The sequence below is a fragment of the Hordeum vulgare genome, chromosome 7H (assembly GCF_904849725.1).
Source record: "Hordeum vulgare subsp. vulgare chromosome 7H, MorexV3_pseudomolecules_assembly, whole genome shotgun sequence".
Lineage (NCBI taxonomy): Eukaryota > Viridiplantae > Streptophyta > Magnoliopsida > Poales > Poaceae > Hordeum > Hordeum vulgare.
Window position 1 is genome coordinate 264,465,938 of NC_058524.1, and position 72,089 is coordinate 264,538,026.

Below are 72,089 nucleotides of genomic sequence, written 5' to 3' on the forward strand. Positions count from 1 at the left end.
GATTTCACTTCGGTAGTCACGGACGTCTTGAGTGAAGCCATGGCCGCATTCAAGTCGTCCCATGTGACCGAAACCACCTCCAGGGCGTCGGACCCTTCGGGCCGAACCTCACCATCGTCAACCATACTCTTCGGGTGGTGAAACCCTTATTAAAGAGACGTAGCTCTGATACCAATTGAAAGGATCGATATGGTCGACTAGAGGGGGTGAATAGGCAACTACCAATTTTTAGCTTGTCTTAACAAATTAACGTTAGCAACAAAAGGTTCTCTATATGAAGGACTAGGTGAGCAACCTATATGATGCTAACTACACATAATAAGTGCAAGCAAAGAATACACCACAACAACAACAAGTACAAAGTAAACGTAAGATATAACCGTAAGTGGAACCGGTGGAGACGAGGGTGTGTTACCGAAGTTCCTTCCCTTTGAGAGGAAGTACGTCTCCGTTGGAGCGGTGTGGAGGCACAATGCTCCCCAAGAAGCCACTAGGGCCACCGTATTCTCCGCACGCCCTCACACAATGCGAGGTGTCATGATTCCACTATTGGTGCCATTGAAGGCGGCAACCGGACCTTTACAAACAAGGTCGGGGCTATCTCCACACAAAGGTTGGAGGCTCCCAACTAGACCACGAAGCTTGACCACAATGGCATGTGGCTCCGAGATGACCTCAACCGTCTTGGGTGCTCAAAACACCCAGGAGTAACAAGATCCGCAAGGGATTAGTGGAGGAAATCAAATATCTCTTGATGGAAGTGTAGAGCAAGGCCCTCTCAAGCAATCCCTAGAAAATCAACAAGTTTGATTGGCCTAAACATCAAAGATGGGTATGGAGCTCCATTGTAGCTAGAGGAAAGGTGGTGCACTAAATGTGTACGTGATGATTCCACCCAAACCTTTCCGACGCGGACCCCCCTTAATAGTACGGCTTTCCTATGACTCAAATCCACCAAATAGAAACGTAAAAGCCAACCATCCTTTGAGATATTCCGAGGGGCATCGAATCGTCTTGCGCCTAGTTATGAATTATCTGAAATGCTTCATGCACACGGTTAGTCTGCACAGGCATTGTCATCAATCACTAAAACCACTTCGGGAGGAATATGCCCTAACAAGACCCATATATGAAACTCGGTTGCACCGAAAAGGTGACTAACGATCAGATGGCCAAACTCGGTGGCACCGATACTCAAACTTGAAAATTCCGATTTTGTGTATCTTGCTAATAGAATGTTAGTCACACTGAACTCGGTAGCACAGACTTGGTTTCGGCTGCACCGATTTGGTGGGAATGGCTAGGGTCTGTGTCTGAGGTCAAACTCGGTGGGTCCAATATGGAAATGTTGGTGACACCGAATTTGTGAATGTGGATCTTGACAGAGTGGATATGTGGGAAAAATGACTGAGTGTTTTGGTGGCTAACTTTGAGCATTTGAGCAATCAGATCATTTTACTACCTCATCCCCTTTTAATAGTATTGGATTTCCTATGGACTCAAAAAATGATTTCTCACAAATATAAAATGAAGAGTCTTCTAGCTTGAAGCTTGAGCCAACATTATTCCTTTCTTGCATCCAGGGGCATTTCCAAATAAATCTTAAGCCATAGCAGCTTTTGAACTTTTTCTAAAATATGCTTGAAAAACATATTAGTTTAATGATGCATATGTTGTGATCAATTATCAAAACCATCATAGGAAGCAATTGTGCTTTCAAATTACTACCCTCATCTCTAAGTTCACTAGCCACTGTAAGCTGCACTTCCATGATGTCACCGACAGTAGAATTATCATGACATGCACTCATTAAAACACTGGGCTCATGTCTATTATATTTCTCAGAAGCATTCCACCATAATTGTCGAAGGCGTCCGTTATAGTTTTATGATAGATGATGCACTCGTCCATCTAGGAAGATTCTCTAATAATCAGTACCTTATTATTTCAATGGAAAACTTGCCACTTCACCTCTAGAAGAGCATCATAGTAGAGCAAATACTTAGTCCATATTGCTCCATTGATTATTATATAACAACGGACTCACGGCTGGTGGAATTTCCTTCTGCTTTTACTTGTTATGCATGGGCTGATCAATCGATCGATGTGCCTCCAATCATACAAGTGAATGTGTCCAATCAACACACATACACTCCTGACCAGCAAATGGCATTTTTAGTGCATAAAATGTAAACTTATTCATCAACGAGCGTAGATTTGAGCCGTACACGTCCACGGTGCCATACTGTCCAACCGTGCCCATAACCAGTTCTACAAGCAGACCAAACCAATGTTTTATTTCCCATAGATTCATCGATTCCACATAAGTCCAGAGTTTGTCCAGCATGGTCGTTTTTTCTCCACATGTCACGTCTTATTTTTCATATTTTGAGAATCTTGAGACTCATCTGAATGATTTAAGACACATCAATATCAAAGACAAAAAAAACTCACAGCCTTCGATTTCTTGCTATCTGTCCCTGTTCCTATGATGGGTCGTTCCATGTACCACATTGTTCGCGACATATTCAGGGTTGAGATCGAGAGTGGCCGTGTTGAAGTCCAGCCATGGACACCTGCATTTGGATCCATTGGGTTGACAATTGATCGCACAGTGGAACTCGAGATCCATGATATGCCATGCAATTTTTACACGGCCCCGATAATTGAGTACCTTCTCAGTCCATATTGTATGGTTAAACAACACAAGACTGTCATTGGTAATCCGATAGACTCGCACGGGCAGAGCATCTCATCCTCCAGTTGCATCGCTTGGTGTGAAGAGGCAAAGTTCATCCCACGCTACATCAAGATGAGACAAGTACCAATTGAGCTACTTGATACAACTTTCCCTTACTTAGAGCCGTGCATACAATTCAGAAAGGTGGTAGCGTCCATCAAGGCTTGGATCAACTGAACAAGTAGTTATCATGAGAAAGCGCAAATCGAGCCTCCGTATAAAAAGCGATGTATATTACCCTTTTTTCTACTTTAGTAGAAGTATCTAGATGCAGGGCCGTCTCCAGGAATTTGGCGGCCCGGGACGAAACACAAAATATGGTTCAATTTTTTTATAAATTCATATATGATTAAAAAAGTTTTGAAAGGATACCACATATTGCGGGGGTCAAATAATACCCCATAGCTATCCATGGAAAACCTCATGCCAAAGCATACATAAATTTGCTCGACTGCACAATATATGTAGAACTAAAAGTCAATGTTTAATGATCAAATAAAATAGATTAAAAATAAAAAAAAGACAAATAATAATAAAGGATACAAAAGAAACCAAATCGAATAGTTTGCTTCATCCACTCCTCCCATTTGTGTAGACATTATACACTCATGCTGTCCAGATCGCCAATGAAAAAATTATTTCTTCATCTTATTTTTCTGCAATAAGAAGTAAAATTGATATAAAAGTTAACTAATTCGGATTTAATCCATACATACACACAGTTATTTTTTAGTTTAAAACCAGTTAACTGTTCAAATGCATCAATTTAGAAATCAACACATACAACATGTGAGTTCAGAGTTAGAATACAACTCCTATTGTTGTTTGCATGTCTTGGTCTAGGTAATAAATAAATTACCTATATTGGCCGAGGAGACCAGAAGCACCGGTGTTTCTTGGCTTTGGGTGTTAATCATCGGTTTAGTGCCCAGTGGCCGGACGGAGGACACGAATCACTTTCGGAAAAAATACGAGTGCTAGCAAGGAGCAACTACGAGGGGGGCTAGATTGGGGAGAGCAGCCGCTGGCGATGATCTACAGAATACTAGCACTCACGGATTCACTGGAAGCATGCCAGATCGCGAGAGGCGGTGCCCGCCTACGAAGGCGAAGGACTGGGGAAAGCGGTCACGACGCTAGGGCTTACGCTGCAGATGGACAACACACACACGATGTACCTTCACGATTTTTCTTTAACCGGGGGCCCCATGATTTTGGGGGCCCTGTGCGGTCGCCCACTTTGACCTCCCTCGTCGACGGGCCTGTCTAGATGTATGATGTACATTATCCTTTTTTCCTCCTTTGGAGGTAGTGCATGGATGTGTTGTAAAAACCGGTCACCTATATTGTAGTGAATCGTTTCCCACCCGCGCGCCGGTCGAACCGACACGCCGGTCGTCCCTAGCGCGCGCGGGCCCTTGCAACATTTTTCCTACCCGCGCGTTTCATTGATCAATGGATGCAACATTTTTCGTCTAAATTTGTTGCAACCAGCGTTATTTTTTGCTGCAAATATTTTTTTATTATTTTTTTATCCCAGTAAAAAAAACTGCATATACGTTTGGTTGCAACTTCAGTTCGTCGGATTTTTCGTTACAATCGATGTTTTTTACTTTTGCTACAACCGTGTAATTTTTTGCTACAACCGGCATCATGTTTTGCTGCAATGGTTCACTAAAAAAGTTGAGTACACGTAACGTAAATATTTGCTACAACCGGCATTTGACTTTTGCTACCACGTACCATCAGCTTCGTTTTTTTGCTACGATCACGTAGATATTTTTTTTGCTACAAATTTTGATTTTTGTTACAATCGTAGAAAAAATCGCTGCATCGCATCGAAATTTTGCTGCATAGGAGGAAAAATGTTACATGCGTATCCAATGGTGCGGACGCGCGGAAGTTGGTGGATCCTACGGCCCGCACGCGGCCGGTCGAAAGTTTGGGTCGGCGCGCCGGCGCAATCACTCTCCTATATTGTATATTAATTCTTGTTTTCTCCTAGCAGTATAATCCAAAACTCTTTTATGAGTTGATAGTTGTCTCACTTGACAGCTAAACTCCTGCAAAAGGTGCTTGAATTGAACATTTAAAATGCACACAATAAATAATAGAGTATGTAAGTTACAAACATAATACTTTTGCATTATCATACAAGATAAAACAACACGAGGACGTACATTACACAGGTGACGATTTATTGGAAAAAATACAACTTTTTAATAGCCTTACTAGAGCACCATATATGCTGTGCCATTACTACCAGGACCAGGACCATCGACTTTTCCACGCCAGGTCTGGAATACATGGATTCGAGTCAGATCAGCACCTTCATCAGGAAGAAATGGAGATGACATCTCTAACATCAGCGGCCTGCGGTCTAAAACTTCCTTTACATGGATAATCACAGGAAAAATCATCGTTTTCCTATGGGTAGGCGATGATGTTGGGACAAACCCACCGGCGACCCAAACGCCGGACGAAGGTAGATGAAGGAGACACCATGATTTTTCCGGTGACGAACGTCGCGGCGCACCAACGCCTGTATCTTGGCTTTATTTCTCACAACGACTCGAACACATACATGAGGTACACACGCACGCACGCGGCACAACCCGAAAGAACTCTCACGTCGACCGGGCACACACCACGGTCCCGACGGAGACTACATCTTCTAGACCCCTCACACTTGGCTCGACACACCCCGTTGCTCGGCAACACACCGGAGCACGGCTACACACACCGGCGCCCTACATCAATACATGGAGAGGGGTTTTTATACCCAGGCTAGCACACACAAGTTAGCCTCCACGCCCACCACTTGCCGAGGTACGTACTAACTGGCCACCACATTAGGCCACTAACTAACCCATGCACACACATGCACTAACTAACTTTGACTCCACCTTTTCTGGACTAACCAGATCATCACGGAACGAGCAAACCAGCCAGCTTTGTAGCCATCGGCACCGCAGCGCCTGCACCCACCTCGCGCACGTACGCCAGCGACTCGGTCTTGAGCGAAAGTGAGCCGTTGCTCACCCGCGACCTGGAACTGCACGCCTCATCATGATCTTGCATGCTCGGTCGCCACCGTGCGCAGACATGGTTTATTATCAACATTCACCCCCTAAGCCATGACCTCGCTGCATGACGGGCTCGTCGTCGACGGAGTTGCCGCTGCTTTCGCCATGGTCGTCGTCACGGCCGTAGCGCTCCGCAGCCGCAATCCTCTTCCTCGGCGACACAAGCCGAGCTACTTCTTCGCCGGCGACATACGCCTGGCGTTCCGGCGACTTACGCCGTTGATGTCGTCGCGCCCGAACGCGAGCCTTCTTGGACGCTGCTTCATGGCGTCGTACCGCACCGTTGCTGCCTCCGCCGCCATACAACATCTCCATGCCACCACCTCGCATGCAGCACCTTCACGGCCACCGTGCTCACCACGGACTCATCATGTGCCACCCCGTGTCCGCCATGGCAGCCGCAGCGCCACACACCTCCATAAGCCGATACACGGCCCGGAGCTCCGCGCAGCCGTTGACGAATGCCGTCATCGCCCGTACGCCTCCAGCATGACGAACCGCGCCCAAGTCAACCAAGCTCATGATACCAAATGTTGGGACAAACCCACCGGCGACCCAAACGCCGGACGAAGGTAGATGAAGGAGACACCATGATTTTTCCGGCGATGAACGTCGCGGCGCACCAACGCCTGTATCTTGGCTTTATTAATCACAACCACTCGAACACATACATGAGGTACACACGCACGCACGCGGCACAACCCGGAAGAACTCTCACGTCGACCGGGCACACACCACGGTCCCGACGGAGACTACATCTTCTAGACCCCTCACACTTGGCTCGACACACCCCGTTGCTCGGCAACACACCGGAGCACGGCTACACACCGGCGCCCTACATCAATACATGGAGAGGGGTTTTTATACCCAGGCTAGCACACACAAGCTAGCTTCCACGCCCACCACTTGCCCACGTACGTACTAACTGGCCACCACATTAGGCCACTAACTAACCCATGCACACACATGCACTAACTAACTTTGACTCCACCTTTTCTGGACTAACCAGATCATCACGGAACGAGCAAACCAGTCAGCTTTGTAGCCATCGGCACCGCAGCGCCTGCACCCACCTCGCGCACGTACGCCAGCGACTCGGTCTTGAGCGAACGTGAGCCGTTGCTCACCCGCGACCTGAAACTGCACGCCTCATCATGATCTTGCATGCTCGGTCGCCACCGTGTGCGGGCATGGTTTATTGTCAACAGATGATGGATGCGACGGTGATTCTCCCTCGCCTTCATCGTCAAAATCCGGCCTCCAAAGAGCCGGAGGCGGCGTGGGTATCTCCACTACTGCTGTTTTAGGTACCTTGTTAGGATTGGCCTTCCATGCAACTACTTCAATGATCCACTAATCTTCCGAAGGCAGTATTTCAATGAGCTCACCTTTTAGGTCTGCAATAATCAGTTTCATCGTCTCTGGTTCCCAAGCATTTTCTGGCAAACCTTCAAAACCAAGGTTTGTTCGATACTCAAGTTGACTATATGAGCATCTGGCACTATAATTCCAACGGAAGAAAAAAGACGAAAGCAGATCCATATAGCAGTTCTCGTGATAAAAGCAAAAGCTCCGTGCAGAAATCATCACAGGAAAGTTTCAGAAAAAAATTATAAGGTGGACAAGCTCGCTCAATCTTCACCGTACCTTGTACTCTTCCACATCGAGTTTTGATAATGTTTAGTAAGCCTTGAGATGTAACAGACGACTAATTACCATGAATAGTAGCAAAAAGTACACGACCACGGAATTGCCTCTCTAATTCATCCATTCTAATAGTCCGAGGAACAAAAATACGGCCACTGTCCGGCCGCAAATCTGGCTCACCACCATGCGAGGGTTCTTCTTGAAACCAATTGTCAAGTCGTCTCTTACGAACAATATCATCAATGGAAGCTCCTCTTCCACTCATGGTACTTGTCTAAAGAAGACGAAGCTTGCTAACCACAAGCTAACCTGCACCCAATAAATAGGAAAGAAATCATGTACTCTTAGTATTTCCCTTCCCACGTTGACTGCGCATAGTGCTCGCTAATTAGCCAGGCTGCCCCTTATCAGTGGCGGAGCCAGTGGGGGGCGAGCGGGGGCCACCCCCACCCCACCCACCCAAACAATCGGCCACCCCGATTAAGTTACAACGGGGGCTGTGCTAATTAAATATAAAGCCTTGTTTGATTTTAATAAGTCAGGTGACTTAAAACCAATGACTTATAAGTCACGTCTTTTTGGTTGTCATCTGACTTATAAGTCACATTTTCATGCAAAAGTGGGTGACTTATAAGTTTTAAGTTGGGGTGGAGCAACTTATGACTTATAAGTTGGGGTGACTTATAAGTTAGGCCTGTTTGACAAAATAAGTCATTTTTTGCACTTTTCAACTTATAAGTTGGTGACTTATTTGCAACCAAACAAGGCCTAAGTCTTTTAAAAGGTTTTATTAATAGACTACATACGAAACAAAATGAGTGAATATACAGTTTAAAGTATGTCTATATACATCCGTATGTAGTTTCCTAGTGGAACCTCTAAAAAGACTTATATTTAGGAACGGAGGGAGTACATGATTCTGTACTAGATTGCACAGGCTATCAGCTAAAAAAAGATTAGACAGGCTATGTAAATTTAGTTACGGTCATTAGGCACATCCCCGTCTGTACTAAAAACTGATGACGGCAAATAAGAAGCACACCACGCGGATTCCTCTCGTGGATCGATGACATGGCATCATCCGAACCACACACACATTCCCACAGCACCACCATATGGATCCCCACCCCACCGGCCCACCTACGCACATCCCCACCCCACCTCACATCTCCATCAAGCACCCCACCCCACCTCACGTCTTCCCTCACCCACGATTTGGATCTGGATCGATCTCTTTCCCCCCACCCCACCACGCTCCCTTCACCTCACGTCTCTGGCGACCTTGGACTCCCGCCTCTTCTTGCGAGCTCGGAATCCCGCCTCGGTCGCCGCACGCAGCCACCTCCCGGTCGGTGCGTCCGCGTTCACCGTCGGTCTTCTACCATCACCTCCTTCCACCACCTACCGGTCGGGGCGACCGCGCTCGCCGCCGCCACCTTCCGGTTGCTAGCCGCACCCACCTCCCGATCGAGGCAACCGTCTGGGCCCTCCGCCCATCGGCCGAGTTTCCCCCGCATGCCACGGCCTCCCGCCGTCACGTCCTCGTCGGGGAGGCCTTCCGCACCCACCGCCTGCTGGCCTTCCGCACCCGTCGCCTGCTGGCCCTGCACCCGCCGTCGGCTGGCCCAGTTCAACGACGTGCTGCGTCCATGCAGTGGAGAAGAAGCCAAGGGACCTGATTGCTTTTTTATCTTTAGTTCTAGGGTGCTTTATGTAATATGCGAGGACTGTTATGTTGGCTGATGTTGTTTATATTTTTTTTTAAAAATAAAATTTCTTTGCCGTCTGGTATTGATAACAATTGATGGCAAATCCGTAATCTTTGCCGTCTTGCATTTCGGTTCGGCTAACGACAAAGAGTTAACGTCGTCCGGGTGGTTCTGTTAGGTTTTTGCCGTGTGCCTCATAATAGCTAACGGCAAAGCATTTTCATTGACGACAATTTTTTTGCCGTCTGCGAGAAAAAATGGTGACGGCAAAATTATCCTTTGCGATTTTTACCGTCTGTAATTCTCTCTTTGTCGTCTGTAGCGTCCCCACGGCAAAATGACCTATTCTTGTAGTGTTAGACTAATGACCTTAATGTCACATGGCCCACGTCCAACAAGCGTAATAATATAAGGTCTAATTGTCTAGATTATCCTGATGGAATACATCCTCGAGCAGGCGAATCCTAGATGACTCGATACCAATATTGCCATCGCTAGGTCGTCGGCTGCTTATACAATAGCGCCAACACTTGGAAGCTGCTGCCCGCCTTCCCTTGGTGCTCGTTGTGTCTCCTATGCATCTAAATTTGTACATTCGGCGGCACCGCTTATCATCGTTGCCAGGTTTGTCAGTGCAAATTATGGACTATATAAAGGTCCGTCGATGGCTGCTGATCTTGAACGAACCTCATCACTGGATCATTTCTCAAGGTATACACATACTATTAATCTGCTCTCATTCGGTGCATTAGTTAGTTGCGTACTAGTATGTGCTTAGTTAGATAACAGATGGAGATCTAATTGCCTTTCTTTTACTTTTTTTATATATTTTTGTTACAGATAGAAAATAAAGAGAACTACTATAACATGATATTGCTTTTTCCAAATCCACTTGCTTCATATTTAAAATTTTTGACAAAAATCCAGGTTCACTGGATAATTATATGATCTTGTAGATAATTATAGAGCTCAATTAAACCGATAGTTGCAGAACATGCAATGTGTTTCAACATGTAGTAAACAAATTATTATAATGTTATTTTATGCAAACCCAGATTATAACAAGTACAGTAATTATCGGATATATATGTTAGGATACCATTTTATATGATACTTGTTTTATATGATTCCATATAGATGTTTTTTATGATTGTTATCTTTTTTGCCCCTTATGTTCAAATCCTGATCCCGCCCCTGTATGATTCCATATAGATCTTCGTTTATCAAACAACTCCACCGCTTTGACCGGTCTGAATGCTTCCACCTCTACCGCTTTAACTAGGATATACTCCCTCTGTTTCTAAATATAAGTTTTTGTAGAGATTTCACTAATGGAATACATACGGATGTATATAGACATACTTTAGAATATAGATTCAATCATTTTACTCCGTATGTAGATCCTTAGTGAAATCGTTTAAAAGACATATATTTAGGAACAGAGGGAGTACTTGTGAATTCCCTGCAACCTTGGATACCGTGGGCACAGCGGCCAGCTCATGCATGCAGGCGGGCAGCCGGGCCAACCGCCAAGCTTTGCATGCTACTCCCTCTGTTCCTAAATACTCCCTCTGTCTCAAAATAAAGTGTCTCAACTTTTTACTAGCTCTAATACAAATTTATACTAAGCTTGAAACAGTTATTTTGGGACGGAGGGAGTATAAGACATTTTAGTCATTTCATTAAAATACCACATATAAAACAAAATAAATGAATCTACACTCTAAAATATATCTATATACATCTGTATATAGTTTATAGTGTAATCTCTAAAAGGTTTTATATTTAGAAACGGAGGGAGGGAGTAGTTGTGCCTGCTCATGCATGCATGTAGGCAGGCCCCAAGCCATGCATTTCTGCTCTCTCGCGCCATGTATGACGCACTTTCTGCTCTCTCGCGCCACGTATGATGCACGCGTCAGTGCGCTCACGTAGTGGTATGGTGAAATAAACCATCAAATCAAAATTTTCGATCGACCGTATTCTGAATTATGTAATTCTTGTCTAAATTAAACCTTGAAGTTGTTTGATAAACGAGGATCGTCTACGTATGACTGGAATTAATGCCATTTCGCACTGTTATTTGTTGGGCCAACCCATTTTTGATTTTTTTTCCTTCTTTAACATGCGTAGATTTTTTTCCCTTTTTTAAAACTGTAAAAATAAGCACACATGATGACCCGAATAAAAGACTTCCCTTTTCACGTTGTGTTCGCTTGCTCCTTTTTTCTTCCTCTTCTTTTTTTATTTTAGTTTTCTATTTCCTTTTTATTATTATATTTATATATTTTCTTAAATTTGTGGCCATCTTAGTAGGAAATAGAAAACAACAAAACACTTTGACCCAGATTTTTAAAAGGATAAAATGGTCACGAATTTTCTAATATGTTTGCATACTTCAGAATATGTTTGTGTTTTTTTTGGAATTTTGGAAACCATTTCTGTTTTTAAAAATGTCCACAGATTTCAATATTTGTTCAAGTTTTCAAAAATTGTGTTTACTAAAACAAACACGAATTCTGAAAATAATTGAAACCGCAAACATATTTTTTATTTTTGAGAACATATTCGGAAAATGAAACATTTCCTGATATTCGGCAGCAGGAATATTTTTTTTAACATATGTACGAATTATGATTGCGGACATTTTCTCAATTTCTGAACAATTTTTGCCAGCAGGAATATTTTTTTAACATATGTACGAATTATGAAATTCTGAATAAATTTTGAAACCAAGAACATTTGTCGAATTTTTGAAAACACATTTTAAAAATGGAATGTTTCCTGATATTCCAAACAAAAATTTATAACTGCGGACGTTTTCTGAATTTTTGAACAATTTTCAGCAACAAGAACATTTTTTTAATATATGAAATTCTGAACAAATTTTGAAACGAGCCGGCCCCTCACACGAATCCCAGTTGACACAATGTTATGATTCAATTTAGACCGAGATTATATAGTTTAGAATGCAATTGACCGAAATTTTAACTCAGGTTCATTTCACATAACCAATAAAAGTTTAAGGTTTAAATTAAACTTTTTTCACCACTTTCGAATGCGCGTCCGCGCGCCACTATCCACCCCGCCACGTCCTGCCATGCATCTGTGAGCTACTCCCACCGTTTCTAAATATAAGTCTTTAAAGATGTTTTATTAGTGAACTACATATGGATGTATATAGACATACTTTAGAATATAGATTCATTCATTTTGCTTCGTATGTAGACCCCAATAAAATATTTTAAAAGACTTATATTTAGAAACGGAGAGAGTATGACGCAGTCAAAGCATCCATCCCATCAATTAAATGTAATCAGTCTTCTGTGACCACTTGCCACATCCAGGCCATGTATCTGTGAGCTATAAAGCAACCAAAGCATCCATCCCAATAATCAATTGTAAGCAGTGCCTACCCATGAATGTCTTTCCACACAAGTCGAATCTCTTTGGTTTATGCATGGTAGTTCACGTGTATGCACATCTCTTTTTCGGCTAGTTCCTGTATGTGTATGTGCATTGATATGCATGCATGTCCAAACTTACTAATTAATAACCAAGCTATCGCTTTGCATTTTTTTATCATTCACTAGCAGAAAACATGATTTTTGTCTCAGTTGATAAGGGCCTTTAGTCCCGGGTCGTCAACCGGGACTAATAACTGTTGGGGAACATCGCATGGGAAACAAAAATTTTCCTACGCGCACGAAGACCTATCATGGTGATGTCCATCTACGAGAGGGGATGAGCGATCTACGTACCCTTGTAGATCGTACAACAGAAGCGTTAGTGAACGCGGTTGATGTAGTGGAACGTCCTCACGTCCCTCGATCCGCCCCGCGAACAATCCCGCGATCAGTCCCACGATCTAGTACCGAACGGACGGCACCTCCGCGTTCAGCACACGTACAGCTCGACGATGATCTCGGCCTTCCTGATCCAGCAAGAGAGACAGAGAGGTAGAAGAGTTCTCCGGCAGCGTGACGGCGCTCCGGAGGTTGGTGATGACCTTGTCTCAGCAGGGCTCCGCCCGAGCTCCGCAGAAACGCGATCTAGAGGAAAAACTATGGAGGTATGTGGTCGGGCAGCCGTGAGAAAGTCGTCTCAAATCAGCCCTAAAACCTCCGTATATATAGGTGGGAGGGAGGGGAGGAGGCAGCCTCAAAACCTAAAGGTTTGGCCGAAATTGGAGGTGGAGGAGTCCTACTCCAATCCTACTTGGAGTAGGATTCCACCTTCCCACTTGGAAACTCTTTCCACCTTGTGTTTTTTTCCTTCTCAAACCTTATGGGCCTTAGTGGGAACTTATTCCAGCCCACTAGGGGCTGGTTTATCTCTTCCCATAGCCCATGAGACCCCTTGGGGCGTGACACCCCTCCCGATGGTCCCCGGCACCCCTCCCGGCACTCCCGGTACACTACCGATGAGCCCGAAACTTTTCCGGTAATGCACGAAAACCTTCCGGTAACCAAATGAGGTCATCCTATATATCAATCTTCGTTTCCGGACCATTCCGGAAACCCTCGTGACGTCCGTGATCTCATCCGGGACTCCGAACAACATTCGGTAACCAACCATATAACTCAAATACGCATAAAACAACGTCGAACCTTAAGTGTGCAGACCCTGCGGGTTCGAGAACTATGTAGACATGACCCGAGAGACTCCTCGGTCAATATCCAATAGCGGGACCTGGATGCCCATATTGGATCCTACATATTCTACGAAGATCTTATCGTTTGAACCTCAGTGCCAAGGATTCATATAATCCCGTATGTCATTCCCTTTGTCCTTCGGTATGTTACTTGCCCGAGATTCGATCGTCAGTATCCGTATACCTATTTCAATCTCGTTTACTGGCAAGTCTCTTTACTCGTTCCGTAATACAAGATCCCGCAACTTACACTAAGTTACATTGCTTGCAAGGCTTGTGTGTGATGTTGTATTACCGAGTGGGCCCCGAGATACCTCTCCGTTCACACGGAGTGACAAATCCCAGTCTTGATCCATACTAACTCAACTAACACCTTCGGAGATACCTGTAGAGCATCTTTATAGTCACCCAGTTACGTTGCGACGTTTGATACACACAAAGCATTCCTCCGGTGTCAGTGAGTTATATGATCTCATGGTCATAGGAATAAATACTTGACACGCAGAAAACAGTAGCAACAAAATGACACGATCAACATGCTACGTCTATTAGTTTGGGTCTAGTCCATCACATGATTCTCCTAATGATGTGATCCCGTTATCAAGTGACAACACTTGCCTATGGCCAGGAAACCTTGACCATCTTTGATTAACGAGCTAGTCAACTAGAGGCTTACTAGGGACAGTGTTTTGTCTATGTATCCACACAAGTATTGTGTTTCCAATCAATACAATTATAGCATGGATAATAAACGATTATCATGAACTAAGAAATATAATAATAACTAATTTATTATTGCCTCTAGGGCATATTTCCAACAGTCTCCCACTTGCACTAGAGTCAATAATCTAGTTCACATCACCATGTGATTCCAACGAATCCAACACCCATATAGTTATGGGGTCTGATCATGTCTTGCTTGTGAGAGAGGTTTTAGTCAACGGTTCTGAAACTTTCAGATCCGTGCGTTCTTTACAAATCTTTATGTCATCTTATAGATGCTGCTACTACGTGCTATTCGGAAATGCTCCAAATATCCACTCTACTATATGAATCCGTTTCACTACTCATAGTTATTCAGATTAGTGTCAAAGCTTGCATCGACGTTACCCTTTACGACGAACTCTTTAACCACCTCCATAATCGAGAAAAATTCCTTAGTCCATTTGTTACTAAGGATAAATTTTGACCGCTGCTAGTGATTCAAACATGGATCACTCTCTGTACCTCTCAACATACTTTGAGTCAAGGCACACTTCAGGTGCGGTACACAGCATGACATACTTTAGATTCTACGGCTAAGGCATAGAAGACGACCTTCATCTATTCTCTTTATTCTGCCGTGGTCGGGTTTTGAGTCTTACTCAAATTCACACCTCACAACGCAACCAAGAACTCCTTCTTTGCTGGTCTATTTTGAACTCTTTCAAAAACTTGTCAAGGCATGCATCTTGTTGAAACTTCTATTAAGCGCTTTCGATCTATCTCCATAGATCTTTGATGCTCAACCTTCAAGTAGCATAATCCAGGTACTCCTTTGAAAACTTCTTTCAAACAACCTTGTATGCTTTACAGAAATTCTACATTACTTCTGATCCACAATATGTCAACCACATATACCTATCAGAAATTCTATAGTGCTCCCACTCACTTTTTTGGAAATATAAGTTTCTCATAAACCTTGTACACACCCAAAATCTTTGATCATCTCATCAAAGTGCTTATTCCAACTCCGAGATGCTTGCACCAGTCCATTGAAGGATCACTGGAGCTTGCATACTTGCTAGTATCTTTAGGATCGACAAAACCTTCTGGTTGTATCACTTACAATGTTTGCTCAAGGAAACCGTCGAGGAAACAATGTTTTGACATCCTACGTGCAATATTTCATAAATAATGCAGCAACTACTAACATAATTCTAACAGACCTTTAGCATCGCTACGAGTGAGAAAGACTCATCATAGTCAACTGTTTGATCTTGTCGAAAACATCTTTGCGACAAGTCGAGCTTTTCTTAATAGTGACTTATCACCATCATCGTCTGTCTTCTTTTAAAGATCCATTTTACCCAATAGTCCCATGACCATCAAGTAGTTCTACCAAAGTCTACACTTTGTTTTCACACATGGATCCTCTCTCGGATTTTATGGCTTCCAGCCATTTGTCGGAATCTGGGCCCACCATCGCTTTCTCCATAACTCGTAGGTTCACTGTTGCTCAACAACATGACCTCCAAGACAGGGTTACCGTACTACTCTGCAGCAGTACACGACCTTGTCGACCTACGAGGTTTGTAGTAACTTGATTCGAAGCTTAATGATCACCATCATCAGCTTCCACTTCAATTGGTGTAGGCGCCACAGGAACAACTTCCTACGCCCTGCTACACACTGGTTGAAGTGATGGTTCAATAACCTCATCAAGTTCTACTACCCTCCCACTCAATTCTTTCGAGAGAAACCTTTTCTCGAGAAAGGATCCGTTTCTAGAAACAAACACTTTGCTTTCGGATCTGAGATAGGAGATGTACCCAACTGTTTTGGATATCCTGTGAAGATGCATTTATCCGCTTTGGGTTCGAGCTTATCAGACTGAAACTTTTTCACATAAGTTTCGAAGCCCCAAACTTTCAAGAAACGACAGTTTGGATTTCTCTAAACCTCAGTCTATACTGTGTCATCTCAACGGAAATACGCGGTGCCCCATTTAAAGTGAATGTGGTTGTCTCTAATGCATAACCCATAAACGATAGTGGTAATTCGATAAGAGACATCCCAGCATGCACCATACTAAATAGTGCGTGGGTATGACATTCAGACACATCATCACACCATGATGTTCCAGGTGGCATGAACTGTGAAACAATTTCCACATTGTCTTAACTGTGTACCAAAAATTCGTAACTCAGATATTCATTTCTATGATCATATCGTAGACAGTTCATCCTCTTGTTACGACGAACTTCACTCTGAAACAGAATTGAACTTTTCAATATTTCAGACTTGTGATTCATTAAGTAAATACTCCTGTATCTACTCAAGTCGTCAGTGAAGTAAGAACATAATGATATCCACTGCGTGCCTCAACACTCACTGGACTGCATACATCAAAATGTATCACTTCCAACAAGTTACTATCTTGTTTCATCTCAATGAAAACAAGGCCTTGCTCATGTGGTATGATTTGCATGTCACTAGTGATTCGAAATCAGGTGAGCAAAGATCCATCAGCATGGAGCCTCTTCATGCAATTTATACTAACATGACTCAAGCGGCAGTGCCACAAGTAAGTGGTACTATCATCATTTAACTCGTATCTTTTGGCACCAATGTGTAACACTACAATCGAGATTCAATAAACCATTGAAGGTGATTATTCAAGCAAATAGAGTAACCATTATTCCTTTTGAATGAATAATCGTATTGTAATAAACACGATCCAATCATGTTCATGCTTAACGCAAGCACCAAATAACAATTATTTAGGTTCAACACCAATCCCGATGGTAAAGGGGGCGTGTGACGTTTGATCATATCAACCTTGGAAACACTTCCAACACGTATCGTCACCTCGCCTTTAGCTAGTCTCCGTTTATGCCGTAGCTTTCATTTCGCGTTACTAATCACTTAGCAACCGAACCAGTATCCAATACCCTCGTGCTACTAGGAGTACTAGTAAAGTACACATCAACATTATGTATATCAAATATACTTCTCTCGACTTTTGCCAGCCTTCTTATCTACCAAGTATCTAGAGTTGCTCCGCCTCAGTGACTGTTCCCCTTATTACAGAAGCACTTAGTCTCGGGTTTGGGTTTAATATTGGGTCTCTTCATTAGTGCAGCAACTGTTTTGCCGTTCCACGAAGTATCCCTTCTAGCCCTCGCCTTTCTTGAAACTTAGTGGTTTTTCAAACCATCAACTATTGATGCTCCTTCTTGATTTCTACTTTCGCAGTGTCAAACGTCGCGAATCTCTCAAAGATCATTGTATCTATCCTTGATATGTTATAGTTCATCACGAAGCTCTCAAAGCTTGGTGGCAGTGACTTTTGGAGAACCATCACTATCTCATCTGGAAGATTAGCTCCCACTTGATTCAAGTGATTGTCGTACTCAGACAATATGAGCACACGCTCAACGATTGAGCTTTTCTCCTTTACTTTGTGGTCAAAGAATTTTGTTGGAGGTCTCGTACCTCTTAACAAGGGCACAAGCATGAAATCACAATTTCATCTCTTCGGAACATCACTTATGTTCCATGACGTTTTACAACGTTTTCGGCGCCTTGCTTCTAAGCCATCAAGTATCTTGCACTGAACTATCGTGTAGTCATCAGTAACGTGTATGTCGGATGTTCATAGCATCCACAGACGACGCTCGAGGTGCAGCACACCGAGTGGTGCATTAAGGACATAAGCCTTCTGCGTAGCAACGAGGACAATCCTCGGTTTTACAGACTCAGTCTGCAAAGGTTGCTACTATCAATTTTCAACTAAATTTTCTCTAGGAACATATAAAAACAGTAGAGCTATAGCGCAAGCTACATCGTAATTCGCAAAGACCATTAGACTATGTTCATGACAATTAGTTCAATTAATCATATTACTTAAGAACTCCCACTCAAAAAGTACATCTCTCTAGTCATTTGAGTGGTACATGATCCAAATCCGCTATCTCAAGTCCGATCATCACGTGAGTCGAGAATAGTTTCAGTGGTAAGCATCCCTATGCTAATCATATCAACTATACGATTCATGCTCGACCTTTCGGTCTCATGTGTTCCGAGGCCATGTCTGCACATGCTAGGCTCGTCAAGCTTAACCCGAGTGTTCCGCGTGTGCAACTGTTTTGCACCCGTTGTATGTGAACGTTGAGTCTATCACACCCGATCATCACGTGGTGTCTCGAAACGAAGAACTGTCGCAACGGTGCACAGTCGGGGAGAACACAATTTCGTCTTGAAATTTTAGTGAGAGATCACCTCATAATGCTACTGTCGTTCTAAGCAAAATAAGGTGCATAAAAGGATTAACATCACATGCAATTCATAAGTGACATGATATGGCCATCGTCACGTGCTTCTTGATCTCCATCACCAAAGCACCGGCACGATCTTCTTGTCACCGGCGCCACAACATGATCTCCATCATCATGATCTCCATCAACGTGTCGCCATCGGGGTTGTCGTGCTACTTATGCTATCACTACTAAAGCTACATCCTAGCAAAATAGTAAACGCATCTGCAAGCACATATGTTAGTATAAAGACAACCCTATGGCTCCTGCCGGTTGCTGTACCATCGACGTGCAAGTCGATATTTCTATTACAACATGATCATCTCATACATCCAATATATCACATCACATCATTGGCCATATCACATCACAATCATACCCTGCAAAAACAAGTTAGACGTCCTCTAATTTTGTTCTTGCATGTTTTACGTGGTGACCAAGGGTATCTAGTAGGATCGCATCTTACTTACGCAAACACCACAACGGAGATATATGAGTTGCTATTTAACCTCATCCAAGGACCTCCTCGGTCAAATCCGATTCAACTAAAGTTGGAGAAACCGTCACTTGCCAGTCATCTTTGAGCAAAGGGGGTTACTCGTAACGATGAAACCAGTCTCTCGTAAGCGTACGAGTAATGTCGGTCCAAGCCGCTTCAATCCAACAATACCGCGGAATCAAGAAAAGACTAAGGAGGGCAGCAAAACGCACATCACCGCCCACAAAACCTTTTGTGTTCTACTCGAGAAGACATCTACGCATGAACCTAGCTCATGATGCCACTGTTGGGGAACGTCGCATGGGAAACAAAAATTTTCCTACGCGCACGAAGACCTATCATGGTGATGTCCATCTACGAGAGGGGATGAGCGATCTACGTACCCTTGTAGATCGTACAGCAGAAGCGTTAGTGAACGCGGTTGATGTAGTGGAACGTCCTCACGTCCCTCGATCCGCCCCGCGAACAATCCCGCGATCAGTCCCACGATCTAGTACCGAACGGACGGCACCTCCGCGTTCAGCACACGTACAGCTCGACGATGATCTCGGCCTTCTTGATCCAGCAAGAGAGACAGAGAGGTAGAAGAGTTCTCCGGCAGCGTGACGGCGCTCCGGAGGTTGGTGATGACCTTGTCTCAGCAGGGCTCCGCCCGAGCTCCGCAGAAACGCGATCTAGAGGAAAAACTATGGAGGTATGTGGTCGGGCAGCCGTGAGAAAGTCGTCTCAAATCAGCCCTAAAACCTCCGTATATATAGGTGGGAGGGAGGGGAGGAGGCAGCCTCAAAACCTAAAGGTTTGGCCGAAATTGGAGGTGGAGGAGTCCTACTCCAATCCTACTTGGAGTAGGATTCCACCTTCCCACTTGGAAACTCTTTCCACCTTGTGTTTTTTCCTTCTCAAACCTTATGGGCCTTAGTGGGAACTTATTCCAGCCCACTAGGGGCTGGTTTATCTCTTCCCATAGCCCATGAGACCCCTTGGGGCGTGACACCCCTCCCGATGGTCCCCGGCACCCCTCCCGGCACTCCCGGTACACTACCGATGAGCCCGAAACTTTTCCGGTAATGCACGAAAACCTCCCGGTAACCAAATGAGGTCATCCTATATATCAATCTTCGTTTCCGGACCATTCCGGAAACCCTCGTGACGTCCGTGATCTCATCCGGGACTCCGAACAACATTCGGTAACCAACCATATAACTCAAATACGCATAAAACAACGTCGAACCTTAAGTGTGCAGACCCTGCGGGTTCGAGAACTATGTAGACATGACCCGAGAGACTCCTCGGTCAATATCCAATAGCGGGACCTGGATGCCCATATTGGATCCTACATATTCTACGAAGATCTTATCGTTTGAACCTCAGTGCCAAGGATTCATATAATCCCGTATGTCATTCCCTTTGTCCTTCGGTATGTTACTTGCCCGAGATTCGATCGTCAGTATCCGTATACCTATTTCAATCTCGTTTACTGGCAAGTCTCTTTACTCGTTCCGTAATACAAGATCCCGCAACTTACACTAAGTTACATTGCTTGCAAGGCTTGTGTGTGATGTTGTATTACCGAGTGGGCCCCGAGATACCTCTCCGTTCACACGGAGTGACAAATCCCAGTCTTGATCCATACTAACTCAACTAACACCTTCGGAGATACCTGTAGAGCATCTTTATAGTCACCCAGTTACGTTGCGACGTTTGATACACACAAAGCATTCCTCCGGTGTCAGTGAGTTATATGATCTCATGGTCATAGGAATAAATACTTGACACGCAGAAAACAGTAGCAACAAAATGACACGATCAACATGCTACGTCTATTAGTTTGGGTCTAGTCCATCACATGATTCTCCTAATGATGTGATCCCGTTATCAAGTGACAACACTTGCCTATGGCCAGGAAACCTTGACCATCTTTGATTAACGAGCTAGTCAACTAGAGGCTTACTAGGGACAGTGTTTTGTCTATGTATCCACACAAGTATTGTGTTTCCAATCAATACAATTATAGCATGGATAATAAACGATTATCATGAACTAAGAAATATAATAATAACTAATTTATTATTGCCTCTAGGGCATATTTCCAACAGTCTCCCACTTGCACTAGAGTCAATAATCTAGTTCACATCACCATGTGATTCCAACGAATCCAACACCCATATAGTTATGGGGTCTGATCATGTCTTGCTTGTGAGAGAGGTTTTAGTCAACGGTTCTGAAACTTTCAGATCCGTGCGTTCTTTACAAATCTTTATGTCATCTTATAGATGCTGCTACTACGTGCTATTCGGAAATGCTCCAAATATCCACTCTACTATATGAATCCGTTTCACTACTCATAGTTATTCAGATTAGTGTCAAAGCTTGCATCGACGTTACCCTTTACGACGAACTCTTTAACCACCTCCATAATCGAGAAAAATTCCTTAGTCCATTTGTTACTAAGGATAAATTTTGACCGCTGCTAGTGATTCAAACATGGATCACTCTCTGTACCTCTCAACATACTTTGAGTCAAGGCACACTTCAGGTGCGGTACACAGCATGACATACTTTAGATTCTACGGCTAAGGCATAGAAGACGACCTTCATCTATTCTCTTTATTCTGCCGTGGTCGGGTTTTGAGTCTTACTCAAATTCACACCTCACAACGCAACCAAGAACTCCTTCTTTGCTGGTCTATTTTGAACTCTTTCAAAAACTTGTCAAGGCATGCATCTTGTTGAAACTTCTATTAAGCGCTTTCGATCTATCTCCATAGATCTTTGATGCTCAACCTTCAAGTAGCATAATCCAGGTACTCCTTTGAAAACTTCTTTCAAACAACCTTGTATGCTTTACAGAAATTCTACATTACTTCTGATCCACAATATGTCAACCACATATACCTATCAGAAATTCTATAGTGCTCCCACTCACTTTTTTGGAAATATAAGTTTCTCATAAACCTTGTACACACCCAAAATCTTTGATCATCTCATCAAAGTGCTTATTCCAACTCCGAGATGCTTGCACCAGTCCATTGAAGGATCACTGGAGCTTGCATACTTGCTAGTATCTTTAGGATCGACAAAACCTTCTGGTTGTATCACTTACAATGTTTGCTCAAGGAAACCGTCGAGGAAACAATGTTTTGACATCCTACGTGCAATATTTCATAAATAATGCAGCAACTACTAACATAATTCTAACAGACCTTTAGCATCGCTACGAGTGAGAAAGACTCATCATAGTCAACTGTTTGATCTTGTCGAAAACATCTTTGCGACAAGTCGAGCTTTTCTTAATAGTGACTTATCACCATCATCGTCTGTCTTCTTTTAAAGATCCATTTTACCCAATAGTCCCATGACCATCAAGTAGTTCTACCAAAGTCTACACTTTGTTTTCACACATGGATCCTCTCTCGGATTTTATGGCTTCCAGCCATTTGTCGGAATCTGGGCCCACCATCGCTTTCTCCATAACTCGTAGGTTCACTGTTGCTCAACAACATGACCTCCAAGACAGGGTTACCGTACTACTCTGCAGCAGTACACGACCTTGTCGACCTACGAGGTTTGTAGTAACTTGATTCGAAGCTTAATGATCACCATCATCAGCTTCCACTTCAATTGGTGTAGGCGCCACAGGAACAACTTCCTACGCCCTGCTACACACTGGTTGAAGTGATGGTTCAATAACCTCATCAAGTTCTACTACCCTCCCACTCAATTCTTTCGAGAGAAACCTTTTCTCGAGAAAGGATCCGTTTCTAGAAACAAACACTTTGCTTTCGGATCTGAGATAGGAGATGTACCCAACTGTTTTGGATATCCTGTGAAGATGCATTTATCCGCTTTGGGTTCGAGCTTATCAGACTGAAACTTTTTCACATAAGTTTCGAAGCCCCAAACTTTCAAGAAACGACAGTTTGGATTTCTCTAAACCTCAGTCTATACTGTGTCATCTCAACGGAAATACGCGGTGCCCCATTTAAAGTGAATGTGGTTGTCTCTAATGCATAACCCATAAACGATAGTGGTAATTCGATAAGAGACATCCCAGCATGCACCATACTAAATAGTGCGTGGGTATGACATTCAGACACATCATCACACCATGATGTTCCAGGTGGCATGAACTGTGAAACAATTTCCACATTGTCTTAACTGTGTACCAAAAATTCGTAACTCAGATATTCATTTCTATGATCATATCGTAGACAGTTCATCCTCTTGTTACGACGAACTTCACTCTGAAACAGAATTGAACTTTTCAATATTTCAGACTTGTGATTCATTAAGTAAATACTCCTGTATCTACTCAAGTCGTCAGTGAAGTAAGAACATAATGATATCCACTGCGTGCCTCAACACTCACTGGACTGCATACATCAAAATGTATCACTTCCAACAAGTTACTATCTTGTTTCATCTCAATGAAAACAAGGCCTTGCTCATGTGGTATGATTTGCATGTCACTAGTGATTCGAAATCAGGTGAGCAAAGATCCATCAGCATGGAGCCTCTTCATGCAATTTATACTAACATGACTCAAGCGGCAGTGCCACAAGTAAGTGGTACTATCATCATTTAACTCGTATCTTTTGGCACCAATGTGTAACACTACAATCGAGATTCAATAAACCATTGAAGGTGATTATTCAAGCAAATAGAGTAACCATTATTCCTTTTGAATGAATAATCGTATTGTAATAAACACGATCCAATCATGTTCATGCTTAACGCAAGCACCAAATAACAATTATTTAGGTTCAACACCAATCCCGATGGTAAAGGGGGCGTGTGACGTTTGATCATATCAACCTTGGAAACACTTCCAACACGTATCGTCACCTCGCCTTTAGCTAGTCTCCGTTTATGCCGTAGCTTTCATTTCGCGTTACTAATCACTTAGCAACCGAACCAGTATCCAATACCCTCGTGCTACTAGGAGTACTAGTAAAGTACACATCAACATTATGTATATCAAATATACTTCTCTCGACTTTTGCCAGCCTTCTTATCTACCAAGTATCTAGAGTTGCTCCGCCTCAGTGACTGTTCCCCTTATTACAGAAGCACTTAGTCTCGGGTTTGGGTTTAATATTGGGTCTCTTCATTAGTGCAGCAACTGTTTTGCCGTTCCACGAAGTATCCCTTCTAGCCCTCGCCTTTCTTGAAACTTAGTGGTTTTTCAAACCATCAACTATTGATGCTCCTTCTTGATTTCTACTTTCGCAGTGTCAAACGTCGCGAATCTCTCAAAGATCATTGTATCTATCCTTGATATGTTATAGTTCATCACGAAGCTCTCAAAGCTTGGTGGCAGTGACTTTTGGAGAACCATCACTATCTCATCTGGAAGATTAGCTCCCACTTGATTCAAGTGATTGTCGTACTCAGACAATATGAGCACACGCTCAACGATTGAGCTTTTCTCCTTTACTTTGTGGTCAAAGAATTTTGTTGGAGGTCTCGTACCTCTTAACAAGGGCACAAGCATGAAATCACAATTTCATCTCTTCGGAACATCACTTATGTTCCATGACGTTTTACAACGTTTTCGGCGCCTTGCTTCTAAGCCATCAAGTATCTTGCACTGAACTATCGTGTAGTCATCAGTAACGTGTATGTCGGATGTTCATAGCATCCACAGACGACGCTCGAGGTGCAGCACACCGAGTGGTGCATTAAGGACATAAGCCTTCTGCGTAGCAACGAGGACAATCCTCGGTTTTACAGACTCAGTCTGCAAAGGTTGCTACTATCAATTTTCAACTAAATTTTCTCTAGGAACATATAAAAACAGTAGAGCTATAGCGCAAGCTACATCGTAATTCGCAAAGACCATTAGACTATGTTCATGACAATTAGTTCAATTAATCATATTACTTAAGAACTCCCACTCAAAAAGTACATCTCTCTAGTCATTTGAGTGGTACATGATCCAAATCCGCTATCTCAAGTCCGATCATCACGTGAGTCGAGAATAGTTTCAGTGGTAAGCATCCCTATGCTAATCATATCAACTATACGATTCATGCTCGACCTTTCGGTCTCATGTGTTCCGAGGCCATGTCTGCACATGCTAGGCTCGTCAAGCTTAACCCGAGTGTTCCGCGTGTGCAACTGTTTTGCACCCGTTGTATGTGAACGTTGAGTCTATCACACCCGATCATCACGTGGTGTCTCGAAACGAAGAACTGTCGCAACGGTGCACAGTCGGGGAGAACACAATTTCGTCTTGAAATTTTAGTGAGAGATCACCTCATAATGCTACTGTCGTTCTAAGCAAAATAAGGTGCATAAAAGGATTAACATCACATGCAATTCATAAGTGACATGATATGGCCATCGTCACGTGCTTCTTGATCTCCATCACCAAAGCACCGGCACGATCTTCTTGTCACCGGCGCCACAACATGATCTCCATCATCATGATCTCCATCAACGTGTCGCCATCGGGGTTGTCGTGCTACTTATGCTATCACTACTAAAGCTACATCCTAGCAAAATAGTAAACGCATCTGCAAGCACATATGTTAGTATAAAGACAACCCTATGGCTCCTGCCGGTTGCCGTACCATCGACGTGCAAGTCGATATTTCTATTACAACATGATCATCTCATACATCCAATATATCACATCACATCATTGGACATATCACATCACAATCATACCCTGCAAAAACAAGTTAGACGTCCTCTAATTTTGTTCTTGCATGTTTTACGTGGTGACCAAGGGTATCTAGTAGGATCGCATCTTACTTACGCAAACACCACAACGGAGATATATGAGTTGCTATTTAACCTCATCCAAGGACCTCCTCGGTCAAATCCGATTCAACTAAAGTTGGAGAAACCGTCACTTGCCAGTCATCTTTGAGCAAAGGGGGTTACTCGTAACGATGAAACCAGTCTCTCGTAAGCGTACGAGTAATGTCGGTCCAAGCCGCTTCAATCCAACAATACCGCGGAATCAAGAAAAGACTAAGGAGGGCAGCAAAACGCACATCACCGCCCACAAAACCTTTTGTGTTCTACTCGAGAAGACATCTACGCATGAACCTAGCTCATGATGCCACTGTTGGGGAACGTCGCATGGGAAACAAAAATTTTCCTACGCGCACGAAGACCTATCATGGTGATGTCCATCTACGAGAGGGGATGAGCGATCTACGTACCCTTGTAGATCGTACAGCAGAAGCGTTAGTGAACGCGGTTGATGTAGTGGAACGTCCTCACGTCCCTCGATCCGCCCCGCGAACAATCCCGCGATCAGTCCCACGATCTAGTACCGAACGGACGGCACCTCCGCGTTCAGCACACGTACAGCTCGACGATGATCTCGGCCTTCTTGATCCAGCAAGAGAGACAGAGAGGTAGAAGAGTTCTCCGGCAGCGTGACGGCGCTCCGGAGGTTGGTGATGACCTTGTCTCAGCAGGGCTCCGCCCGAGCTCCGCAGAAACGCGATCTAGAGGAAAAACTATGGAGGTATGTGGTCGGGCAGCCGTGAGAAAGTCGTCTCAAATCAGCCCTAAAACCTCCGTATATATAGGTGGGAGGGAGGGGAGGAGGCAGCCTCAAAACCTAAAGGTTTGGCCGAAATTGGAGGTGGAGGAGTCCTACTCCAATCCTACTTGGAGTAGGATTCCACCTTCCCACTTGGAAACTCTTTCCACCTTGTGTTTTTTCCTTCTCAAACCTTATGGGCCTTAGTGGGAACTTATTCCAGCCCACTAGGGGCTGGTTTATCTCTTCCCATAGCCCATGAGACCCCTTGGGGCGTGACACCCCTCCCGATGGTCCCCGGCACCCCTCCCGGCACTCCCGGTACACTACCGATGAGCCCGAAACTTTTCCGGTAATGCACGAAAACCTTCCGGTAACCAAATGAGGTCATCCTATATATCAATCTTCGTTTCCGGACCATTCCGGAAACCCTCGTGACGTCCGTGATCTCATCCGGGACTCCGAACAACATTCGGTAACCAACCATATAACTCAAATACGCATAAAACAACGTCGAACCTTAAGTGTGCAGACCCTGCGGGTTCGAGAACTATGTAGACATGACCCGAGAGACTCCTCGGTCAATATCCAATAGCGGGACCTGGATGCCCATATTGGATCCTACATATTCTACGAAGATCTTATCGTTTGAACCTCAGTGCCAAGGATTCATATAATCCCGTATGTCATTCCCTTTGTCCTTCGGTATGTTACTTGCCCGAGATTTGATCGTCAGTATCCGTATACCTATTTCAATCTCGTTTACTGGCAAGTCTCTTTACTCGTTCCGTAATACAAGATCCCGCAACTTACACTAAGTTACATTGCTTGCAAGGCTTGTGTGTGATGTTGTATTACCGAGTGGGCCCCGAGATACCTCTCCGTTCACACGGAGTGACAAATCCCAGTCTTGATCCATACTAACTCAACTAACACCTTCGGAGATACCTGTAGAGCATCTTTATAGTCACCCAGTTACGTTGCGACGTTTGATACACACAAAGCATTCCTCCGGTGTCAGTGAGTTATATGATCTCATGGTCATAGGAATAAATACTTGACACGCAGAAAACAGTAGCAACAAAATGACACGATCAACATGCTACGTCTATTAGTTTGGGTCTAGTCCATCACATGATTCTCCTAATGATGTGATCCCGTTATCAAGTGACAACACTTGCCTATGGCCAGGAAACCTTGACCATCTTTGATTAACGAGCTAGTCAACTAGAGGCTTACTAGGGACAGTGTTTTGTCTATGTATCCACACAAGTATTGTGTTTCCAATCAATACAATTATAGCATGGATAATAAACGATTATCATGAACTAAGAAATATAATAATAACTAATTTATTATTGCCTCTAGGGCATATTTCCAACAATAACTTGGGACTAAAGGTCCGCCATCTTTAGTCCTGGTTGGCCACGACCCGAGAGTAATGCCCTTCACGTGGCCGGCTGGACGTGCCAGGGGCGGGGACCTTTAATCCCGGTTGGTAAAACCAACCGGAACTAAAAGACAACCTTACGTTGGGTTTGATTTTTTGAAAGAAGGGGTTTAGGGGTTTCATATATCGATCACGGGCATCCATCAACTTTAATAAAATATTATGTCATATAACTCATGATCATCTTACGTACTCATCTAACAACTCATCATCATCTTAATCATATACCAAGTTAAAATCTCGAAAACAGAAAAACATCATAATAGTCATCATATGCATGCATCCTAATCGATCATGCCAAGTTAATATAAACCAAAAAAACTTATCTCTTATAAGACTTAATCCTCGCTCCTAGATATAATGTCATAAAACAGAATAACACCTATGTCTCTGTGATGAAGCATAGAGATCCAACGGCCTTCAACTTGTGGCTTGTGGTCCTTTTTTATTTCTCTCAATGCTTCAATTTGAAGCTTTTTTTATTTGCGTTCAGTCGAATATGGAGCATCGAACTCAGCCCTCAGCGGGCTTTTAATTTTCATATGACCTTTATCGTGCATCAACAAAGGCGCTACATCATTTGACAGTTGCTGTTGAAGAACATAATAATAACCTAGTTAGTATTGTAATCAACACCATTTATGCAGTAGTATAGCGTACTTAATTAGCAAACTCTTACCAAGATATTTCGGCGAAGGTCATCCGCCCTCAACCTATGCACCAGTGGCATGTAAAATGTATAATTTGCGTCAATTCCTAAATTATACGGAAAGTTCTCCCTACCAACCAGGACACCAACAAGAAAGTAGAGAAGAAATCCTTCTCCTCCCAAGTTAGATGTGATCCATACATGTAGTGTGTCGTGTCAATTAGTTTCCGTAATTCACTCAAAAAAATGAAATAAGTTGTAAATTATAATTTAACAAATTTAGTATATGAATGAACACCAACTATTTTAAATATAGAATGCAAATTACTTGACAAATATGGTTGACAAACTTAAATGGAGGTAAAACACGAAGCATATCGACATCCACCCAAATGTCGATGTTACGTGGCATATTATCTTCACGACGAGGATTGAAGGTTATTTTCATACCCTCCTAAAATCCATATGCCTTGCAAAGGTCTTCACATTTTTGGCGCCCTATTTTTGTGTTATAAAGTGCATTTATTACTTTGATCACAAATGTGTGACCATGTATAGTCCTCAGGTTAGCTCTTCTCGTCTCCATACTCTCGTGGTCTTCGAAACCGAGACTCTTCAACACATACCTTCTTGCATTACAAGGGAGGAACTTGTCGAATTGTATAAAACAGAAATTACACGTTGAAGCAAAGAAATAGAAGTCATGCATGCTTAATTGCGAAAAAACACTTGTCATCGTTGTGTACCATAGAAACTTCGAAGGTCTTGTCAAGCTTGATGCTAAAGAACCTATCATCTCGTAAGTGAGGCCCGTCGCACAAATCCTGATAGTCGTCGCAATATTCATACTCCCAATAATCACCGTCAGACATTTCTTGTTTTAGTGTGGTAACTTAACTTATAATCCGTGGAACATGTTTGTAAATGCATAAACAACAACCGTGACACTATATCTAAAGAATTGAACATTTATATATAAATAAATTTTTGAAACATCTTTAAAGAGAGTAGAAAATATATAACCATATGTATAAACATCTATATATATTCTCATTCCATAGAAAATATATAACAATATGTACTATATTCCATATAGAATCTAGCATCCACTCTAACCCCTTGGAAAAAATCATTTGTTTTTCATGCCATGTAATCAAACAAACTCAAAATTCTATGTTTTTCTATTCCTGATTTAGTTAAGAAACAAGGTTCATATGGCAACAATTTTGAAACTTATCTGTGAACAATATTTCAAAACATCTACATGAACATCTATGAACAATTTCAAAACATATATATGAATATCTATGAACAATTTCAAAACATCTATATGAACATCTATGAACAATTTGAGAACATCTATATATATGAACATCTATGAACAATTTCAAAACATCCATATGAACATCGGGCAGGCCGGCGACCATGGCGCCACCGCGCTCGGGCAGGCTGGTGGCCATGGCGCTCAGTTCGAGGAGGGAAGGAGGCGACCGACGGAGCTCACCATGGGAGAGGAGGGTCGGGGCGTATCAGCGGCTCGTCAGCGGGCAGAGGGCTCATGGAGGAGGCGCGGGCGACCAGCGTCGGTGGTGGCGAGGACGAGGACGGTGGCGACTCTAGCAGCCTAGCGGTGTCGTGGCAGGGAGCATCGGCATCGAGGTGTCGAATGGGAGAGATCGGGGCCACGGGCGCACAATTATATGTAGGCACCTTTAGTTCCGGTTGGAGCCACGAACCGGGACTAAAGGGTCTTTAGTCCCGGCTGGTGGCTCCAATCGGGACTAAAGGTGGGGCGCGTGGCCCACTCACATGCACCTTTAGTCCCGGTTGTAGCCACCAGCCGGGACTAAAGTTCTATTTTTCGGCGGTCCAAATTCCTCGCGGGAAGGTACCTTTGGTCCCGGTTGGTAGCTCCACCCGGGACTAAAGGTCTATTTTCTTTTTTTATTGTTTTCATTTTTCTAAACAAGACAATTTTAATTTTTTAAATTAGAATATTCGTTAGACTATTTATAGTTTTTGAATGAATATTTTTGGTTTAGGTCAAAAACCTACAAAATTTCTATTAGTTCTAGTAGTTTTCAAATTTACGTAGTTTAAATTTGAATTTTATTGAAATTCGTGTGAATCACAATTTTGTGAATAACTTTATATTAAAATAGATTTTTTAGTCATAATTTTTTCTGATGTTTAATATTAGTGTGTTTTATCATTATATTAAATTTTGTAATTTTTAGGTTATTAAAAAGATTAAATGCCTTTGTAAGAGATGAGTATTCATCCGAAACCGTGATACTACAAAACAGATTGTCCATTTTGTACACGAAGTGCATCAAGTTTTTGTCGTAACCCTCCCAACTTTTTAGCACATGCTATGTGGATAAATGATGATACAATGCCAAGTTTCAGCCTTTTCAAAGTTCATCTGTAGCGCTTTTCAATTTCAGGGTCATTTAGCTCAAAAAAAAAATCAAACAATGCATGAAAAATAGCAAATGAGGTGAGAAAGGGTTGAAAATTGATGATGGGGCATTGAATGATGCATATTGAGCGCAGAAAAAGTCTGGAGTTGAAATAAGTTTAAAAAATGAAATGCCTTTGTAAGAGATAAGTATTCGTCCGAAACCCTGATACTTCAAAAGAGATTGTCCATTTTGTACACGAAGTGCATCTAGTTTTTTTCGTAACCCTATCAACTTTTTAGCACATGCTATGTGGGTGAAATAATGATACCATGCCAAGTTTCGGCCTTTTCAGAATTCATTTTTCGCGCTTTTCAATTTCAGGGTCATTTAGCTAAAAATCATTAAATGCATGAAAAATAGCAAATGAGGTGAGAAAGGGTTGAAAATTGATGATGTGGCTTTGAATGATGCATATTGAATGCAAAAAAAGTGTGTAGTTGAAATAAGTTTACAAAAATTAAATGCATTTGTAAGAGATGAGTATTCATTTGTAACCATGATACTTCGAAAAAGATTGTCTATTTTGTACACGGTGTGCATCCAGTTTTTGCCGTAACCCTTCCAACTTTTTACACATGTTACGTGGGTGAAATGATGATACCATGCCAAGTTTCATCCTTTTTCAGAGTTCATTTGTAGCACTTTTCAATTTCAGGGTCTTTTAGCATAAGAAATCATTAAATGCATGAAAAATAGCAAATGAGGTGAGAAAGGGTTGAAAATTGATGATGTGGCATTGAATGATGCATACTGAGCGTAGAAAAATTCTAGAGTTGAAATAAGTTTAAAAAATAAAATGCCTTTGTAAGAGATGAATATTCGTTCGAAACCATGATATTTCGAAAGAGATTGTCGATTTTGTACATGAAGTGCGTCCAGTTTTTGTCGTAATCCCCACAACTTTTTAGCACATGCTATGTGGGTGAAATGGTGATACCATCCAAGTTTCGGCCTTTTTAGAGTTCATTTATAGCACTTTTCAATTTGAGGGTCATTTAGCTAAAAAAATCATTAAATGCATGAAAACTAGCAAATGAGGTGAGAAAGGGTTGAAAATTGATAATTTGGCTTTGAGTGATGCATATTGAGCGCAGAAAAAGTATGGAGTTGAAATAAGTTTAAAAAATTGAATACCTTTGTAAGAGATGAGTATTCGTCCGAAGCCCTCATACTTCGAAAGAGATTGTCTATTTTGTACACGAAGTGCATCCAGTTTTTGTCGTAACCCTTCCAACTTTTTAGCACATGCTATGTCAGTGAAATGATGATACCATGCCAAGTTTCGGCCTTTTAAGAGTTCATTTGTAGCCCTTTTTAATTTCACGGTCATTTAGCTCAAAAAATATATTAAATGCATGAAAAATAGCAAATGAGGTGCGAAATGGTTGAAAATTGATGATACGACTTTGAATGATTCATATTGAGTGTAGAAAAAGTCTGGAGCTGAAATAAGTTAAAAAATGAAATGCCTTTGTAAGAGATGAGTATTCGTTCGAAACCGTGATACTTCGAAAGAGATTGTCCATTTTGTACACGAAGTGCATCCAATTTTTCCCGTCACCCTCCCAACTTTTTAGCACCTGCTATGTGGGTGAAATGATGATACCATGCCAAGTTTCAACCTTTTCATAGTTCATTTGTAGCGCTTTTCAATTTTAGGGTCATTTAGCTAAAAAATAAAATCATTAAATGCATGCAAAATAGCAAATGAGGTGAGAAAGGGGTGAAAATTGATGATGTGGCTTCGAATGATGCATATTGAGCGCATAAAAAGTCTGGAGTTGAAATAAGTTTAAAAAAATGAAAAGCCTTTGTAAATGATGAGTATTCGTCCGAAATTGTGATACTTCGAAAGAGATTGTCCATTTTGTAAACGAAGTGCATCTAGTTTTTTATGTAACCCTCCCAACTTTTTAGCACCTGCTATGTGGGTGAAATGATGATACCATGCCAAGTTTCAGCCTTTTCACAGTCCATTTGTAGCACTTTTTAGTTGCAGGGTCATTTAGCTCAAAAAACATTAAATGCATGAAAATAGCAAATGAATTGAGAAAGGGTTGAAAATTGATGATGTGGCTTTGAATGATGCATATTGAGCACAGAAAAAGTCTGGAGTTGAAATAAGTTTAAAAAATGAAACGCCTTTGTAAGAGATGAGTATTCGTGTGAAACCGTGATACTTCGAAAGAGATTGTTCATTTTGTACACAAAGTGCATCCGGTTTTTGCCATAACCCTCCAAACTTTTTTGCACATGCTATGTGGGTGAAATGATGATACCATGCCAAGTTTCAGCCTTTTCAAACTTCATTTGTAGCGTTTTTCAATTTAAGGGTCATTTAGCTTAAAAAATCATTAAATGCATGAAAAATAGCAAATGAGGTGAGAAATGGTTGAAAATTGATGATGCGGCTTTGAATGATGCACATTGAGCGCGGAAAAAGTGTGGAGTTGAAATATGTTTAAAAAATGAAATGCCTTTGTAAAAGATGAGTATTCGTGTGAAACTCTCATACTTCGAAACATAGTGTCCGCGAGCGTCATTCGGAACTGGTTGTCATAAAACAAAATACAAGAGTTTCCAGCTAAAGCATTTAAATGCAACAAAAAATGCGATCAAGATCGCAACTAAGGTAACAATTGATCCAACATCATAGTGATACCAAGCCTATTTATTAAGGGCATATTTTCTAGTCCTTCTAATCTTCAAGCGCATTGCATCCATTTTGATCTTGTGATCATCGATGACATCGGCAGCATACGACTCCAACTTCATCTTCTCTTCTTCAATTCTTTTCAATTTTTCTTTCAAATACTCATTTTCTTTTTCAACTAAATTTAAATTCTCGACAAGAGGGTCGGTTGCAATTTCCGCTTCACATACCTCCTAGATAAAAATATCTATGTTAACTTGATGGGTATAATTGTTATATATACGAGAATTGCAACAAATAGTTATAAAAGGGAATATACCACATCCGAATCATAAACCGGACGAGGGCCGATGGGGACGGATATCAAGACCATGGCCCATGTATAACAAACAATCATACAGGTAAGAAAACTATCTAAATCATACAAATAAGATTTTTGTGGAATAAAAAGGATAAGAACAAGAGGATCACCAAGGTGGTGCCGGCGTCGAGACGGTGCGGGGATCGACGGTGGTTAGGATGGAGACGGGAAGGGACTAAGTAAACCACACCCACACATATGCAAACTAATAATTTAATCTAAGCTCAAATTGCATATAAATCAAATAAACTCCCACATAATTACTCCCAAACTAAAACCCATAAATCGCTATAATTATAGAGCATTGCACGAGCTAATCTAACAATGAGAGATGAAAGGACAAAGTTGCTAACCTTTGTGAACTCTTGGATGGATGGGGTGCCTCAAATCTTAAAAAATCTAGAAAGAAATTGAGGATGAACTCGAGCAAGGGAAGAGAACAGAGGAGAGAAAGGAGAAAACAGAGAGCTTGGGCTTGGGCTAGACGAAGCACTGTTTATAGTGATACTTTTAGTCCCGGTTGGTGATACAAACCGAAACTAAAGGTCTATATCTAGTCCTGGTTTGTATTACCAACCGGGACTAATGGTCCTCGCAGGGGCCCGAGCGTGACAAAACCATGCCACCACCCCTTTAGTCTCGGTTGGTAACACCAACCGGGACTAGAGGTTCCTAATAAACCGGGACTAAATCCTGGCCTCACGAACCGGGACTATTGGCAGCATTAGTCCCGTCTCAAAAGCAAACCAGGACTAATACTTCGAACCAAAACCCTGTTTTCTACTAGTGACGTTGACCCGTATGGATTATCTCCCCCGCTTTTACTAGGATGCCCTTCTTCTCCGTACAGTGCACATGCATGTGCAGACTTGTTGCCTCCATTGCTTTGATTACCATACGCTCACATGCATGTCGAGACTTGCTGATTAATCATGCTGCCGTGCTGCCCCGCTTTGACTGCTGGATTGCTACATCATTTCTTATCAGCTAACACGCGCATTATCTTGTTGGGGGCTCACATGATTTCTCCGGAGGTGTTTGGTTAGCTGGCTGGTAACGCAAACAGCAATGGTAACTGGTCACGGTGGGATCGAAGGAGTAACAACACTTTGGCTATTTTGTTTGGCACATGCCAGTAACGTTATGAGATACCTTTATAGTGTTTGGTGTGATACTGTAATCTGAATACGTGACAACTATCACATGCAGAACCAGTTCAAAGTCATGCAATTTCATAAGGAATTCACATGCAATTCACACGTGCTTCACTAGCAGAGCTTCAAATTTATCAAAACAAGTACATAATTTTAAAATATGTTTGCATTCATCCAAGACATCCTTTAACCATATTTTGACATCACTTCTAAAATCCATATTACAACTCATTACTACAATCTCATAATTCAATGACAATTTGAGATAAACATAATTAGTCATCGAAATTATTTTGTAAGGCGAGTCGAAAGCCCAATTCCAGAATCTTGCAAAGTAGCTTTTCCACTAACCACTGCTCTTATCTGCCACGCCACCGACATATTCTAATCAACCTTGCTTCTTTTTCTCATCTGCCAATAAGCAAGAGTTAAATAAGGAATAAAAAAACCGACAAGACAACCACTAATCAAAAAAATAACAATAGAACAAGCACTCTGATTACAAATTGTAACCAATCCATAATTATCATCATTTATGTGTTATTCACTAGCAAATCACTTGGCCTAGAAAAACAATTAAGAACTCTAATGATAATTTACTTGACATAATCTAAGCAAATGCTTCATGGTTACTGAACTCTGTTATTCACATGCATAATCAGCTCGTCAAGTAGATATTAGATGGAACATATACTACGAAATGTCAAGGATAAGCAACAAGCTAACTAGAGATTACAATGCATATACTAGCAACAAGTCAACTAGAGGATGCAAATGATATCTAGCCAAGCAAAGTGGTACACGTTATCAAAGTTGATAATGTAGACTATAGAGTTCAGCAAAACAATACCAGAGAGCATTTTCAGGACAAACTCCCTCCTCAGATTTTCTGGAAGCACAAGCATCATGTTCATGTGATCTGGAGCTTTAGCAAATACAGTCGCAGCATCAACGATCTCGCTCCCGGTGAAGCTAAGCCTAGTCAATTCACTAATAGCCTTCTCTTTCGATTTCTGATGGGGGTCCTCTTGGGCAGCTTCACACTCCATTGATGCTACGAATGATGTTGCCATTGTACCGACATGCTGTGTCACATTGTTTATTTGGTTATTGACATCTTGAAGCATCGTTGCAAAAGGATCACTTGGTCCCGTCACCCTCTTTGGCCTCGGCTCCTTCTTTTGCCTCTTGGAACTAGTTGCGTCCATAGAGCGAGTATCAACAGACCGTCTTGCTGTCCCTGTTGAGATCAAGTCCTCTTCCTCGTGTTCCTCTTCCTCGTTAGCTATTTCATTTTCCAAGTTTCCCACTGCCTCACCAAAGCCTTCAGCATTTTCCCCCGTTGCGATGTCCTTGCCATAAATAGCAGCCAATTGCTCAAAGTACGGAAATGGGACACCATACAATCCCTTTGCCTCACTGTGAGTCTACAAGTTTTTCATAAAAGAAGGAACTTAGTCTCCGATAGAAATGCGACAGGTATACAAAAAGGCAATGAGAAAATATAAACAATAACGAGGCATGAAAGGTACAACATAATGAAGGTACAAAACTATAGTAGCAATGTGCACAACAACACTACAATAACAATAACAAGGCTATAAGGAGTTCAGATTTAATGGGTGAAGTTATCTACCTTACAATGTGCTTCATACTGTGCCTTCTCGCATTGAATCATCATCCGGTTTCCATCCCATGTGAAACCACTTCTAGATATCATTACTTCCAGAGCACCAAATTTTGTCCTAAAGTGCCTCACTCTTGACTCGATGTGCGGAATTGCAGATATACCACAACCTGGGCACTTCTCAGCGAGACGCTTCTCCAATATCACTAGGTATCCATTTTTGAAGTTACCATCAGCCTTCCACCTTGGATCCAACGGCAACTCATACAAGGCTTTAATAAGTTCCTCATCCTCATCCGAGGTCTACTTCCTTTATTCTTGCCTCTTCCACGGGATGTACTTGAGCTGTCCACATCCATATCTACACAAGCAAGAACAAATACAAATGAGAAGGACCATATATATATATGAAATGGAACAAATAAAAATGAGAAGCAATTGAAGCTTATTTAAACAAAAGGAAAGATAGCAAAAAATGAACAAATAGAAATAGTGTATACCTCAATGGATGTGCAACTATTAGCATCTTTTACCACCATTGAGTTCATCTAGTGAACATTTTTTTTCTTAGTAGCTATTTACCTTGAAATACTTCCATTTATCATCTGTGCAGTCCTCGGGTATAGGTTTTGGTTTCTTAAGTAGAAGTGGGTGAAGCTTCAAAATAGCTAGAAGACAAGCATTGAAGTTTCTACTAACTGGCTCCGGGCTTCGGTAAAAGAATTTCCCGACTGTCCTATTTTTGAGATGGTGAGCTAATACATAAAGGAATGATGCCACTATCTCCTCCAATGACGTGTTCCTTGTACCCATTAGGCCACCAACATTTCTCACCATCTCACATAATATATGAAATGTTCTCCTATCCATACGAAGTTGACTTATGCACATTGTGTCGCTCTCACCAATTAGTTTATACAAATTCTCTCCTCTTAACTCTTTGATTCTAATTCTCCTTTCTATTTGCCAACACTTTCTCCTATAAAGTAATGCAAAGATTAACCATACGTAATAGTATATAAGCATAATCGCACTTGTCAAATTGATAAATGCTACATTTCTTCTTCGACGTCTCGCACTCAAGGGAAGACTAGCCATAACTGAAAAGATATATGAATGAACTAAATATATGATAGCATGCAATTTTATCCATAATATGAAAATACCATTAAGAAAAGATCAACATTAGGGTAGGTGAAGAACTCACCAACAGGTGGGGGGACACAACCGATGAACCGTTGTTGGGAGAAAGAATGGTAAAGTGGTGGTTGATAAGCGAAAATATAGAGCACTTCAGATACTGCACATAAAAAAGAAATATTAGAAATTGCTATCACTTATAAGCCAACAACATACTATACAGACAAAATAATAGTGTGCGCACGGTCATGTATTATTAGTGTATAGAGATCATAAGACTGAATTAGAACCAAAATTCTGAAGTTGAAGAACGAGGAGAACATAACAGTACACACCCTGGTTCAGGGCCATGATAGCTCATGAACAGATTGTACATATATTGCAAAATTTGAGAACATGAACCAGTTCATCTCAATTAAAGAATATAACACTACATATACAAATGATGATACAAAGTTGTTCCATAAACAACTCTGAACGTATTTGTACGTATCTGATACAAAGTTGTTCCATAAATAGCAAAATTTGAGAACAAATACAAATGAGAAATTTGGTTCTCCTCATTCTTCAACTTGAGAACATAACACTAGACACCCTGAACCAAATCGTACATGAAAAGATGATCAAGAACAGATTGTTTTTAGGTCATGATTAATCACAAGAAGTTTATGTTCTATCTACAATCCACAGGTGCTTGCACAGGAAAAGATGATCAAGAACAGCAAGAAAAAATATATGTAAAAGATGTTTAACCCTAACCTAATCCGGTAGCATGGACGGTGTTGCTTCTCACCGGCGAGGACGAGGACGACACTGTGGCTCTAGCACTCGACCGTGAGGTGCTGGATCTGACAAACACACACATCCTCCTTGATCCCCACGAAGGTTAACATGATGTGGATGTCCAGGCTCCAGATCTTGCACAAGAACCTGGGAAACTCAAAGGAGGAGAGATTTCTGGTGAGCATGACATGACCCGGTCGATCCCGCACAAGATCCGGTCGATCCTCCACAAGATCCGGTCGAGGAGATGGTCGGTGACCTACCTAGAGCCCTGAAGCTTGAGGTGACGTGGAAGGAGCGGACGAAGGAGCTTCTTCTTGGCGTCGGGGAGGGCGGCATCGACGCCGACGGTGGTGGTCGGAGTTGGAGATGAGTGGAGGAGGAGAGACCAGTCTAGGGCTAGAGGCGGCAGAGGGGAATTTGGAGGCTGGGGAGCTCAGGGAAGGGATCTGTTTGCGGTCACGCTCGGGCGTAATGAGACCAAAACTTGGATGGGATCTATTTACGCTGTAACGAATAACGGAGGTACGTAAACAAACACCAGTTAATGCAATCCATTACCGTCGATATCAGGTTACGTTACATTTTGCCGAACCAAACACCTCCTTGGTAGGATCATATAGGCTCGAAATGTTGGAAAACTTTTTCTTCACATGAATTCAACATTTAGTGGTCGTCATACTACTTTGTTCATCAACCACTACTAAATGATCTTCAACCTGAGACACCTCCATAAAGACTCCTTTACGCCCCTGATAGTTATCTGAAAGAAGATATATATATATGAGCCTAGATTTCAACCTAAAATGTGGTGGTTGTGTGATAAGCCTTGTATACTTTGTGTATTCAATAATATGCGTCACTTCAAGTTTAGTCCATAATGAATTAGCTTATAAACAAACTTGACACAAAGTTAAAACTATAGCCGAATGACCTCTCAAAAGATAGAGACAGTTATATTTTCTTAAGAGTGGGGTGGATTAATTATTACACATGGCATGCAAGCAACCACGTCAACCTTACATCCTCCACTCCTTTGTCATATTTTGTTATCAACACGTGTCAGCTTTTCCTGGCAACAAATGGTACCTATTTGGATGCACCATCTTTGTTAACCCGTCCTACTGCTTAAATGCTATAAATAGGAAATGTTTGCCCTTTCTACTGCCAATTCCCATAGCTATTACTTCTACTGTGTGCAGGTCAACAAAATGAACCTGACTCTTCTGAAAGATATCAACAAACAATCCTTTAGATGGAAAGTTATGGCCAAAATTGCAAGAGTTTGGGAACTGAAAAGAAAGGACACGAGAACTACTTATGAAGTAGACTTCCTACTGCTCGATCGACAGGTTACTTCAGTCTAGCTTATCTTCTTTAGCTTACTACAAATTTAAACACGAACCCTTATAGTTTATTACTTTATGAATGCAGGGTGGTACAATGGAAGGTTTGATACCAGAGAAAAGTGTGGCTCAATTTTCAAAGCATATTACCGCGAAGGAACCGTTTACACAATTGAAGACTTTAATCTATACGATGCAAAAAGCAGGTTTAGATCTTCATACCATTCCCTCACGGTATGTTTCACTCATCGCGCTAAGCTTAAAAAGGTAGAGCCCCAACCTATAAACTTCCCAATATTTGCCCACAACGCGAGACCTTTCTCTGTGCTAGAAGCACACACCGATCAGAACCACATTTTACCATGTAACAAATGAGATATGATTAAGAGCACATTATATATTTTCATGACATTTCGTGGCTTAATATGACTCACGGTCGCAAAACAGACGTTATTGGAACAATACAAGTTACGGAGCTCCTGCCAGGCTCCTTGACAAACCCTGACGAACGACGCCAGATTTATCACTGATGGAAGGTAAACCAACGTCATTAATGCTTTCTCACGCATCAATGACATTCTATTATGCCAATAATTTTACCCTCTTTTCTTGTTGCCTCGTAGCCAATGGGCTGTGGTGACACTTTGGGGGACACATGCGACTACTTTCAACACTGTAGGTCTCGTGGAGATCTCTGCCACACACCACATCGTTGCTATTTTTGTAGGCATTACAGTGAGCCACTATTGGGGTCAGTTAATATAATTGCGGATTCATGCCTATTTTTCCTTCCATCAATTTTCCTTCAACATTTTGCCAACCAATCTACGTAGGTTTACTTGCTTTCAAATCAACATCAGTGACCAGATTGTACGTCAACATTCCGGTATGAGAGATAGAGATCATCAGTCACAAGTATCACTGCTGGTTACTATCTAACAAAAAATAAACTTATAGCATGCTAGGCACTCCATCCCAGATCGAATGGTTCGGTAACCATTGAACAAGAAAAGAGCCAGTAGATGAAAAGATCACAGAAATTACCAAACTTGAGCCCAATCATATCATGGTAAGAAGATGTGTCTATTACAATCTTCCAAATCATTGCACAAATTTACTCATCCACGAACAACATATACCCCCATTTACCTAGGACGAACGCTACAGATTTTCAATTTGTATCACTGAAATTATCCTATCAAGCGACTGGTGGTATAAAAGTTGCAAAGACTGTCGAAAGAAAGTTCAAATGGAAGACGACACGTACAAATGTCCCCGTTGCATCACAACCGTCCCTATACCCAGGTATACGGTATACCATTGAACTGTCATATTAAGCGATGAATCATTAACAGTGCTTGCCTGAACTATTAAGAGTTGCAGGTACAAAATATCACTAAATGCCATCGATGCGGACACTGAAAACCAAGAAGACTTGCCGTTTGCTCACTACACATTCTGGTGCCAGCAAGGAGAAATCCTTACGGGAAAGCAAGTGCTAATTTTAGTAGCAGATTCCAATAATAGAGCGCAATATACGCCGCCAGAGCTGACCAGATTAGTTGGAAAGAAGTTTACTGTCGTTGCAACACGAATAGCAAACTCCCTCGACGCCGTTCATATGTTCTACTAGGTGGAAAGCACCGAAAAACTGCCCGAATTGAACCCAGAGAACGCTCAACCACTAGTCGAAGGAACAGAGGGCCAAAACAAGTCACCAGAAAATACGCTCGAAGCTACACCCCCACCGTCTCCTTGTACTACAAGGGTATTTGTACTCAAACCTTTCCTCATCAAACCATCCTTCTACGAACAATAACGAGCTAATAAATTATACTCCCTCCGTTCCTAAATATAAGACATTGTAGAGATTACACTATAGACTACATACGGATGTATATAAACATATTTTAGAGTGTAGATCCACTCATTTTGCTCCGCATGTAGTCTATAATAAAATTTCTACAAGGTTTTATATTTAGGAACAGAGAGAGTACTTAACAGGAAGAAGAAAACGACTCAACAAACAACAAGAGGAAACACACCAATCAGTTCTCCAACAAGAACAAAAAAAGGTACGCACTTCTTCAATGCTTTTGCATTAACACACATCATTTTTCATATTGAATGTGAAAAGTAGACAGTTGGCGCCGTCACCGACTACATCGAGCAGGACCAAACGGTTTCTATGGCATAAGGTACACGGAGAGAAAGACAAACGAAGAAGCTGAGGAACGGATGCACACGAGCATAATTATGTTTGGTCTTCTCACTTGGGCTCCCCTACTTTTCTTCTCCTGTGTAAAATAACAAGGCTCTCCATGTGTTGTGTTAGAGCAAGTACAATAGTAGAGCCGGCTGCCGGCTGTAAGCTCATGCCATGTCACCTATAGCCCATCTTATAGCTAACATGTACAATAGTTGGTTAGAAGAGTGTACTACTTATTTATTATATGGTCCACCTTTCATACTCACAAAGTGTCTAGGAGCACGTGCTAGAGCTGGCTCTTAGCTAAGAGCCCGCTTACCTTCTCTCTCCTCTTCTCTCTCCTCCAACTAAACAAAAATATACTACTTTATTCCTTAGCCAGCTGACTCAGCTCTATTGTACTTGCTCTTATGTAGTACTTCTACATGTTTCCATGCGCTATGTAATATAAATAAATAAGCAAGCGCCTTAATGAGGCTTTGTGTACCTAATTATGTCTTAGGTTACATCGATTCACGCGCAAAGACACTTACGTAACTAACTTCTTCAAAATGGCAATAAGGACCGACATGTAATATGGAAAACAATGCCATAATTTTAGTAAGTAACACTAAACTGCATGCATCCAGTGACATGCCAATAAAAATCTGCCTACGCACAACAACCTTGGATATATAAACACGTCAACAATAGACACACGCGTGTTCACCCGTCCAGATTTTACTATCCACTTCTCTCTCCTATAAAAAGGCCTCTTTCTCCTCAACCATTCTCACCGTAACCCTATTCAAATCGAGTCTCGAGAGCCACTATCTCCACCAGAAACTTTCGTGCCCAGCTCCCCCAAAGGATCAACTATTTCTCCCTCCTTTCAAGCCAAAAGGACACCCTCACCACTGATCTACTGATGACCCACAAGTGTAGGGGATCTATCATAGTCCTTTCGATAAGTAAGAGTGTCAAACCCAACGAGGAGCAGAAGGAAATGACAAATGGTTTTCAGCAAGGTATTCTTTGCAGACACTGAAATTATCGGTAACAGATGGTTGTGTAAATGGGTAACAAGTAACAATAGTAACAAAGGTGCAGCAAGATGGCCCAATCCTTTTTGTAGGAAGGGACAAGACTGGACGAACTCTTATAAAAGGTAAAGCGCTCCCGAGGACACATGGGAATTTCTATCAAGCTAGTTTTCATCATGTTCATATGATTCGCGTTCGCTACTTTGATAGTTTGATATGTGGATGGACCGGTGCTTGGGTGCTGTCCGTACTTGGACAAACATCCCACTTATGATTAACCCCTCTCGCAAGCATCCGCAACTACGAAAGAAGAATTAATACAAAGTATAACCATAACATTAAACTAGTGGATCCAAATCAGCCCCTTACGGAGCAACGCATAAACTAGGGTTTAAGCTTCTGTCACTCTAGCAACCCATCATCTACTTATTACTTCCCAATGCCTTCCTCTAGGCCCAAATAATGGTGAAGTGTTATGTAGTCGACGTTCACATAACACCACTAGAGGAAAAACAACATACAACACATCAAAATATCGAACGAATATCAAATTCACATGACTACTTATAGCAAGACTTATCCCATGTCCTCAGGAACAAACGTAACTACTCACAAAGCATAATTATGTTCATGATCAGAGAGGTATTGAATAGTATTAAGGATATGAACATATGATCTTCCACCGAGTAATCCAACTAGGATTAACTACAAGGAGTAATTAACACTACTAGCAACCTTACAAGTACAAATCGGAGTCGCGAGACGGAGATTGGTTACAAGAGATGAACTAGGGTTTGGAGATGAGATGGTGCTGATGAAGATGTTGATGGAGATGAGTCCCCTCCGATGAGAGGGGTGTTGGTGATGACTATGGCGACGATTTCCCCCTTCGGGAGGGAAGTTTCCCCGGCAGGACGACCCTGCTCGAGCTCTAGATTGGTTCTACTCAAGTTTCGCCTCGTGGCGGCGGCGTTTCTTCCTGAGAGCTCTCTCCTGATTTTTCTGGGACGAAACCCTCTACATAGCAGAAGATGGGAGCCAGAGGGGTAACAGGGGGCCCACGACTCCACCAGGCACGCCTCGCAGGCTTGTGGACTCCTGGTGGCTCCCCTCGAGTACTTCTTCCGCCCAGTATTTTTTATATATTCCAAAATAATTCGTCGCTGATTTTCACGGCTTTTGGAGTTGCGCAGAATAGGTATCTCAAACTTGCTCCTTTTCCAGCCCAGAATCCCAGCTGCCGGCATTCTCCCTCTTCATGTAAACCTTATAAAATAAGAGAGAAAAGGCATAAGTATTGTACCATAATGTGTACTAACAACCCATAATGCGATAAATACCAATGTAAAATCATGATGGAAAATGGACGTATCAACTCCTCCAAGCTTAGACCTCGCTTGTCCTCAAGCGGAAGCCGAGATCAATAAATATACCCACATGTTTAGAGATAGAGGTGTCGATAAAATAAAATACGGGCATGCAGGCATCATGATCCTATTTAGAACATCAATATCGTCATATAATCTCTTATGCTAAAGTGACAATTCCTTCACAATGTAAAGTATGGATCAAGAACCTTATTGAGAATTATCAAGCAATCGTCTTTACTCATTGAAGCAATTGCAATTTATCATAACATCGGAAAGAGTCAAATAAGAGCTTGTAAAGCAAATCCACATACTCAATCATCTTTTAGTTTTGTACAATTGCTAAAACTCACGCGGTACTCATGAGATCAAAGTTTCAGTTGGACACACAGAAAGATAGGGGCTTATAGTTTCGCCTCCCAACTATTTACCTCAAGGGTAATGTCAACTATAATAATTCATGATTACTTACTTCCAAGTTGATATAAGAATATATATCTTTCCCTAGCACATGATGCTTGCCAAGATAATGGCGAAATAATGAATTGGTGTCGATCACCATGACTCTTTTAAAGATAAAAAGTAAAGGTACAAGATAGGCCCTTCGTAGAGGGAAGCAGAGGTTGTCATGCACTTTTGAGGTTTGGATGTGTGATCTCTTAGTGTGGAGGAACGTCACTTTATATTTCCTCCTGTGATAAAGAACTTTATTATGCAGTCTGTCGCTTTTATGTCTTCCTCATCACAGGTTTGTACAAAGCTTATTTTCCACACACTAATAGATCATACATATTTAGGGAGCAATTTTTATTGCTTGCACCAATGACAACTTACTTGAGGGATCTTATTCAATCCATAGGTAGGTATGGTGGACTCTCATGGTAAAACTGGGTTGAGGGTTTATGGATGCACAAGTAGTATCTCTACTTAGTGCGGAAGTTCTGGCTGATATGAGGTGGAAGCAAGCGTCACATGCTAAGGGATCTCTAGTCATATAACATTGTTGGGAAACAAGCAAACATAATTCATTATGTTGTCTTCCCTGTCCAACATTTACTTCTTAGCATGTAATAGTTTAGTGAGTGTTCTCAATCATAGACGGTGTCAAAGATGATATATTTATATGTGAACCTCTCTTTCTTTATTACTTCCTATTAATTGCAACAATGACCAAGGTCTACGTTTGTCCACCCACAACAAGTTTCAATCAACATTTTTTTTATATTTGAAGCCATCACTTCCCATAAGATCATACATGATCTTTCATGCTTTTGTTCTTTTATTATTCTTTTCTTTAGATCATGGCATGAAGCAAGGCCCTTAACTAAAACACTCCTTATTATATAACTCACGAACTCGATTACATTAGGGGTAACATAAAGCAAAACTCAAGCCTAGATCATACTAAGAACTTTATTCTACTAGAAAAAGATAATACCAAAAAGGATCGAACTAAGATAAAGGTAAAGGCAAAAGATGTGATGGTGATGCGATACCGGGGCAACTCCCCCAAGCTTGGCACAAGCCAAGGGGAGTGCCCATACCCGTGCGTTTAATTGTCTTCCTTCGGGGGTGATGGTGTTGGAGTTGTTGGAGTCTGGGGTTGATTCTCCGTCTTCCAAGGCATAGGTTCTCCATCATGGAAAGATGATCGAGTCTCCGGAATCCTCAAATCTGCAGTCAACCGTATTGATTTAAATCTATACTCATACTCACAGTTTTGGTTCTGCAGGTCATAGATTTGGGCTTGGAGGTGATCGATTCTGTCATAGAGCCTGGAGAGGCGCTTCCCGATTTCATTGGCATCGATCTTGTGCTTGTTGGTGAACTCCGTGATCATCATGTGGTTGAGTTGAGTTCGCGTTCCACCATCCCTTGGCACTTGAAGACTTGCTGCTCCATTGCTTCGAGCCTCGCCTCTACGCTTTCGGACCTCTTGGGCCCCTCAACATCACGGATGTGCAGCACCCCCTCATGCATCTCGATAGGTTGAGGGTGCTGCAACACCTCCGCAAGGTAGGGATTGATGACTTTCTCGAAGAACTTGTCCTTCGGATCTTTTGGGGACACCATAGCGATCTAGATCTGTCTGCACAACAGCTCGAAACGAAAACAGAGGATATTTGCGTGATATGAGGGTCAGACCTTTTGGGAGATTATATAATGAATTTTTACCGACCAAAAGGAGTATTCCACAAGAAAATGGAGTCGAGGAGACACACGAGGTGCTCACGATCCACCCAGGCGCGCCCAGGGGGTAGGGCGCGCCTGGCAGGCTTCTCACCTCCTCGTGCGCTTTCCGGACTACTTTAAATTTTTCTAATTTTCTAAATATTCTAAAACAGAGAAAAATTGCAATTGGAAAAGTTTTGGAGTCGGTTTACTTACCGCATCACATACCTCTTCGTTTTTGGAGTCTGAAATAAGCTGGTAAATATCCCTTATGTATTCCTCCGGAGTTATGGTATTAATAATATTGCTTTCAACATTTACGGGAGTACGTGAGATATAATGCTTGATTCTTTGCCCATTTACAACTCTCGGAAAATTACCTTCCGCTTGTTGATTTTGATGGCACCGGAACGATATACTTCCTTGACAATGTAAGGACCTTCCCATTTAGAGAGAAGCTTGCGTGCAAAAAATCTTAAACGAGAATTATACAGCAAGACATAATCACCTACATTGAACTCACATTTTTGTATCCTTTTATCATGCCACCTCTTAACTTTTTCTTTAAACAACTTGGCATTTTTATATGCTTGAGTTCTCCATTCGTCAAGTGAGCTAATGTCAAATAACCTATTCTCACGAGCAAGTTTGAAATCAAAGTTGAGCTCTTTGATTGCCCAATAAGCCTTATGCTCTAGTATCAAACGTATCTATAATTTTTGATGGTTTCATGCTGTTATCTTGCCATCTTTGGATGTTTTATGTACCTTTTATATCTTTTTTTGGACTAACTTATTAATTCAGTACCAAGTGCGAGTTCCTGTTTTTTCTGTGTTTTTGGCTCTTTTCAGATCTGATTTTGGAACGGAGTCCAAACGGAATAAAATCCCCGAAATGATTTTTTCCCGAACGGAAGAAGATCAGGGAGCCTGTGGGCCAAGCCAGGTGGGCTCCAGGGAGCCCACAAGCCCCCACTCCACCACCAGGGGGGAGGCGGCGGTGGCAGGGCTTGTGGCCTCCCTGGCCGCCCCCTGATCTATATCTTTGGCCTATATATTCCCTAAAATACAACAAAAAATCAGGGGAGCCTCGAAAATACTTTTCCGCCGCCGCAAGCTTCCGTTTCCGCGAGATCTCATCTGGAGACCCTTCCGAGCACCCTGCCGGAGGGGACTTTGGAGTTGGAGGGCTTCTTCATCATCATCATCGCCCCGCCAATGACTCGTGAGTAGTTCACTTCAGACCTACGGGTCCGTAGTTAGTAGCTAGATGGCTTCTTCTCTCTCTTGGATCTTCAATACAAAGTTCTCCATGATCTTCATGGAGATCTATCTGATGTTATCTTCTTTGGCGGTGTGTTTGTCGAGATCCGATGAATTGTGGATTTGTGATCAGATTATCTATGATATATATTTGAGTCTTTGCTCATTTCTTATATGCATGATTTGATATGCTTGTAAGTCTCTCCGAGTCTTGGGTTTCTTATATACATGGAGAAGTGCTTGGTTTTGGGTTCTACCACGTGGTGACTGTCGTGGGTATAAGCCTTACAGTAGATGTGTAGGGTACGAAAGGATGGGCAGAGCCTTAGCTACGGCGAGGTTGTATGAGTTCAGGCGCCTCTGCGGTGGAGGTAATAGCCCTACTTCTCAGTGCTCAGGGAGCTTGTTGTTGAGTGGAATATAGAATACAGTGAATTGCTAACCACTGCACCAGTGGGGGAGGGTGGCTTATATAGAGTGCGCCGCCCTCCACAACGGTCCGGTGTACAGGGGTGGAGTAGTGGTGATTAAATGCCTACGTTACAGGTAACGTACGTCTTAAATGCTAATAAAGGCACATGGAAACGTATGACCGTTTCCCTCCAGGGGGGTTACGACGTACAGAGTGGAATCCAGTCGGTTAGTTTGATACACTCTGAATGCTAGTCTCCGACTGGATGATCGGGGATCGGTACCGACTGGATGATGGGAACTCCTTAGTTCAGTCGGAGTTGACTAAGGGCCTTGTCCCTTATGAGGGGTAGTCCTTGGGTAGGACCTTCAGGGCAGGCCTATGACCCTACCCTAGGACTTTAACCCCATCATTAGTCCCCGAATGGATTGGGGTTGGAACGACGAAGAGATGCTTGAAGTTTGGATCCGACTGGAACGGATGTGACTTTGGCGTTGCTTGCCTCGATCCATTTTATCTTTTCTGACCAACGATCCTAGTGGAAGTATTGGTGGAACAAACTGTTGGAAACCGAGTGCTTCCAGGGTATCTCCTGACGTGACCAGTCAACTGACAGCGGCGGATTTTCCGGGATCCTCAAATTTCGGTTACCGCGCGCTCAGCGGGGATGACGACATCGCGCTCGAGTAGCGCCTGACGCCTCGATTCCCGCGCCTTCATCTTCTCCACTGATATCGCCGCGGTTGGTCGGGGGATAAGGTTTCGGGGCCACTTGCGAGTGGCCCAGTCGGAACCTTACTTAAATCCCAACGGCGAGGGTTTTTCGTTACGCTCGCAAGACATATCGGCTTTGCTCCGCTTCCTTCGCCATCCTTTGCGCACCCAAGCTTCTTCCTTCTCCATCTCTCTCGCGAATCCGCAGCTCCCGTCATGACAAAGGGGCAGACCAGCAAGCTAGAGGCGCGGAAGAAGAGGGGGAAGGCGGCGGCTCCTGCGCGGAAGCAACGAACGCTTCCGGCGGGGTGGATCCAGGGGGACTTCCTCCCCTCCACGGTGACAGAGGAGGACCTGCTGGAGCTGGTGGAGCACGGGATGATCGCGCACAAATCATGGAGGTTGCCGGCGGAGGGGGAGCGCGTCCTGCTGCTCAGCCACGTGCATCGAGGTTTCTCCCTGCCCCCGCACCCTTTCTTCAAAGGCATAATGAACCACTTTGGGGCGCAGCTCCACCACTTTCCCCCGAATTCCATTGCCCATCTCTCTGCTTTCGTAGTCTTGTGCGAGTGTTTCATCAGTTGTCCTCCCCATTGGGGGCTTTTCAAACATATCTACTCTGCTAGGTCCCAAACTATCAAACGACTTAATCAGTCGGATGATAAGACTCACCTTCTCCAGCTCTGTGGGGGGGGGGGGGGGGTTAGGCTTCCAAAAGAAGAGCAAAAGTAGTTATCCCGCTCTTCAGCTGAGTGAATCGGTTAAGAACTGGCAGTCGACATGGTTCTACTGCCAGGACGTCGCTTGCCCGAATGCCACGACAGGGCTACCTCCTTTTAGCTTAGATCGACCCGCTCCGCCTAAACAGCTTGCGCTCACGAAGGCGGAGAAGTTCGACATCCAGTCTCTGGTCGACGCACTCGTAGATCTCGTCAGGAGGGGAGTCACCGGCATAGATTTGCTGGAGGTTTTCCTCGGTCGGCGCATCCAACCACTGCAGGCTCGCGACCACGCCATGTGGCATTACACGGGACCCGAAGACTCCACTCGGACCAACGTCGAGTGCGTGACTGGGGAGACAGTGGCGTCGTGGGTGCTCCAGATCACAGGCGCCTGCGAGAACCCCAGAGGGTCCCGGCGAGTGAAGGCTTTCCGCGCGGACAACCCTCCTCCGAACGAGGTGGGTACAACTTGTCGAGTGCACATAACTGTCTTAGATTTATCACTGTCTTGAATCACCGTCTGACGTATGATGTCACCGACTGTATTTTATGCAGAAGTGGTCCAACTGGTTCTCTCCCGTCTCGAACGGGAACCCGGCCGAGGAGGAGGAGGAGGGCAGCCAGGAGGGTAGTGTGGAAAGCGTCGAGTACGTCTCCGACAGTGGAGAGACGGAGGAGGAATCTGGTGAAGAGGAGGAGGAAGATGAAGAGCAGAACTCGCCACCCCCGCCGCCAGAGCATCGAACCAAGCGCCGACATGAACCTGCAGCTCCCTCGGCCCCTCCAGCATCCTCGAGCGCCCCGCCGATTGTTCCCGTGGTCCCGAGTGCCCGGAGCACCAAAAGGACCAGGGACGCTGCTGCCGAGCCTGCGGGTCAGCCTTCCAAGGTGGCCAAACCGAGCGGGTCTAAACCTCGGAAGGCTTTGCCGCTGATGAGGGTCATCGTTCCCGTCACCTCAACGTAAGTGCATTGTTCTTCTAACTTCTTCTGATATTCGATTGAACTCCTGTTTGATGGTCGAATGAATTTCACTCGACAGGGTTGCCACCTCTGCCACCTCTCCGGCGTGCCAGGAGGATGATCCCATGGACACGGACAATGTTGTCTCGTCCCAGCCAGGTGCGTCATAGTGATTCCGAGAGTTTACATTATTGCATCGCGGATTCTGTCTTCGGTCTTGCCCTTTTTCTGTGATCTCACGCCGTTCGGTCGGGTTTCTCTCAGGGGCGATTTATGCTGATGAGGGTGACCAGGGAAGGTCTGAGCAAGCTGCGATGCCTATCCTTGAGGCTGCTCTGCGAGTTACTGCTCTCGCCGCGGACGTGCCGCCGACTGAGGCGATGCCGTCGACTGAAACGGCGCTGGTTGCTGCTGAATTGACTGGAGCGGGCCTTGGGATGCCAAAGGAGCCTTCAACGATGCCAAGCCCGTTGAACGTCGAGTACAACGTGCAGCACCTCCCAGAAGACCAGGTGGGAGCAGCCAAGGGGGCCATGGTGCAGGCGGAGCTAATGGCGGGAGAGGCCAAGAAGGTGTACGACTCCATCGCGTCCCTGTACGAGGGAAGCTTGGAACTGCGGGACGATATCCGAGTAAGTGGGCTAGTAAGTATTTACTTTTCTCTTGTAACCCACTGGGTGTGTTCGGATATCGTATGATTTTTGCAATGGGTTCACTCTTAGTGAACCCAGTGGGTGTAGTCCCCGAGACTTCTGTCGAGTGCTTGCACCGGCAGTTGTCTTTATACGCATTGTCTTTGGCTTGATCAGATCACAAATTAATCTGTTCGAATGCTGACAGTTGGGGCACTCGGAGTGTACCTACTGGATGAGTTCCCGAGAGTAATTTTACTCAGGTCGGGTAGTAGTAGCCTCACAGGCTTAGGTGTTGTCATGTAGCTCAATAGGGCGGACATGTTTGAGTTTCATGCCAGTGGGGTCACTCTCAGTGAACCCACTGGGTGTAGTCCCCGAGACCGCTGTCGACTGCTTGCGTCGGCAGGGGTCTGAAGAACTTAGACTTTTTATTGTTGGATTTGGCTGATCGTCTCTTGGCGCTGGCTGGCAGAAAACTTGCGAGATGGGGACGATGTAAGAGACTCTCAGGGGTGAAAAGGTTCAGTTTGCTGGTGAGCTGTATGCGGCACTGGTTGCCATGGCTGGTATGAAGGATGTTCTGGCGGAACGAGAGAAGTCTTTGGAGCAGGCCCGTGAAGCAAACAAGGCACTGACTGCTGAAGTTGAGAAGATGAAGGCGCATAGGTCTGAGCTGATGGGGCAAATGAATATGTTGAACAAACGGTGTATAGCGCAGGAAAAATACGTCAGTGATTGGGCCCGGCAGATGATAACGCGTCTGGGTGGTAAGTCCTGTTTTTCCGAGTGCTTGTGGTATGTGCGTTACACTCGGCGCTTATTGTTTGCTTGTCCTGTGTTTGCATATTTTTGCATGGACGCTGAGGCTGAAGCAGCTGACGTGGAGCGGTCGATTCGCGAGAACATTCCACTCGGCGAGGACGCCAATCGAGATATGCTCCGAGCGCACATTTGGCTGGGCAAAGTTGGGCCTTTCATCGGTCGACTGAGAGAAGTCGTCGGCCGGATCGACAAGGAGCTTTGGCCTGAAGATGAGTCTCGGTATGAGATGGAAGGCTTGATGACTCGGCTGGAGGAGGTCCCAAACCGAGTGCAGTCATGGAAGAAATCTGCGGCTCGCTGTGGTGCAGACGTTGCGCTGTCCCTGGTTCGAGTGCATTGCAAGGAGGTGCGCGAAGAGAAGCTGAAAGCGTTGAAGGTCGCCAACACGAAGAAACTTCGATTCGAAGACTTCATGGAAACCTTCCTTGAGAGTGCCACCCGCATCGCTGACGGGATCGACCTGGACACATTCGTGGAGCCCTCCAGTCCTCGCACCAATCCGGACGACGCTTAAGAAAACTTTTACGTCGGTATGCCGAGTGTTGGTTGTGAGAAACCTTGGCCACTTCAGTTGGCCGTCACATTCTTGGTTTGGTGCGGGTAAGCTTGATCCGCACCGAGTCAACTATCCTTAGGTGAACTTCAAATTTAAATCAAATCTTTTGCTCTTCTGTTGCCAAAGAGTTGTTGACACCATTTTGGCTCGAGTTTTTGTTTGGCTTTTCTTGTTGAAGCCAATGGCAAACATGCGGAGCATGTAATTGTCAGTTTCCTTGACATATATGTGAGCCTCTCTGAGGGTCTGCCAAGTCGCCGAGTGGATCTGTAGGATACACTCGGAGGTAATAGCGTACTTAGGCGATTCATGATCGCGGCTAAGTCGTCAAGTGCGATGATCATGCCGCACTCGAAGCGAGTTGTTACTCATGTAATTGTCAGTGGTCTTGACATCCACATGAGCCTCAATGAGGGTCTGCTGAGTCCCCGAGTGGATCTGTAGGATACACTCGAAGGTAATAGAGTACTTAGGCGATTCATGATCGCGGCTAAGTCTTCGAGTGCGACGGACATGCTGCACTCGGAGCGATTTGTTACTCATGTAATTGTCTGTTGTCTTGACATCCACATGAGCCTCAATGAGGGTCTGCTACTCATGTAATTGTCAGTGGTCTTGACATCCACATGAGCCTCAATGAGGGTCTGCTGAGTCCCCCAGTGTATCTGTAGGATATAGTCGCGGGAAGCTTTCCCATTTCAGCGATTCTTGATCGCAGTTAAGTCTTCGAGTGTGACGAGTAGTGCACGCTCGGAGAAAGTTATTACTTAGGCGATTCTTGATCGCAGCTAAGTCCCCGAGTGCGACGTTTAGTGCACACTCGAATAAAGTTAGTACTTAGGCGATTCTTGATCGCAGCTAAGTCCCCGAGTGCGACGTTCAGTGCACACTCACAGAAAGTTAATACTTAGGCGATTCTGGATCGCAGCTAAGTCCCTGAGTGTGACGTTAAGTGCGCACTCGGAGAAAGGTAATGCTTAGGCGATTCTGGATCGCAGCTAAGTCCCCGAGTGTGACGTTCAGTGCACACTCGCAGAAAGTTAATACTTAGGCGATTTTGGATCGCAGCTAAGTCCCCGAGTGTGACGTTAAGTGCGCACTCGGAGAAAGGTAATGCTTAGGCGATTCTGGATCGCAGCTAAGTCCCCGAGTGTGACGTTAAGTGCACACTCGGAGAAAGTTAATACTTAGGCGATTCTGGGTCGCAGCTAAGTCCCCGAGTGCGACGTTTAGTGCACACTCGGAGAAGGTTAGTACTTAGGCGACTCTTGATCGCAGCTAAGTCCCCGAGTGCGACGTTTAGTGCACACTCGGAGAAAATTTGTACTTAGGCGATGCTGGATCGCAGCTAAGTTTTTTTTGAGACCGGAGTCTGCGACCGCGGAAGGATTTTGGATCTGCAAAAGCTCAATCTGCTTTATATTATTTCACCAATACTTGTTCTTTACATTGCTTCAGTCGACGGTCACGTGTAGAAGCGCTTCAGGAGATCTCTGTTCCATGCTCGCGGCTCGTCTGTCTCCCTGTCGATGTTGTAGAGTCTGTATGCTCCGTTGTTCAGCACCTTGGAGATGATGAAGGGTCCTTCCCAGGCAGGAGCCAACTTGTGAGGTCTTTGCTGATCCACTCGGAGCACCAGGTCGCCTGCTTGGAACGTGCGACTCCTGACGTGTCGTGCGTGAAAACGCCGTAGATCTTGTTGATAAATGGTTGAGCGAGTCAGTGCCATCTCGCGCTCCTCCTCTAGAAGGTCCACTCTGTCTTGCCTTGCTTGTTCTGCTTCAGCTTCGGAGAAGAGTTCGACTCGTGGAGCATTGTGAAGCAAGTCACTCGGAAGGACTGCTTCTGCTCCGTAAACGAGGAAGAACGGTGATCGCCCTGTAGATCTGGTCGGGGTTGTGCGAAGACCCCAAAGCACTGAAGGTAGCTCGGTGACCCATGCGCCAGCGGCATGTCCCACCTCTCGCAGGAGTTGGGGCTTCAAACCTTGCAGAATAAGTCCATTCGCCCGCTCTGCTTGTCCATTGGATTGAGGATGCGCCACGGATGCTAAATCCACTCGGATACCTTGGCTTGCACAGAAACCTTTGAATCTGTCCGAGTCAAAGTTTGTCCTGTTGTCCGTGATTATGCTGTGAGGTACACCGAATCTAGAGATGATGTCCTTGACAAACTTGATGGCTGTTAGGGCGTCGAGCTTCTTGATGGGCTTGGCTTCAATCCATTTTGTGAACTTGTTGAGTGCCACCAACAAATGTGTGTATCCTTCTTGGCCTGTCCTGAATGGACCGATTGTATCTAGTCCCCATACTGCAAACGGCCACACAAGAGGGATTGTCTTCAACGCAGATGTTGGCTTGTGGGACTTGTTGGAGTAGAACTGACAGCCTTCACATCGGTCGACTATATCTTTAGCCATTTCGTTTGCCTGCAACCAGAAGAAACCAGCTCTGAATGCTTTGGCGACGATCGCTCTCGAAGAGGCGTGATGACCGCAGGTTCCCGAGTGAGTATCTTCCAGGATTAACTGTCCCTCCTCTGGGAAGATGCATCATTGAAGAACGCCCGAAACGCTTTCCTTGTACAACTGGCCATCAATGACAGTGAACGACTTCGACCTGCGGACTATCTGCCTGGCCTGGACTTCGTCTTCTGGTAATTCCTGCCTCAGGATATATGCAATGATCGGCACAGTCCAATCGGGGATGACAAGAATCTCCATGACCAGATCAACCACAGCAGGTACGTCGACTTCAGTCGGATCTGTCGAACTCTTTGGTTGTTCTGGTTCCTCTGTGAAAGGATCTTCTTTGACTGAGGGAAGGTGGAGGTGCTCGAGGCAGATGTCACTCGGGACTGGTTTCCGAGTGGATCCGAGTTTTGCCAACTCATCAGCTGCTTGGTTCTTCAGTCGCGGAACATGGTGGAGCTCTAGACCTTCAAACTTCTTCTTGAGCTTCCTCACTGCATTGCAGTATGTGGTCATGGTGGGGTTCCTGACGTCCCACTCTTTCATCACTTGATTAACCACCAAATCCGAATCGCCATAGACCATCAGGCGACGGACGCCGAGTGCGATGGCCATACGCAGTCCACAAAGGAGAGCTTCATACTCTGCTTCATTGTTGGAGGAATCGAAGTGTATCTGTAGCACATATTTGAGTTTGTCGCCCTTTGGCGATACGATCACAATGCCAGCGCCGGAGCCATTCAACATCTTGGACCCATCAAAGAACATTGTCCAATGAGCCGAGTAGATGTGGGTCGGTTGCTGCTGTTCTACCCATTCTGCTATGAAGTCAGCCAGGGCTTGAGACTTTATAGCTTTCTTGGCCTCGAACTTGATATCGCAGTACAACATCTCCATTGCCCACTTCGCCACTCGGCCTGATGCGTCCCGATTGTGGAGGATTTCTGCCAACGGAGCATCAGAAACGACAGACACCGAGTGGTCTTGGAAATAATGGGCTACCTTCTTCGCAGTCATGTAAATCCCGTAGATAAGTTTTTGATAGTGGGGATACCTCTGCTTGGAAGGAGTCAGGACTTTGAAGACGTAATACACTGGCCGCTGAACTTTGTATGCTTTGCCTTCTTCTTCTCGTTCGACTGTAAGAACAGTGCCGACGACTTGATTTGTAGCCGCGATATACAGAAGAAGGGGCTCTTTACTGAGCGGAGCAGTAAGAACCGGCTGGGTGGAAAGTAGGACTTTGAGTTCGTCGAATGCGACTTGGGCTTCGTCTGTCCACTCGAAAGTATCTGATTTCTTCATGAGTCGGTACAGAGGAAGTGCTTTCTCGCCGAGTCGACTCATGAACCTGCTCAAAGCCGCTAGGCAACCTGTGAGCCGTTGAACATCGTGTATTCTGACCGGCCTCTCCATTCGGACGATGGTCCCGATCTTTTCGGGGTTGACATCGATCCCTCGTTCGGAAACGAAGAAATCGAGTAACTTTCCGCTGGGAACGCCGAATGAACATTTGGCGGGGTTGAGCTTGATATCGTACCTACGAAGGTTGGCGAATGTTTCTGCCAAGTCAGTCAGCAGGTCGGAACCTTTGCGTGACTTGACTACGATATCATCCATATACGCCTCCACATTCCGACCGATCTGGTCGAGGAGGCATTTTTGGATCATGCGCATAAAGGTAGCTCCTGCATCCTTCAGACCGAATGGCATAGTGATGTAGCAGAAGCACCCGAATGGGGTGATGAAGGCTGTTTTTAACTCATCGGGGCCATACAGACGGATCTGATGATAGCCCGAGTAGGCATCAAGAAATGACAAACGCTCGCAACCCGCAGTCGAATCGACAATTTGATCGATGCGGGGGAGCGGAAAATGGTCTTTCGGGCAGACCTTATTGAGATGCTTGAAGTCGATGCACATCCGGAGCGACTTGTCTTTCTTGGGCACCATGACAACATTGGCGAGCCACTCGGAGTGGTGAACCTCGCGAATGAAGTTGGCTGCCAAAAGCTTGGCTACCTCTTCTCCGATTGCCTTCCTCTTGTGCGCGGCGGACCGACGCAGGCGTTCTCGGACAGGCCGAGCGGTGGGATCCACATGCAGTCGGTGCTCAGCCAACTCCCTGGGTACACCTGGCATGTCAGAGGATTTCCATGCGAAGATGTCCCAGTTCTCACGGAGGAATTGGGTGAGCTCGGCTTCCTATTTAGGATCGAGGGTGGTAGAGATGTTCGTCGGGGCAGCAGTGTTGTCCGTCGGGTGGATGCTGACCTTCTTCGTCTCTCCCGCTGACTGGAATGCAGACTCCGAAGCCGGCTTCTTCGAGTGCATCAAGTCAGCGGGGTCGACTATTTTCTTGTACTCATCAAGCTCGAGGACGACCATCTGCTGGTCGGCGATTCTTGATCCCTGCTGCAGACACTCTTCGGCTCGCTGTCGATTGCCTGTGATGGTGATCACACCCTTCGGGCCTGGCATCTTCAGCTTCAGGTATACGTAACATGGACGGGCCATGAAACGTGCATATGCTGGGCGGCCCAGAATTGCATGGTAAGCGCTCTGGAAGTCCACCACTTCGAACGTCAGCTTTTCCTTGCGGAAGTTCTTGTCGGAGCCGAAAACGACGTCCAACGCGATCTGGCCGAGTGACTTGGCCTTTCGTCCAGGGACGACTCCATGGAACTGCATGCTGCTCTCGCTGAGTTTGGACATCGGAATGCCCATCCCCTTGAGAGTGTCGGCGTACATGATGTTCAAGCCACTGCCGCCGTCCATGAGGATTTTGCGCAGTCGGACTCCCTCCACCACCGCGTCGACGACCAGAGCCTGTCTCCCTGGGGTGGGTACGTGTGCTGGATGATCCGACTGGTCAAAGGTGATCGTAGTCTGAGACCATTTGAGGAACTTGGGGTTGGTAGGGGTGGCCATGTTCACCTCCCTGTTCACCAGCTTCAGTCGACCCTTGCTCTCAACGTCAGCAAAAATCATCAGTGTTGCATGGACTTGGGGGAACGGATCCTCCTTCTCCTCCTCATCCTGTTCATTGTCCTTTTCACTCGGTTGCCCTTCGTTGAACCCCTGGATCAGGAGGCGACACTGTCGAGTAGTATGCTTCGCATATATTGGGTTGCCCTCTTCATCCATCTTCGTATGAACCGGACACGGCTGATCCAGGATGGGGTTATTGAACTGCTTCTTCTTGGGGGTGAACTGAGCCTTCCCTTTGCCCTTGAACTTGGCATTGGTTACGGTTGCAGCTTCTGCCTGCGGAGTGGACGGAGCTTTCTGCTTCTGCTTCCGAGTGTTACTCCCATCTCCATCGGCGACTGTTTTGTGCTTGCCGCTTCGGATGCGGTCCTCTTCTTCGCCATTTGCATAGCGTGTTGCTATCTCCATCATCTTGCTCATGGAGATGTCGCCTGTTCGGCCGAACTTCAGGTACAGATCCCTGTACCGCACGCCTGCCTTGAAGGCGCAGACTGCTTGATGCTCTGTGACGTTCTCCACCGTGTGGTAGAGGGTTGTCCAACGCTGAATGAAATCACACAGGGGCTCATTCTGCTTCTGGACGCAGTGCTGGAGCTCCACGAGGCCAGCAGGGCACTTGCACGTCCCTTCGAAGGTCCTGATGAACACTCGGGCCAGATCTGCCCAGCTGTAGATGCATGAGGGGGCCAACTGGTTCAGCCACGCTCGCGCTGAGCCGTCGAGCATCATAGAGAGGTGCTTCATGGCGACATGGTCGTCTCCTCCTCTGATCTGGACTGCCACTCGGTAATCATCCAGCCACGTTTCTGGCTTGGACTCTCCTGTAAACTTGCTAATTCCCGTCGCCAATCGGAAGTTGGGAGGGATGTCAGCCGAACGGATGGCTCGACTGAAACACTCGGGACCAGAAACGATGGTCCTGCTTCCACTCGGACGGTCAATATCGTAACCATCGTGGTGGGCTCGGCCCCTGTCGACCCTCCGCTGGGCGATATGCCCTCTCGCGTCGGGCCTTGGGTCGTAAGTGTCACCGACTGAACGCCGATCATCATGATGTCGGGGTCCGTAGGGCCCACCCCATGGAGGGGTGCGTGAACGGCGATGATCTTCGGGATTTATGGAACGGCTGCCTCCCCTGTGTCGCTGACGAGAACCAGGGCTGTGAACTGACCGGTGCGTATTCGCATGAACAGAACTATTGTGGATCCTGTTGTGCGACTCGGAGACAGCCGAATTTTGCTGCTGTGCTGTGTGCAACAGGGCGCGGATTTGCTCTATCCCCCTGCCAGCTTTTGAATCAGTCGGCTGAAGGGAATCGGCTATCTTGGCAGCCACAGCCAAGTTGAGGAGGGGTGTGCGGAACAACTCCACGTTGCTCCGCCGAGTGTGCCGACTGGCAGAACTGCGAGGCGGGCGACGCACGCCGGACGTTTTGCCGATCTCGTGCTCGTTCCGGCTAGCTTGACGAGGATCTTCATGGGAGTTGGCCATGTGTACTTCTGCTGCAGGCCCACGACCCGCATACTCGGAAGGAAACTCAGTCAGAACAGAGTCCGAGCGCTGGGACGGTGGGGCAACCACAACCGACTCTAGAACCGCCACTTGTGAAGACGCGTTCTGGCGTGCCTGGGTGTGTTGCACCCAACGCTGGAGCCGCGGACGGCGGGACCGCTTGTTGCGGCGCGTGACGGCGGTGTAGGCCGAAAACAGAGCCGACTGCTGGAGAAGAAGAATGCCGCGGGCGCCGGCACGGAAGTGCGTAGTCCCACGGCGGGGAAGCGCCTCGACGTCGAGAGGGCGTCCCGAAGCCATGCCGAATCATCGACGATGAAGGAGAGAGCGTCGAAGAAGATCTCGTGACCCATGCTCGAATCTCTATCGGATGACATGACAAAATGATGTAGTCGCAAACTCGCCGGAAGTCGCTTAGACACCTACCCCACGGTGGGCGCCAACTGTCGTGGGTATAAGCCTGACAGTAGATGTGTAGGGTACGAAAGGATGGGCAGAGCCTTAGCTACGGCGAGGTTGTATGAGTTCAGGCCCCTCTGCGGTGGAGGTAATAGCCCTATGTCTCAGTGCTCAGGGAGCTTGTTGTCGAGTGGAAAATAGAATACAGTGAATTGCTAACCCCTGCACCAGTGGGGGAGGCTGGCTTATATAGAGTGCTCTGTCCTCCACAACGGTCCGGTGTACAGGGGTGGAGTAGTGGCGATTAAATGCCTACGTTACAGGTAACATACGTCTTAAATGCTAATAAAGGCACATGGAAACGTATGACCGTTTCCCTCCAGGGGGGTTACGACGTACGGAGTGGAATCCAGTCGGTTAGTTTGATACGCTCCGAATGCTAGTCTCCGACTGGATGATCGGGGATCGGTACCGACTCGATGATGGGAACTCCTTAGTTCAGTCAGAGCTGACTAAGGGCCTTGTCCCTTATGAGGGGTAGTCCTTGGGTAGGACCTTCAGGGCAGGCCTATGACCCTACCCTAGGACTATAACCCCATCAGTGACCTTTCCCAATGACAGTAGGGGCAGCAAGGCACACATTAAGTAGTTGCCATCAAGGGTAACAAGATGGGCTCTGTCGTTGATATGAGATTGTCCATCTACATCATGTGATCTTCTTTAAGGCGTTACTCTGTTCTTTTGGACTTAATACACTAGATGCATGTTGGATAGCGGTCGACGTGTGGAGTAATAGTAGTAGATGCAGAAAGTATTGGTCTACTTGTTTTGGACGTGATGCCTATAGATATAATCATTGCCATAGATATCATCACAACTTTGGGCGGTTCTATCAATTGCTCGACAGTAATGTGTTCACCCACCGTCTACTTGCTTTCATGAGAGAAGCCACTAGTAAACACTACGGCCCCCGGGTCTATTCACATCTATCGTTTACACCTCCGCTTTTACTTTGCTTTGTTACTTTGTTGCTTTCAGCTCTTACTTGGCGAACAATCTATACGGGATTGACAACCCCTTCATAGCGTTGGGAGCAAGCTTTTTGTCTTTGTGCAGGATCTTGTGATACTCCTCCACTAGATTGATACCTTGGTTCTCAAACTGAGGGAAATACTTACCACTGCTGTGCTATATCACCCTTTCCGCTTCGAGGGAACACCAACGCAAGGCTCCAAGGCCACGGGGGAAATCCTTTGCATATTTGCCTAGGAAGTCCCTTAAGGCGTAGCCGCAGCAGAAGGATTCCTGGTGCCGTCGAAACGACTATTCTTGGCGCCGTAGCCAGGGAAGCACATATGACATCAGAAGAATTTCTGGCGCCGTTGCCGGGGAAGCACAGTTGACATCAGAAGTATTTCTGGTGCCGTTCCCGGTGAAGAGAGATCAAGATTTATCCAAGTAGGTCTCACAAACTCATCTCTTGCATTTACTTTTGTTGCCAGTTGCCTCTCGTTTTCCTCTCCCTCACTCCACATTTGCCGTTTTCATTTGCCTTTCTCCTTTGCCGTTTTCTTTTGCCTTCGCCGTTTCCCTTTGCCGGTTTTCTTGCTTTCTTGTGTGCTTGTTTGTTTGTTGAAGTCATCATGGCTGAAAACACCAAACTTTGCGACTTCTCGAGCACTAATAATAATGATTTTATTAGTACTCCGATTGCTCCCGCCACTAGTGCGGAATCGTATGAAATCAACACAGCTTTGCTGAATCTTGTTATGAAAGAGCAATTCTCTGGCCTTCCTAGTGAAGATGACGCATCCATTCTCAATACCTTCATTGAGATTTGCGATATGCAAAAGAAAAGAGATGTGGATAATGCCGTGATTAATTTGAAACTTTTTCCTTTCTCGTTGCGAGATCGCGCAAAAACTTGGTTTTCTTCTTTGCCTAAAAATAGTATCGATTCTTGGGATAAGTGCACAAATGCTTACATATCCAAGTATTTTCCGCTGGCTAAGATCATCTCCTAACATAAAGATATCATGAATTTCAAGCAACTTGATCATGAACACGTTGCACAATCTTGGGAGAGGATGAAGCTGATGATTAGAAATTGTCCCGCTCATGGCTTGAGTTTGTGGATGATTATACAAATCTTTTACACTGGCTTGAATTTCGCCTCTCGCAATATCTCGGACTCCGCCTCAGGTGGAACGTTCATGGAAATCACGTTAGGAGATGCTACAAAACTCCTAGACAATATCATGACTAACTACTCTCAGTGGCACACTGAAAGGTCACCTGCTAGCAAAAAGGTGCACGCTATAGAAGAGATTAACTCGCTTAGTGCTAAGATGGACGAGTTGATGAATTTGGTTGTTAGTAGAAACGCTACTGTAGATCCTAATGACATGCCACTATCTTCTTTGATTGAGAGTAGCAACGCTAATTTGGACGTGAATTTTGTTGGTAGGAACAATTTTGGCAACAACAATGCTTTTAGAGGAAACTATGTTCCTAGGCCTTTTCCTAGTAACCCCTCTAACAATTATGGAAATTCCTACAACAACACTTATGGAAATCACAACAAATTACCCTATGATTTAGAGAGTAATATCAAAGAGTTCATCAACTCTCAAAAGATTTTCAATGCGTCCATAGAGGGAAAAACTACTCAAAATAGAGGATTTGGCTAAGAGCGTTGATAGGATGTCTTGTGATATTGATGCTTTGAAAGTTAGATGCGCTCCTCCCAAGGTTAACTTGGATGAAACTTTGAAGGCTATGTGTGTCTCCATGAATGAGAGCAAAGAAAGAACAGCCCAAATTCACGCTAGGCATGAATGGTTTAAAAGGGTGCGCTCTAGTGATGCAAATCACGAAGATCTTAAAGTGCTTGGTGTGTCTCCTCTTGAATCTTTGTTTTCGTGTGTCAAACCTATTTATGGAGGGGCTGGATATGAATCCACTTTGGTTGAAAAATTCCCCAATGATTCGGAGTCGACCTATCTTGATGATAAAGGTGTGGAGAGTGGAGTAGAAGAAGTCAAAATTTTGGGTAGTAATGAAACTCCCACTTTGGATTTCAAGGAATTCAATTATCATAATTGCTCCTTGTTTGACTGCATTTCTTTGATGCAATCCGTTGCAAACTCTCCACATGCTTATAGCCAAAGCAAAGCCTTTACCGCGCATATCGTAGATGCTATGATGAAATCTCTTCAAGAGAAGCTCGAACTAGAAGTCTCTATACCTAGAAAACTTCATGGTGAGTGGGAACCTACTATCAAAATTAAGATAAAAAACTATGAGTGCAGTGCTTTGTGTGATTTGGGTGCTAGTGTTTCCGCGATTCCAAAGTCTTTATGTGATATTCTTGGTTTTCATGAGATTGAAGAGTGTTCTCTTAATTTGCATCTTGCGGATTCTACTGTCAAGAAACCCATGGGAAGGATCGATGATGTTCTTATTGTTGCAAATAAGAACTATGTACCCGTGGATTTCATTGTACTTGACATAGATTGCAATCCTTCATGTCCCATTATTCTCGTTAGCTGATTATGCCATTGATATTAGTTTACCGTGAGACCTTTGTGTCATTTGCTTATGTGGTTAACTTGTGATCTTGCTGAAATTCTGGTTATGAGTTAGACATAGTTGCAACAACAAGATCAAACAGAGTTTGTCAAAGTTTTTCTTTCTCTCTCAGTTTGTCAACTGAGATGCTTGAGGACAAGCAAGGTTTTAAGCTTCGGGGAGTTGATACGTCTCCATCGTATCTACTTTTCCAAACTCTTTTGCCCTTGTTTTGGACTCTAATTTTCATGATTTGAATGGAACTAACGTGGACTGACGCTGTTTTCAGCAGAATTTTCTTGGTGTTATTTTTGTGCAGAAATCAAAGTTCTCCAAACATCCTAAAAATCTACGGGAGCAGTTTTGGAAAATATAAAAAATATTTGCGCCAAGTTCCACCTGAGGGGGTGGGCCAGTGGGCCACAAGCCCTGGCTCCGCCACCACCCCCTGGTGGCGGTGGGCAGGCTTGTGGGGCCCACACGGCTCTGCCGCCCCAACCTCAGGTCTATAAGTCCCCTTTCGTCCCAGAAAAAATAAAGAGAGAAGTTTTCGTCGCGTTTGCGATACGGAGGCGCCGCCACCACCTGTTCTTCATCTGGAGGGTAGATCTGGAGTCCGTCTTGGGCTCTGGAGAGGGGAAATCGTCGCCATCGTCATCATCAACCTTCTTCCCTCTCCAATTCCATGAAGCTCTTCGTCGTTCGTGAGTAATCTATTCGTAGGCTCGCTGGGCGGTGATGAGTAGGATGAGATCTATCATGTAATCGAGTTAGTTTTGTTGGGGATTGATCCCTAGTATCCACTATGTTGTGAGATTGATGTTGCTACTACTTTGCCATGCTTAATGCTTGTCACTAGGGCCCGAGTGCCATGATTTCAGATCTGAAATTATTATTTTGTCACCAATATATGTGTGTTTTAGATCCGATCTTGCAAGTTGTAGTTACCTACTATGTGTTATGATCCGGCAACCCCGGAGTGACAATAACCGGAACCACTCCCGGTGATGACCATAGTTTGAGGAGTTCATGTGTTCACCAAGTGCTAATGGGTTGGATCGGTTCTTTATTAAAAGGAGAACCTTAATATCCCGTAGTTTCCTTTTGGACCCTGCTGCCACGGGAGGGATGGACAATAGATGTCATGCAAGTTCTTTTCCCTAAGCACGCATGACGACACACGGAATGCATGCCTACATCACATTGACGAACGGGAGCTAGCCACATATCTCTCCGTGTTATAACTGTTGCATGATGAATATCATCCATACAAATCACCGACCCATTGCCTACGAGTTTGTCCCACTACTGCTGTTACTTGTCTTGCTCTCCTGCTGCTACTACTGTTGATGCTGCTGTTACTTGTCTTGCTGTGCTGCTGCTACTATTGTTGCTACTGCTGTTACTTGTCTTGCTTTGCTGCTATTGTTGTTACTTGCTACTGCTGTCACTATCGCTGTTCCTTGCCACCGCCGTTACTCGCTACTTTGATGTTACTACTCTGCTTGCAGATACTAATCTTTCAGGTGTGGTTGAACCTGATAAATTCAGCTGCTAATACTTGAGAGTATTCTCTCACCTCCCGTCGTGCGAATCAACAAATTTGGGTCAAATACTCTACCCTCGAAAACTGCTACGATCCCACGCGCTGGTGGGCGTCAACAACATTCTTCTAGTTTCGATTGCCGGAGAGTGCTAACAACATTCTTCTGGTGTCGTTGCAAAGGGGAAGAAAAGTTGACATCAAGCATTTTTCTGGCGCCGTTGCAGGGGAGGTATTGCTATATTCTCTGAGTTACTTGGAATTTATATCTGCTGATCACTATGAAGAATCTGAAGGATCCAAAGACCAAAGTCTTGCCCTCAACTACGAGGGGAGGTAAGGAATTGCCATCTAGCTCTGCACTTGATTCACCTTCAGTTATGAGTAAGTTTGCGACATCACCTCCTGCTAGAAATCTTGATATGTCGCGTGTGCTTGATGATGCTTATGATGCTACTGCTAGAGATGCTATGCTTGATACTATGCCTGCTACTACTAGAGATGCTATGCTTGATACTATGCCTGATGATACTATGCTTGATACTGCTAGAGATGCTATGCTTGATACTGCTTTGCCTGATGATGCTAGAGATGCTATTTTGCCTGATGATGCTATGCTTGATACTGCTAGAGATGCTACTTTGCCTGATGTTCCACTAGGAGTGTTCCTTGATGCTCATATTGCTAGAGTTACTGCCAATGCTCGTGATGCTTCTGATGCTGCCGATACTATTGAGATAGAACCTGCTTTTGCTCCTGCTAGATCTAGCTCTCCTAGATATGAATTGCCTGATATACCCGAGGGTTACGTTATGGAGGGAGAGATAGCTGAGGATTTTCTTGCGTGTAAGGATGCCTATGACGCTGAGAAATTACTTCTCAAGTGGAAGGAAAAATCTCGGGAAGCTAAGATGAAATATATGACCCGAAGTTTGCCACTTCACCTATCTTTATCACCGATAAGGATTATGAATTCTCTGTCGATCCTGAGATAATCTCTCTAGTCGAATCTGATCCTTTTCACGGTTATGAGTCTAAGACGGTCGTAGCCCATCTTGCCAAACTACACGATATAGCCACCCTTTTCACTAATGAGGAGAAGATCCGTCACTACTATATCCTTAAGCTGTTTCCTTTCTCTCTAAAGGATGACGCTAAAGCCTGGTTCGCCTCTCTTGCTCTTGGATGTGTGAGTAGTCCCCAGGAGATGGTCTGTTACTTTTGTGAGAAATATTTCCCTGCCCATAAGAAGCAAGCTGCCTTGCAGGAAATATACAACTTTGCTCAACTCCAAGAAGAGAGTATCCCACAAGCTTGGGGGAGGCTCGTCCAGCTACAGAATGCTTTGCCTGATCACCCTTTTAAGAAGAACATGATACTTGATATCCTCTATAACTGACTTACCGATGCCTCTAGAGACCAGCTAGATAGTTGTGCCGGTTGTGTTTTTAGGGAACGAACTGTAGAACAGGCTGAGACCCTACTGAATAACATCTTGATCAACGATAATGCTTGGACTATTCCCGAACCACCTCCTAAGCCAACTCCGAAGAAAAGAGGTATTCTATTCCTCAGTCCCGAAGATATGCAAGAAGCCAAGAAATCTATGCAAGAGAAAGGCATTAGATCTGAAGATGTCAAAAATCTACCACCTATCGAAGAGATCCATGGTCTCGATAACCCGATACAAGTAGTAGAAGTGAATTCTCTGCGTAGGTTTGATTAGAGTGATATTCCTTTTGACAAACCCGCTAGCCTATGCTTTGATGAATTTGACAACTTTGTTGCCAAACAACAGAGTTTCAATGATTACGTTAGCAGACACTTGGAACAAAGTACTCGTATGCTTAGCCATCTAAGTGCTTGCGTAGACAGAAATGTCAATGATCTGAAGCTTCTGAGTAAACATGCCTCTATGATTACTACTCAGGTAGAACAAGTACTTAAAGCTCAGAATGACCTGCTCAATGAATTAAATGACAACTTTGTCAGAGTCATTACTAGAGGAGGCAAAATGACTCAGAAACCTTTGTATCCTGAAGGTCATCCTAAGAGAATTGATCAATATTCTCAAGGAATCAATGCTGATACACCCAGTCATCCTAAGGAGAAGAAGAAGGATGACAGAAACCTACACGCCAGTTCACCAAATACGGTCACACCTGAAGAACCTAATGATATTTCTGCGTCTCATGCAGAAACACAATCTGGTGATGAACATGAACCTGGTGACAATATGGACAGTGATGTTCATAATAATGCTCAACCTAGCAATGATGAGGATGTGGAGATTGAACCTACGGTTAATCCTGATAACCCACAACCTAAGAAATACGATAAGAATGACTTCACTTCTAGGAAGCATGGTAAAGAAAGAGAGCCATGGGTTCAGAGACCTATGCCCTTTCGTCCTAAGCCATCCAAATAAAAGGATGATGAGGATTTTGAGCGCTTCGTTGAGATGATAAGACCCATCTTTCTGGTTAACTGATATGCTCAAAATGTCTCCGTATACCAAGTACATGAAAGATATCGTGACTAATAAACGGAAGATACCAGATCTTGAGATCTCCACCATGCTTGCCAATTACACTTTCAAAGGTGGAACTCCTAAGAAACTTGGTGATCCTGGAGTGCCCACTATACCTTGTTCCATTAAAGGAAACTACGTAAGAACTGCCTTATGTGACCTTGGAGCCAGTGTTAGTGTTATGCCGCTCTCTCTTTATCGTAGACTTGAGTTGGATAAGTTGACACCCACTGAAATTTCTCTGCAAATGACCGACAAATCAACTGCTTTCCCTATCGGCATTTGCGAGGATGTGCCTCTTGTGGTTGCTAACACTTAACAGACTTTGTTATCTTGGATATTCCCGAGGACGATGCCATGGCTGTCATCCTCGGAAGACCCTTTTTAAACACTGCAGGGGCTGTTATAGATTGCAACAAAGGCAATGTCACTTTCCATGTCAACGGTAATGAGCACACAGTGCATTTCCCGAAGAAACGATATCAAGTACATTGCATCAATGCTATCGAAAAGACTTCATTGATTCTAATTGAGAGCTTTGAATGCCTTATTCCTCGTGTCAAGATGAAGTACGATTTTCTTGTTGGGGAGATACATATCCCCATTGAGGTGACTTAGTGGCTATTCGAAAATTCTCCGTTTTCTCTTGAGATTCGAGAAGGTTTTGTCATGAGGACTTGATCAACCCCATTGACGGATTTCTTTCGATGACCATGAAACGGATGAATCAAGGAGTCACATACCTCTGTTTTAAGCTTGCATTTTCTGTTGCTTAGAAGAAAAATGATGGAATTAGTTTAGCTTTTCCTGTTTTCTGTTTTAGTGTCCCGGAGAAAAACACCTCGAAAATAAAAGTTCTCCGATGGTCCTAAAAATTTAGTATGATTTTTTCTGGAATTTTTGAAAATTTCTGGGCCTGAGAGCTGGCCTGGGGGCCAGACCAGTGGGCCACAAGCCCTGCCACCGCCATCCCCTGGTGGCGGGGTGCAAGCTTGTGGGGCCCGAAGGCACCCCCTCCACTCATTCCAGCTCTCAGCCTCTTCTTCCACCTCCAGAAAAAATTGTTTCGCAGCTCAAACCCGTGTTCTTGCTCATTTGGCTGTGATTTTCGATCTCCTTTCTCAAAGCACCATTCTCCGAACCGTTTTGGGGAAATTACTCCTTGGTAAGTGACTCCTCCATTGGTCCAATTAGTTTTTGCTCTAGTTCTTTATCCTTCGCGTATTCTTGCTACCTTGGTGACCCTGTTCTTGAGCTAGAAAGGTTGATTTTAGCTGGTCCCAAGTAGTTTTAGCGCGTGATACGGTCTCTAGACACTAGTAGGAGTAGTTGCTACAAGGTATGGATGGTTTTCATTCACTTTTCTCTTGAACTTAAAAAATTTCAGCAAAAGGAAATTATGTTCAGGAGGAAGTTTCATGGTGGTTCCTCAAGTAAGAAGGGTCCTCGTCTTTCTTTTCGGGAGCCCGAACCTTTTCAACTAAGGGACGCACCGGTACAACCATGTGAATGGACTTCCGATGAGTTCATGATCGAAGCAGGTTTCAAGGATGAGTTTGATACACTTGTCCGCAATGCCGGGTTAGAATAATTCCTCTTAGATAAATGTGAACAACATGCTATGCTCACTGCCTCTTTCGTGGGTAGATTTAAATTTTCAGTTGGCCGTGATTCATCCATACTGTTTGATCTGTACGATCAATCCTATACCGTGGATTTGGAGGATTTCAATAGGATTTGCAAGATACCCGATGGGGGTAGTATTAATGATCCTTCCAAGTCTTCGGTCAGAGACTTTGTCTCCAGTATAACTGTTGGAGAAACCACAGATATCACGCAAGCCACCATAGGAAACATCCATTTCCCTGCCTTGCACTACCTTGCCCTCTTCATAGGTAGGTGCATTAATGGCAAGGGTGCACATTGTCACCTATGCGCTTCTGACCTTAGTATCCTTAAGAGCGCAGCAACAGGTGACAGGAGCTTCAATATGGGAGCTATAATAGCAAGGAGGCTGAATAAAAATGCCAGTGATGGAGATTTCTTTGGTGGAGTTTATGCTACACGCTTAGCAAATTTTCTTGGAGTATCCATCCGTCCAGAAGACCCTCCTCTCCGTACAGCGTACCTTGATCGTGTCGCTCTAACACGCTAACAGTTCCTTGAGAGAGATCTTGGATCCCTCCTATACCGCTTGATATTTAACCGGCAGCGTGTTTTCCATATTACCCTTCCTGCTCCTGCTTTCTTTGACTTTCAGATAAAATGAAGATACTACATAACCATAGGAGAGGCAGAGGAGTATGAGAGGGAGGCGACTGCTACTCGACTTCGTGAGGCAGCTATTCAGGCAGTGGCTGCAGCACTCCCGTATAACACCCATTATGATTTTGGGTTTCGCCAGGACCATCCGTGGGAGTAGACCAAGCTAGGCCAAAAGCCTAAGCTTGGGGGAGTACGTGTTCTCACCGACTTTACATTCATGCTTATGCTTTCACTCTGTTAGCCGATGTTTACACTTTTCCACTGTATTATCCATGCTAGTTTATTTTTGTTTTCTTCTTTTCTTGTTTTGTGTCCTTTTGAGAAAACCCAAAAATATTTTTCTTTCTTATTTTGCTTGTTGGGAGCTTTCCCGTGTAAATAGTTTTCTTTTTCTTTGTGTCAAGGTAGAAGATATTGGTTCCAATGCTTAGTGGCTTTTGCATGCTTACCTGTTTAGCTTTCAAAGAGCCATATTACTTTGTCTTCTCCTTTGTGTTTGCCCGCAGCTTCAGCTTAGTCCAATGCGCTTATTATTGTTCACATCGTTCGATCGTGCAAATGATAGGCAATAATGTTGATATATGATGAAGTGACTGAGACTGAAAAGCTGGTATGAACTCTATCTATTTTGTTTTTGTAAATATGACTAGCTTGTCAACCCAGATTTAGCTTTGTTGTGAGAGAACCATGTTTGCAATGAAAACTTAGGGATCATAGTTTCTGATGCCATGCTTATTTAGCTGAGAGCTTATAATGGTTTGTCTTGAATGCCAACATAGATTTTGAGATGACTATGATGTAGTATGATAGGATGGTATTCTCCTTTGAATGTTTCAAGTGGCTTGACTTGGCGCATGTTCATGCATGTAGTTGAAACAAAATCAACATAGCCTCTATGATGTTCGTTTTCATGGTGATTTATATCCTGTTCATGCTTGCATTCAATGTTAGTCAAACTCATTGCATCTTGATGGCTGTTGTCGCTCTCTAGTTGGTCGCTTCCCAGTCTTTTGCTAGCCTTCACTTGTACTAAGCGGAATAATGCTTGTGCATCCACTTCTATAAACCCAAAAGTTTTTCCATGAGAGTCCACCATACCTACCTATTTGCGGTATCTACCTACCGTTCCAAGTAAATTTGCATGTGCCATTCTCTAAACCTTCAAGAAATAATCTGTTTTGCATGCCCGAACCGCTCATGTGGTGACAGGGGGCTATTGGTATCTTCGATGCTAGGAGTGTTATCCTCGACATGTGTTTATTCATAGTCATTCACGAGAAAGGGGCCGATAATTGGAATGCCCAGTTCCACGCTTAAATCAAAAACATAACTGTAAAACAAGACTCCCCCCGGATTGATGTTAGTATGGACGGTACTCGAGGATTTGGCTAGCCGTGGAGTGTTTTTGATTGGTGGTGGGGGAGTTAAAACTTTACTTTTCTGTTTGGGAACCGCCTATAGCATGAGTA

General features: G+C 44.2%; 1 pseudogene; it reads right to left on the reverse strand.

Moving 5' to 3' along the window:
* Window positions 1-35,688: 35,688 nt before the first annotated feature.
* Window positions 35,689-37,575, reverse strand: LOC123410489 (annotated as a pseudogene).
* Window positions 37,576-72,089: the final 34,514 nt, after the last annotated feature.